Source organism: Peromyscus maniculatus, chromosome 2 (assembly GCF_049852395.1).
Source record: "Peromyscus maniculatus bairdii isolate BWxNUB_F1_BW_parent chromosome 2, HU_Pman_BW_mat_3.1, whole genome shotgun sequence".
NCBI classification, from domain to species: Eukaryota; Metazoa; Chordata; class Mammalia; order Rodentia; family Cricetidae; genus Peromyscus; species Peromyscus maniculatus.
In genome coordinates, this window is record NC_134853.1 from 138118248 (window position 1) to 138190113 (window position 71866).

Below are 71866 nucleotides of genomic sequence, written 5' to 3' on the forward strand. Positions count from 1 at the left end.
TAGAGTGTAAGTTTATTATGTAGGCTTGAATAATAGAATGTAGGTTTAAATAGGTCATAGATTTAGTATAAAGTGAGTCAGAGAAATGTAGGTTTAGAATATATAGGCTTTAGGTTTAAGGAATGGTGAAAAAAGTAATTTAAAGTAGGTTTTCCCAACCTTGGACTCGGAGAGCAATGTCCATGGTAGACTGTGGACTTGGAAGTTTCAAAAACCACCAATAACAACAAGAAACAGCTCCAAAGACTGCCAGCTTCAGAAAATAGCAGCCAGAGGGTCTCGGAAGCTGAGATCCTCAAGGCATCAATGCCGTGCAGATGGCAGATGCACTAGGGTCTACAAGCTTTCTACCCAAAGAAAGCCACGGTGAAAAATGAACACGCTAAGCCACGAGAGAGGCTAATGACAAGCAGCAGTTTGGAAAACCCTGCAGAGATGCTGCACTGCAGGAAAGGTGAACAGCAAGATTCTGCAACCTCTGAGACACTACACCGTGAGAAAGGCAAACGGTGGAGAAAGCCCAGCGGTTTGCGTCGCCTCGGAAAGATAAACAGCGAGCAGAGCAGCAGTGAACAATGGAGACGGCAGAGACCAGACTGCTTCCAGGACCAGAGAATGGTGTCAGTGCTGGACAAGCAGCTGAGACACGGAGCAAAGCAGGAAGCTGTGGAGGTGAGAACCGTACTCCAGGCTGAACAGCCTGCCTGAAACTGCAGAAACTGCTGAGACAAGCAGCTGAGACGCGGAGCAAAGCAGGAAGCTGTGGAGGTGAGAACCGTACTCCAGGCTGAACAGCCTGACTGCAACTATGCAGAAACTGCTGAGACTGACTGCAGCCCGAGCTCCCAGCACAGAGGCAGCCATGCAACAGGACAGCACATGGAGGACTCCGGAGACCAGGTTTGCTGAGCACTTGGACCGTCAACAGTACAGGCAATGGGTTTTCCTCCCAAAGCCTTGGTTGCCCAGGGAAGCCATAGTTTCAGCTCCTGGCAGCTGAAGGAGCCTTGAGCCCGCGTGGCTATGAGGTGAAGCTCTCTAGCCTGGTCTGGGACTGGTTACGGAAGGCTACAGACTGTAAAGCGCAGCGGTAGCTGAAAGCGGAGTCTTGCTTGAACTGAGAAGTTTTGGTTGTGGGACTTCTATTTGGAACTGTTTGCTTCAGGGTCATTACAACTCCGACAGCTATACACAGATGTAAAGGCAGCTGACAGGCCAGGCCCTGTCTACAAGAGCTCAAAGGAACTTTCAGGAATGGTACCAAAACTCTTTTTGAACTTTTGAGCTTAAAAAATAAAATGGACAATAATGATTTCATTACAATGCGACAGTTTGAATTTGCTTATGCATAGAGACTCTATCAACAGGGATGACTTATGAACTACTTATAGAACTGTTTTTGTAAAAATGGAACTGGTTAAATAGAGAAGTTTTTTTAAGAAAAGGGGGAGAGTTAATATTCCTCAGTATATTTAATTTTAAAAATATTTTTGTGTTACTTGAGTGAATTAATGTTATGTTTTGTATAGTTCGAAATTGTAGGTTGAGAGTAGGCTTGTAGAAATTATTATGTTAACCTATTTATATTGATGTACCATGGTTTGGTGAAGTTAAGAAAGTATTTAAGTTTAAGATGCATACATCAGAAGTTTATCCTATATTTTGTTAGCAAGAAATATTAAGAATTTGCTTTAACATGTAAGATTGAAAAATTGTAAATATTCATAACAATATTTATATTAGAATTATGTTAACCTGTTTGTCTTTAAGTTTGATGTGGTTGCATCAAGAGTTTTTTCTTTTGAAATATAAAGAAGAGGGACCTGTTGGTGCCCACTAGCTTTCCTAGTGGCTGTACCCAGCAGGACTGTATGGGAGATTGATTAGACCATAGGTCTGAGTACCAGGTGTTTGTAAGGTTGTAACTAGCAAGAGGGAGGTCTTTTGCTCCACCCCTTGCCATTGCTATAAATAAACCTTTGGAATAAAATTCTGGGCCAGTGGATAAGGATCCAGGCCCACCAGAGTCTATCCTATGTTTTCTCTCTGTTTCTCTCCACTTTCTATTTCTAACTAAGTCTCTTATCCCTCAATCCTCAAGAGTCCCTGGAGTAAATAAGTATGGAGGCTGGTCCCCCACAGATGACATGTTGGATATAAGGTTTCTCCTTCAGGATGGACATGAGACAACAGAAGGTCATCCAACCTACAGCTACAAATGAACAACAGATGAATCTTTGTAGCTATGATCCAGTAAGATTACTGAAGTGCCTGGAGTTGTACCTTAGTATAGCCAGTCAATCAAGACAGCTACATTGGTTTCACAGTGGTTTGTTCCAAGTACAATACTAGTTCATTTGCAAAGGTCAGTTGCATTCAATAAAGACACTCTGCCTTCCTTAAATACTAAATACTTCAATCGAGCTTCTCCTAGATCCTGGTTCTCTAGTCCACCCTACCATGCCCCATCACCTTGAGAAATGCCCTCTTGATGTCTTTGTTCCGAAGACTGTACACCACGGGGTTGAGCAAGGCTGTAAAGACATTGTAAAAGAGTGAGATCTGCTTGTCTCGCTCAGGGGAGTAGCTGGAGTTGGGCCTCATGTAGATGTAAGTGCATGGACCATAGAAGAATGTGACCACAGTCAGGTGGGAGGCACAGGTAGAGAAAGCCTTGCATCGGCCCTGGGTGGACTTGATCTTGAGAATTGTCATAGCAATACAAATGTAGGAGGCCACAATGAGGGAAATGGGAGTAACAACCACAAAAACACTCAAAACCAGATCTATCATCTCAATGAGGTGGGTATCCATACAAGCCAGGCTACGCACTGAAGGACCTTCACAGAAGTAGTGGTTGACCTTGTTGGGCCCACAATATGGCAGACTCATGGTGAAGAAAGTATGCAGCACAGAAAAGAAGAAACCACAGATCCATGTCCCAGCAGCCAACCATATGCACAGTCCCCAGTTGAGGATGACAGTATAACACGCAGTGGGTAGCAAATGGCCACATATCTGTCATAAGCCATGACAACAAAGAAGGTGCACTCAGTCATAGCCAGGGCACCAAACACATACATCTGCAGCCAGCAGCCAGCAAAGGAGATGGTCTGAGAGTGAGCAAGAAGATGCACCAACATCTGGGGCATGGTGGTGGTGACATAGCACATATCCAACAGGGCAAGTATACAGAGGAAGAAGTACATGGGAGTGTGCAGCTGTGTGTCCAGGCAGATCAGCATGATGATGAGCCCATTGCCCAGGACTGAGCATAGGTAGATGAGAAGGAACACAATGAAGAGGATGCTGTTGGTCGTGGGGTCACTGGAGAAGCCAAGCAGGATAAACTCAGAAACCCAGCTTTGGTTCTGCCCTGGAATCATCCACATGGTGGGGCCTGTAAGGGAATCACATTCATTTATGTATCACTTGACACATGCCAGCTATAGAGGGAGAAAGGGAAGATACAGGCTGGTGAGATGGCTCAGAGGTTAGGAGCACTGACTGCTGTTCCAGGGAATCAGATAGCTCAGAGCTGTCTGTGACTCCAGTTCAAGATCTTACTACCTCTTCTGGCCTCCACAGGCAAGACACACACTTGGTTCATAGATATGCATGTAGGCAAAAACCTGTATACATTTTCATGTATATAAAAATATATACCTAAAATATATACATTAAAAAATGTTATAATTTTAAAAATAAAGGCTGGGGTCTGGGTTTGAGCACACTGTTCAGTTTCTGTGCACACTTCTCAAGTTGCTGAACCTCCCAATGCCTCAGTCTCTTCATCTATCCAATGAGGCTGATGACACTCATGTCTCAGGACTATGATGAGCGTCTAAAGCATCTCACATAACTCTTGGAAACACCATCTAACACATGACACATCACGTGCAATCTCGCACTCCCATTCCAGATCCCCACAGTAAGAAGGCTTCTAGCTACACCAGCTGAAATGATTAGCCCTGGTGTCAACTAAGAGACCCTGCGCCCCAGTAAGGTGAGAGCAATTGAGAAAGGATCCCATGTCGGTCTCTGAACACACACACCGTGCAGCACAGACAGGCAGAAAAAGAGAGTGAGAGAGAGTAAACAAACAGATGAAGATGACAAACCGAACGCAGGCCCACACACATCCAGTCAAATGAAAAAGGACAGAAGTCCGCATGTGCAGTGTGCTGGAGACATTGCCTTCCCAGAGAACGCTGGTGAATGTGTGGATATGAACGAAGGAATAGTCTTCCTTTCTCACTCCTACCTCCCTGCACACATGAAACATCACTTCCAGGTGTACCATAGCTTTAAGTGGCAAATCTAAAGCAACCAGATTTTTAGAATCAAACCAGATAAATATCTTTATCCTTTGGGGGTAAGCAAAAATTTCTCTAAAAGAGCCCAAAAATGTACTTTTCATACAGAGGAAAAAATAATGGTAATCTAGAATAAGCAAATAAAAAGTGCTCAAAATATTTATACAAAGAATTGGAAAGATATATCATAACAACAGATGCTCCAATGGAACAGTGAACAATATTTAAAGGGCATTTCACAAGGCAGCTGTCTAGTGAGAACTGATGAAGCTCAGGTCCTCAGCCCCATTTCTCATTTGGAAATTGCAGGAGAACACCACAGTGCCAATGCCCACCTGCCTCTTCTCCATCTCACATCCCCACACACCTACCAGTATGGCCACAGTCACAGAGATCTAGTGTGGACGAGAGTAACTGGATCCGATGGGAGAGTAAATTAAAATGATCCCCTTAGTGTGTGCCTGGCTGTGTTCCCTAACGTTGAACACACTTAATGCATTGCCCAGCAATACAAATGTCAACTACAGTTCTGAAACAATGTGTAAAACACAAAGGCACATAGAAACACATGCTCAGGGAAAGACATGTAAAGGAAATTTCCTAACTCTACTTAAAATAGTCTGAACTAAGGCACCACTCATGTTAATCAGCAAGACAATGGTTAAAGCAGGAATTGGCTTTGATGGAGGTAGAAATATATATTTAAAAAAAAAACAAAAAACTTTGAGACATCCTCAGTCTTCTCTTTCCCTGTCCCCATGCCCTCTCCTGACCAGTCTACTGCTCATGATCCTCACCGCTGTACTTCCTTTCAGCCCAGGTCAGGAGCTCATCATCTCTCCCAGCAGTTCTGCATCAGCGTCCTCAGGGGCCCATTGCCTCTAAATGTTCCTCCTTCAATATCGTCTTTTTATTTTAATTTTTAATATTTTTATCAATGTATTTTGATTACATTATTTCCCCTCCCTGCACTTCATACTCTTTCTCCTCCCTCTCTCACTTTTGAGACAAAACAAAACAAACAACAAAAATGAAAAAGATAAGCTACAAGAAATAAAATTTAAACAAAAAACTACAAAATCAAACAGTTTTGTGTTGGTCAACAACCCCTGGGTATGCGGCTTGCCACGCAGTGTTACTGAATATACGCAGTGACACTCCATTGGAAGACACTGATTTCCCCTTTCCAAATTGGGATCAATTGCAAAGAGGTTCTTGTTTAGGGCAGGATTTCGTGTCCACTTCCCCTTCTCGGTGCTGCGCAGTTGTCTGCATCAACACTTCATGTGTCTGCTACAGTGGTTTTTGAAAATGTTCACACTCATCCTATCAGCCCCTGTTTAAAGCCTTTCAAACACCCACACCCTGCTCCTCTCCTGCCTGTGGCTCCCATTCCCTCCCTCCTACCAGAGGAAAGACATCAGATCCAAACGTTCTGCTCACGGGAGACTTCAGCCTGGCACCCAGTTGTCTCCCTTCTCCGTGCACAAGTCTCCATGCCAGCACTCCCACTATCCTGCCTGCCTCTGCCTCTCTCACAACCTAAGGCATTTGCCTAGCTTCTCATCACGAAGGGGGGACCACCACCTGCACCTTGGTGCCCACCATGTGGCCACATCAGGACTCAGATCAGCCAGGAACTCCTCCCTGACTTGTGCTAACCCAGACAGGATAATTCCTGCATTTCTTGTTCACTGGCTGCTTACAATCTGAAGAATCCTAGAGGGGTCTCTTTCCAATTTTGACACCAAACAGTTGGACATACTCTCTGTTACTCTCTTGTTAACTAACCCCACACAACTAAGAAAGAAATATCTCTGACAGTATGGCTGTATGGGTGACTTCCTAACCTTTGCAATAATCAAACCAACTGATATTGATTGGGTTAATTGTATATTCTAACAATTGTTCCACTAACTTTAGTTTAAAATAACAATGATTCACTGAAGGGAGTATTTTTACCTGTGTGTTATAGGTGAGCACATAAGGCCTGGAGAGGGAGGTTTGTTTCAGATTGAAAGCTCAGCATGGGAGAAGTGGGGGTTGAGAGGTGTGTCCTCAGAGCCGGGCTCTCAGTCACCTTCTCTGCTTCTGGCACACAGGCTCTGAAGTGGGGAGGTGAGGAAGGCAAAGTCTACACATTGTCCATCTAGTTGAGCTTATTGAGACTCAGCACAGGCCAGAGCCCTCCTAGGACAGAGCTGGATGACTAGCCACAGACCAGCTCTCCTGATGAGATTTCCCCTCCTGTCTGAATGTGGGAGACCCTGAGATGTACTGAAAATAAAGGGGTCAACAGAGAGAGGATTTGAGGTGTGGTTCCATGGAACAAACAATGAAGGAAGAGATCTGAGGAGTTTGAAATGTATGCACCAAGTACCAGAAGTTGGGGGGCTTGGCTATTTCTTATCTCCAGTCCCGCAGATGTCTGAACCCCACCCAAAAAACAAACACCAGTGACCATCTCACCACTAGTAGATCCAAGAAATGTTTAACTGAGCGGCTGCTTCTTCCTCTCATGGGAAAGAGACTAAAGGGGAAGCCCCCCTAAAGCAACTGAGTCAAAAGACTCAGGATTCTAGGCTGCTCCAAAAAAATTCCAAGGTGCTGGAGAGTTTGAGGACTGAATCTCCTGCTTCCTCTGCAAGTAGGCCAGCCCTGGCTCCTGAAGATGGCATCTATTAAAGCCTGCTTAACAAAGGCCAGCTCAGACATCTTCACCTCTTCCCAGTGGGACCAGAAGCTGAGGTTTTATGACCCTGCCTCCTCTCTGAGCCTCCCCAGGAGAGCTGGGGAAGGACCATTTCTGTTCCCAGTAGGGATGCTAAGATGATCCCTGGATAATGTCAGCAAGAGCACTTCAGTGAGACCCTTGGGGGCAGAGCAGGAGGAAACAACCCACAGGAGGAGGAGTGGTGACCTGTTCCCTTCTCTAGACTAATTGGGAATTAGAGCAGCTCAGAGAAGGGGAGGTGGGACCTGGTCACCTGAGACACAGGTCAGGGACTTGAGTTCTCATTCTGATTCCTCCTTTACAGCCCAAACCCTGAGCCCTGACACTCATGAGACCATGTTTGAGTCACACTCCTCTTCCTTCCTCAACTACCTTGGGGCAATCACAGTCCTCCCTTCTTTACTGTGTAATATCTGAGAAAGTCACCCAGAACCTCTGATGTAATAGTCATCAGTAATGGGGGCTGGAGGGTTAGCTCCGGGAAAAAGAGAACTTGCTGGGCTTGCAGAAGACCCAGTTTGGTTCCCAGCACTCTCTTCTGACTCCCCTAAGATCAGGCATGCATGCGGTACACATACATACATGCAGGCAAAATACCCATGCACATAAACAAAAACAAATGAAAAAGAGTCAACCATGACATACCAACATGGAAGTCAGCAGTGACGTCCTTTTAAACCTGAGAATTGTGAGGATTAAAGACCAAATCCACAATTATCCAGTTAAAGCAAGATGTATATTGAGGTGCACCCTGGACTGGCCAGCTGACTGTCTCACCCTAAGTTGGTTGGAGAGAGAAGCTCCTGCTGGCCTCTTGAAGGCCCTTTTATAGGAGAGAGAAAGTGTTCACAGGGGTAAGAAAATTGGCCGCTGTACACTGTTAAAAAAAACACAACAAAAGAGAAGGAAGAGGGTAAGGATATACAACATGTGAATAGGGTTGAAATTTTAGTGTAGGTTGAAAAACATGTTTTACAGTTTATATCAGATTTAAGAAACAGGGATTTATTCTTTAATTACAAATAGAACCCTTAGAAACCTTAACTTGCAAGGACTTAACACAGTACAAACAGGAACTTATTCTTAACTGTCTTAACTGCAAACAGAAACCTTAACCTGCAAAGTATACTGTTCCTATTTTCGTCTCACTTTCCCCCCTTGAGTTGTAGCCTGAGCTAAATCCTTGACTCTGTAGTGGGTATCTGGTTATACTGGGATCTAATAACCATCATCAACTTAATGACACCAAGATGGGAATTTATCTATCTAATTAAGGCATTAAAGATGCAAGGGCCAACTGTTATTAGTAGAAACAGAAAGGTCAAAGACCCTGTGATGGCTGACATCAACTACTATCTAGGAGGATCCCAAATGTGAGAATGAACACCAGTCATTCATTTCATCTTGGGTCCCCATTTTGCAATGTTTCTTTGAGCACAGCCTGATTATCTCTAATGATTCCTGAGTGATTTGTATAGAGACAATAATTTTCTCTTAAAGCCATATAATACCTCCTTGTTCTACATAGAGCAGGTTGAGTGTCCCATCATACGACAGAATTGCTTCAGCTAACAAATCTACCTATTAATAGATCTGGACCTATTTTGTTTTAACAGGTACTTTTTTATTATGGTTTTAGGCACTATAGGTAGCCATTTTATCCTCTAAGCCAGGGAGTTTGCTTTTTTTTAATTAAGAAAATTTTTTCATTCATTTTACACACCAGGGAGTTTCCTTTTGACCCAATATTCCAGCCTTTGATGACATAGGCCACAGCCTTCTGCTGTCTCTACTGTCATGTCATCCATAGTTAGCATGCTTTGTGTTCGTTTATAGGTATGCTGTTGTGTTCTGGGAGCTATACCAGGTTTCATAATACACATTATATGCTGCCTTCTAGGTAGAGGCACCAACATATCAGACCATGGCCACAGAACTTGTATTACTTCTCTCTAGACAAATCACTTTCCCACCTCCTGCTCTCAGGCTGGACCACACTACTTATTTGCCAAGAGAAAGTGGACAGAGAAGCAGGTTACTCTTGAGAAGCTGGGTCATTGTGAGTTTCTCTACTGTTCCTTTCCTTCTCTTCTAGGATGACTGGTGGAGCCCACTAAGTTTCCTAGTGGCTGTACCCAGCAGGACTGCATGGGAGGTTGATTGGACCACAGGTCTGGGTACCAGGTGTTTGTAAGGGTCTAACTAGCAAGGGGGAGGTCTTTTTCTCCACCCTTTGACATTGTTATACAAGAAGGTTTTACACATCTACAAAGCCAGCTTGGTATATTTGGGAATTTGGGTGTAGCTTCTCTTACTACTTCCTGCTGGACGGGGCACTGTATCTTATGGGGACAGAAAGAAAAATTTAGGATTATGGAGAAGTCCGTGAGGGTGTATCGTCTGAGCCAGTTGCCTTGAAATGATTCTGGATGTTGGATCATCTGGGCCATGGTGTCATCGGAGACCTTTCAGGGGGTCTTGGCTGGTCAAACCTGATGTATCTTAATCTGGAACAAATCCATAGCCTCTGGCTTTCTGTGGAGACAAAAGCAGAGCCTCCTTTCCAAAGCAACATATCCTTACATCCAAATTTTGAAATCAAGGTACCTTTAAAATATACATTTTGGTATAACTCAACAACTTTTGCAATCAAATGTTTTTCTTCAGTTACAAATATCAAAGAGAACATGATCCAGATTCTCTGTGTGATAGCCATCTTTATGTGGCTTATTTTTTATATTACCTTAAGCCTATTGCTTTAAACTGCAGCCTTTTAAGCCTGAAACGGCGTTGTGGCTGCTGGCTCCGCCCACTTCAGCTTCCCAACATGGCGCTGGTATGTTTTCTGCCAGCTCTGGGAGCCATCAACTCTCAGAAATAGTGGGTCTATGCTTCTATCAAGGCAGCATGTAGCCCAGAAACCTCTTTTTGTTTTGTACTAGCAAAGGCTAAATCCACCATGCAGCTTAATGTGCCACTTGCAGAGGCCTCATTCCTGCCATATTGCAGGTAGAGTGCACACAACAGGGACACACCATAGTAGCTAGTAGCTCAAACACGCATGCTGCCGCTAACTTGAAAGAGACAACTAGGAACTGTTTTTAGCTCTGTTTTAGAATCTTTTTACTCAGGTTTTAGGTGGAAACTCTTGCTGACACGTTGGGCGCCATTTGTAGATGTAACCAACCGTCTTATTAAATAAGAAACACAGAACCAATGTAAAAGAGAAAGCCAAGAGATCAGAGCTCAGTGCTAAAATCTCACCCTTCCTCCTGCGGTGGTCTTAGCTTCCCGAAAGAGAGCTATTTCCATCTGTGTAAGTCGTTTCATAGTCATTCTGCCTTCTCATTGGTTGTAAACCCAAACAGGTGACTGCCTCATCACTGTCTGTATGTACAGCCCCCCCCCCAGGTCTTAAAGGCATATGTCTCCAATGCTGGCTGTATCCCTGAACACACAGAGATCTATGGGATTAAAGGTGTGTGCCACCACCGCCACGCTCTGTCTATGGCTCTAATAGCTCTGACCCCCTGGCAACTTTATTTATTAACATACAATCAAAATCACATTTCAGTACAATTAGAATACCACCACACTGGGAAGTGCCCTTGCATGGTACCTGAAATTGGAGCAGAAGTTGAGAGGTTCTGGAGACCCCAGCTCCCTTCACCTCCAGCATTGCATCACTGACATAAGAGGTCATCATGTTTTCCCACAGACCACACCGAGTTTATCTGTGAAGTTAGTTCTCTGAGCTGTACTGTTACTGTTCCACAATCGATCAGCTTACTTCTGTCCTGACAACATGCGCTGTGCTACTGAGCATATAGGCCGCAGCCTTCTGTTGTCTCTACTGTCATGTTATCCATAGTTAGCACGCTTTGTGTTCGTTTATAGGTATGCTGTTGTGTTCTGGGAGCTATACATAATACACATTACATGCTGCCTTCTAGGTAGAGGCACCAACATATCAGACCATGGCCACAGAACTTGTATTTCTTCTCTCTAGACAAATCACTTTCCCACCTCCTGCTCTCAGGCTGGACCACACTACTTATTTGCCAAGAGAAAGTGGACAGAGAAGCAGGTTACTCTTGAGAAGCTGAGTCATTGTGAGTTTCTCTACTGTTCCTTTCCTTCTCTTCTAGGATGACTGGTGGAGCCCACTAAGTTTCCTAGTGGCTGTACCCAGCAGGACTGCATGGGAGGTTGATTGGACCACAGGTCTGGGTACCAGGTGTTTGTAAGGGTCTAACTAGCAAGGGGGAGGTCTTTTTCTCCACCCCTTGACATTGTTATAAATAAACCTTTGGAATAAAGTCCTGGGCTGGTGGATAAGGATCCAGGCCCCCTCAAATCTATCCTGTGTCTTCTCTCTGTTTCTCTCTCCTTATTTTCAACTAAGTTTCTTATCCCTCAATCCTCAAGAGTTCCTGAGGTAAATAAGTGTGGGGACTGGTCCTCTACAGATGGTGCCTGAACAGAGACAAAGAAAAAGTTTTTAAAAAAAAAAAAAAAAAAAAAAAAAAGATCCCTAGGACTTGGCGAAAGGATTGCAGGGGCATTGCGAGTGTAGGCATGCCGCTAAGGAATTGAAAAATGAAGGCAACGGTGTTTTATTCTCGGGTGTATAGGCTAGGCAGTGAGGGAAATGCCACGAGGCTGCAGCAGGATCTCTCTTTCTCTCTCTTCTCTCTCTTTGCTGTCTATTAAAAAAATAAGGAAGGTAGAGTGTAGCAATATAGTGCAGGACCTATTGAATATAACTAAGACTTAGGTGAGGTTTAGTCTTAAGTGAGACTTAGGTAAGGTTTATAAATATAGGTTTACAGTAGCCCTATAGAAAGTTTGCTAAGAGATTCTTCCTAGTGTAAGTTAGTTAAGAGTAAGAAGTAATATATCTCTTTCAGGTGTTTGCTAAGTTAGAAAAAAGTACTAGAGTAGTCCTATAGAGTGTTAGTTTATTATGTAGGCTTGAATAATAGAATGTAAGTTTAAATAGGTCATAGATTTAGTATAAAGTGAGTCAGAGAAATTCAGGTTTAGAATTTATAGGCTTTGGGTTTAAGGAATGGTGAAAAAAAAGTAATTTAAAGTAGGTTTTCCCAACCTTGGACTCGGAGAGCAATGTCCATGGTAGACTGTGGACTTGGAAGTTTCAAAAACCACCAATAACAAGAAACAGCTCCAAAGACTGCCAGCTTCAGAAAATAGCAGCCAGAGGGTCTCGGAAGCTTAGATCCTCAAGGCATCAATGCCGTGCAGATGGCAGATGCACTAGGGTCTACAAGCTTTCTACCCAAAGAAAGCCACGGTGAAAAATGAACACGCTAAGCCACGAGAGAGGCTAATGACAAGCAGCAGTTTGGAAAACCCTGCAGAGATGCTGCACTGCAGGAAAGGTGAACAGCAAGATTCTGCAACCTCTGAGACACTACACCGTGAGAAAGGCAAACGGTGGAGAAAGCCCAGCGGTTTGCGTCGCCTCGGAAAGATAAACAGCAAGCAGAGCAGCGGTGAACAATGGAGACGGCAGAGACCAGACTGCTTCCAGGACCGGAGAATGGTGTCAGTGCCGGACAAGCAGCTGAGACGTGGAGCAAAGCAGGAAGCTGTGGAGGTGAGAACCGTACTCCAGGCTGAACAGCCTGCCTGAAACTCTGCAGAAACTGCTGAGACTGACTGCAGCCCGAGCTCCCAGCACCGAGGCAGCCATGCAACAGGACAGCACATGGAGGACTCCGGAGACCAGGTTTGCTGAGCACTTGGACCGTCAACGGTACAGGCAATGGGTTTTCCTCCCAAAGCCTGGGTTGCCCAGGGAAGCCATAGTTTCAGCTCCTGGCAGCTGAAGGAGCCTTGAGCCCGCGTGGCTATGAGGTGAAGCTCTCTAGCCTGGTCTGGGACTGGTTACGGAAGGCTACAGACTGTAAAGCGCAGCGGTAGCTGAAAGCGGAGTCTTGCTTGAACTGAGAAGTTTTGGTTGTGGGACTTCTATTTGGAACTGTTTGCTTCAGGGTCATTACAACTCCGACAGCTATACACAGATGTAAAGGCAGCTGACAGGACAGGCCCTGTCTAAAAGAGCTCAAAGGAACTTTCAGGAATGGTACCAAAACTCTTTTTGAACTTTTGAGCTTAAAAAATAAAATGGACAATAATGATTTCATTACAATGTTACAGTTTGAATTTGCTTATGCATATAGACTCTATCAACAGGGATGACTTATGAACTACTTATAGAACTGTTTTTGTAAAAATGGAACTGGTTAAATAGAGAAGTTTTTTTAAGAAAAGGGGGAGAGTTAATATTCCTCAGTATATTTAATTTTAAAAATATTTTTGTGTTACTTGAGTGAATTAATGTTATGTTTTGTATAGTTCGAAATTGTAGGTTGAGAGTAGGCTTGTAGAAATTATTATGTTAACCTATTTATATTGATGTACCATGGTTTGGTGAAGTTAAGAAAGTATTTAAGTTTAAGATGCATACATCAGAAGTTTATTCTATGTTTTGTTAGCAAGAAATATTAAGAATTTGCTTTAACATGTAAGATTGAAAAATTGTAAATATTCATAACAATATTTATATTAGAATTATGTTAACCTGTTTGTCTTTAAGTTTGATGTGGTTGCATCAAGAGTTTTTTCTTTTGAAATATAAAGAAGAGGGACCTGTTGGTGCCCACTAGGTTTCCTAGTGGCTGTACCCAGCAAGACTGCATGGGAGGTTGATTGGACCATGGGTCTGGGTACCAGGTGTTTGTAAGGGTCTAACTAGCAAGAGGGAGGTCTTTTGCTCCACCCCTTGGCATTGCTATAAATAAACCTTTGGAATAAAATTCTGGGCCAGTGGATAAGGATCCAGGCCCACCAGAGTCTATCCTATGTTTTCTCTCTGTTTCTCTCCACTTTCTATTTCTAACTAAGTCTCTTATCCCTCAATCCTCAAGAGTCCCTGGAGTAAATAAGTATGGAGGCTGGTCCCCCACAGATGACATGTTGGATATAAGGTTTCTCCTTCAGGATGGACATGAGACAACAGAAGGTCATCCAACCTACAGCTACAAATGAACAACAGATGAATCTTTGTAGCTATGATCCAGTAAGATTACTGAAGTGCCTGGAGTTGTACCTTAGTATAGCCAGTGAATCAAGACAGCTACATTGGTTTCACAGTGGTTTGTTCCAAGTACAATACTAGTTCATTTGCAAAGGTCAGTTGCATTCAATAAAGACACTCTGCCTTCCTTAAATACTAAATACTTCAATCGAGCTTCTCCTAGATCCTGGTTCTCTAGTCCAGCCTACCATGCCCCATCACCTTGAGAAATGCCCTCTTGATGTCTTTGTTCCGAAGACTGTACACCACGGGGTTGAGCAAGGCTGTAAAGACATTGTAAAAGAGTGAGATCTGCTTGTCTCGCTCAGGGGAGTAGCTGGAGTTGGGCCTCATGTAGATGTAAGTGCATGGACCATAGAAGAATGTGACCACAGTCAGGTGGGAGGCACAGGTAGAGAAAGCCTTGCAGCGGCCCTGGGTGGACTTGATCTTGAGAATTGTCATAGCAATACAAATGTAGGAGGCCACAATGAGGGAAATGGGAGTAACAACCACAAAAACACTCAAAACCAGATCTATCATCTCAATGAGGTGGATATCCATACAAGCCAGGCTACGCACTGAAGGACCTTCACAGAAATAGTGGTTGACCTTGTTGGGCCCACAATATGGCAGACTCATGGTGAAGAAAGTATGCAGCACAGAAAAGAAGAAACCGCAGATCCATGTCCCAGCAGCCAACCATATGCACAGTCCCCAGTTGAGGATGACAGTATAACGCAGTGGATAGCAAATGGCCACATATCTGTCATAAGCCATGACAACAAAGAAGGTGCACTCAGTCATAGCCAGGGCACCAAACACATACATCTGCAGCCAGCAGCCAGCAAAGGAGATGGTCTGAGAGTGAGCAAGAAGATGCACCAACATCTGGGGCATGGTGGTGGTAACATAGCACATACCCAACAGGGCAAGTATACAGAGGAAGAAGTACATGGGAGTGTGCAGCTGTGTGTCCAGGCAGATCAGCATGATGATGAGCCCATTGCCCAGGACTGAGCATAGGTAGATGAGAAGGAACACAATGAAGAGGATGCTGTTGGTCGTGGGGTCACTGGAGAAGCCAAGCAGGATAAACTCAGAAACCCAGCTTTGGTTCTGCCCTGGAATCATCCACATGGTGGGGCCTGTAAGGGAATCACATTCATTTATGCATCACCTGACACATGCCAGCTATAGAGGGAGAAAGGGAAGATACAGGCTGGTGAGATGGCTCAGAGGTTAGGAGCACTGACTGCTGTTCCAGGGAATCAGATAGCTCAGAGCTGTCTGTGACTCCAGTTCAAGATCTTACTACCTCTTCTGGCCTCCACAGGCAAGACACACACTTGGTACATAGATATGCATGTAGGCAAAAACCTATATACATTTTCATGTATATAAAAATATATACCTAAAATATATACATTAAAAAATATGTTATAATTTTAAAAAGAAAGGCTGGGGTCTGGGTTCGAGCACACTGTTCAGTTTCTGTGCACACTTCTCAAGTTGCTGAACCTCCCAATGCCTCAGTCTCTTCATCTATCAAATGAGGTTGATGACACTCATGTCTCAGGATTATGATGAGTGTCTAAAGCATCTCACATAACTCTTGGAAACACCATCTAACACATGACACATCACGTGCAATCTCACACTCCCATTCCAGATCCCCACAGTAAGAAGGCTTCTAGCTACACCAGCTGAAATGATTAGCACTGGTGTCAACTGAGAGACCCTGCGCCCCAGTAAGATGAGAGCAATTGAGAAAGGATCCCATGTCAGTCTCTGAACACAAACACTGTGCAGCACAGACAGGCAGAAAAAGAGAGTGAGAGAGAGTAAACAAACAGATGAAGATGACAAACCGACGCAGGCCCACACACATCCACTCAAATGAAAAAGGACAGAAGTCCGCATGTGCAGTGCGCTGGAGACATTGCCTTCCCAGGGAGCGCTGGTGAATGTGTGGATATGAACGAAGGAATAGTCTTCCTTTTTCACTCCTACCTCCCTGCACACACAAAACATCACTTCCAGGTGTACAATAGCTTTAAGTGGCAAATCTAAAGCAACCAGATTTTTAGAATCAAACCAGATAAATATCTTTATCCTTTGGGGGTAAGCAAAAATTTCTCTAAAAGAGCCCAAAAAACATACTTTTCACACAGAGGAAAAATAATGGTAATCTAGAATAAGCAAATAAGAAGTGCTCAAAATATTTATACAAAGAATTGGAAAGATATATCATAACAACAGATACTCCAATGGAACAGTGAACAATATTTAAAGGGCATTTCACAAGGCAGCTGTCTAGTGAACACTGATGAGGCTCAGGTCCTCAGCACCATTTCTCATCTGGAAAGTGCAGGAGAACACCACAGTGCCAAAGCCCACCTGCTTCTTCTCCATCTCACATCCATCCCCACACACCTACCAGCATGGCCACAGTCACAGAGATCTAGTGTTGACGAGAGTAACTGGATCCGATGGGAGAGTAAATTAAAATGATCCCTTAGTGTGTGCCTGGCTGTGTTTCCTAACGTTGAACACACTTAATGCATTGCCCAGCAATGCAAATGTCAACTACAGTTCTGAAACAATGTGTAAAACACAAACGCACATAGAAACACATGCTCAGGGAAAGATATGTAAAGGAAATTTCCTAACTCTACTTAAAATAGTCTGAACTAAGGCACCACTCATGTTAATCAGCAAGACAATGGATTAAGCAGGAATTGGCTTTGATGGAGGTAGAAATACAAAACAAAACAAAACAAAAAAAAAAATTCTACACATCCTCAGTCTTCTCTTTCCCTGTCCCCATCCCCTCTCCTGACCAGTCTACTGCTCATGACCCTGCCCTCTGTCCTTCCTTTCAGCCCAGGTCAGGAGCCCATCATCTCTCCCAGCAGTTCTGCATCAGCGTCCTCAGGTGCCCCTTGCCTCTAAATGTTCCTCCTTCAATATCGTCTTTTTATTTTAATTTTCAATATTTTTATCAATGTATTTTGATTACATTCTTTCCCCTCCCTGCACTTCATTCTCTTTCTCCTCCCTCTCTCACTTTTGGGACAAAACAAAACAAACAACAAAAATGAAAAAGATAAACTACAAGAAATAAAATTTAAACAAAAAACAACAAAATCAAACAGTTTTGTGTTGGTCAACAACCCCTGGGTATGCGGCTTGCCACGCAGTGTTACTGAATATACACAGTGACACTCCATTGGAAGACGCTGATTTCCCCTTTCCAAATTGGGATCAATTGCAAAGAGGTTCTTGTTTAGGGCAGGACTTCGTATCCACTTCCCCTTCTCGGTGCTGCGCAGTTGTCTGCATCAACACTTCATGTGTCTGCTAGAGTGGTTTTTGAAAATTTTCACACTCGTCCTATCAGCCCCTGTGTAAAGCCTTTCAAACACCCACACCCTGCTCCTCTCCTGCCTGTGGCTCCCATTCCCTCCCTCCTACCAGAGGAAAGACATCAGATCCAAACGTTCTGCTCACGGGAGACTTCAGCCTGGCACCCAGTTGTCCCCTCTTCTCCATGCACAAGTCTCCATGCCAGCACTCCCACTGTTCTGCCTGCCTCTGCCTCTCTCACAACCTAAGGCATTTGCCTAGTTTCTCATCACGAAGGGGGGCCACCACCTGCACCTTGGTGCCCACAATGTGGCCACATCAGGACTCAGATCAGCCAGGAACTCCTCCCTGACTTGTGCTAACCCAGACAGGATAATTCCTGCATTTCTTGTTCACTGGCTGCTTACAATCTGAAGAATCCTAGAGGGGTCTCTTACCAATTTTGACACCAAACAGGTTGGACATACTCTCTGTTACTCTCTTGTTAACCAACCCCACACAACTAAGAAAGAAATATCTCTGACAGTATGGCTGTATGGGTGACTTCCTAACCTTTGCAATAATCAAACCAACTGATATTTATTGGGTTAATTGTATATTCTAACAATTGTTCCACTAACTTTAGTTTAAAATAACAATGATTCACTGAAGGAAGTATTCTTACCTGTGTGTTATGGGTGAACATTGAAGCCCTGGAGAGGGAGGTTTGTTTCAGATTGCAAGCTCAGCATGGGAGAAGTGGGGTTTAGAGGTGTGTCCTCAGAGCCTGGCTCTCAGTCACCTTCTCTGCTTCTGGCACACAGGCTCTGAAGTGGGGAAGAGAGGAAGGCAAAGTCTACACATTGACCATCTAGTTGAGCTTATTGAGACTCAGCACAGGCCAGAGCCCTCCTAGGACAGAGCTGGATGGCTAGCCACAGACCAGCTCTCCTGATGAGATTTCCCCTCCTGTCTGAATGTGGGAGGCCCTGGGATGTACTGAAAATAAAGGGATCAAAGGAGAGAGGATTTGAGGTGTGATTCCATGGAACAAATAATGAGGGAAGAGATCTGAGGAGTTTGAAATGTATGCACCAAGTACCAGAAGTTGGGGGGCTTGGCTATTTCTTATCTCCAGTCCCACAGATGCCTGAACCCCACCCAAAAAACAAACACCAATGACCATCTCACCACTAGTAGATCCAAGAAATGTTTAACTGAGCGGCTGCTTCTTCCTCTCATGGGAAAGAGACTGAAGGGGAAGCCCCCCTAAAGCAACTGAGTCAAAAGACTCAGGATTCTAGGCTGCTCCAAAAAAAATTCCAAGGTGCTGGAGAGTTTGAGGACTGAATCTCCTGCTTCCTCTGCAAGTAGGCCAGCCCTGGCTCCTGAAGATGGCATCTATTAAACCCTGCTTAACAAAGGCCAGCTCAGACATCTTCACCTCTTCCCAGTGGGACCAGAAGCTGAGGTTTTATGACCCTGCCTCCTCTCTGAGCCTTCCCAGGGGAGCTGGGAAAGGACCATTCCTGTTCCCAGTAGAGATGCTAAGATGATCCCTGGATAATGTCAACAAGAGCACTTCAGTGAGACCCTTGGGGGCAGAGCAGGAGGAAACAACCCACAGGAGGAGGAGTGGTGACCTGTTCCCTTCTCTAGACTAATTGGGAATTAGAGCAGCTCAGAGAAGAGGAGGTGGGACCTGGTCACCTGAGACACAGGTCAGGGACTTGAGTTCTCATTCTGATTCCTCCTTTACAGCCCAAACCCTGAGCCCTGACACTCATGAGACCATGTTTGAGTTTACACTCCTCTTCCTTCCTCAACTACCTTGGGGCAATCACAGTCCTCTCTTCTTTACTGTGTAATATCTGAGAAAGTCACCCAGAACCTCTGATGTAATAAAGAGTCATCAACGGTGGAGGCTGGAGGGTTAGCTCTGGGAAAAAGAGAACTTGCTGGGCTTGCAGAAGGCCCAGTTTGGTTCCCAGCACTCTCTTCTGACTCCCCTAAGATCAGGCATGCATGCGGTACACATACATACATGCAGGCAAAATACCCATGCACGTATGAAAAAACAAATGAAAAAGAGTCAACCATGACATACCAACATGGGAGTCAGCAGTGACGTCCTTTTAAACCTGAGAATTGTGAGGATTAAAGACCAAATCCACAATTATCCAGTTAAAGCAAGATGTATATTGAGGTGCACCCTGGACTGGCCAGCTGACTGTCTCACCCTAAGTTGGTTGGAGAGAGAAGCTCCTGCTGGCCTCTTGAAGGCCCTTTTATAGGAGAGAGAAAGTGTTCACAGGGGTAAGAGAATTGGCCTCTGTACACTGTTAGAAAAACACAACAAAAGGGAAGGAAGAGGGTAAGGATATACAACAAGTGAATAGGGTTGAAATTTTAGTGTAGGTTGAAAAACATGTTTTACAGTTTATATCAGATTTAAGAAACAGGAATTTATTCTTTAATTACAAATAGAACCCTTAGAAACCTTAGCTTGCAAGGACTTAACACAGTACGAACAGGAACTTATTCTTAACTGTCTTAACTGCAAACAGAAACCTTAACCTGCAAAGTATATTGTTCCTATTTTCGTCTCACTTTCCCCCCTTGAGTTGTAGCCTGAGCTAAATCCTTGACTCTGTAGTGGGTATCTGGTTATACTGGGATCTAATAACCATCATCAACTTAATGACACCAAGATGGGAATTTATCTATCTAATTAAGGCATTAAAGATGCAAGGGCCAACTGTTATTAGTAGAAACAGAAAGGTCAAAGACCCTGTGATGGCTGACATCAACTACTATCTAGGGGGAGCCCAAATGTGAGAATGAACACCAGTCATTCATTTCATCTTGGGTCCCCATTTTGCAATGTTTCTTTGAGTACAGCCTGATTATCTCTAATGATTCCTGAGTTTTTTTGTATAGAGACAATAATTTTCTCTTAAAGCCATATAATACCTCCTTGTTCTACATAGAGCAGATTGAGTGTCCCATCATACGATAGAACTGCTTCAGCTAATGAATCTACCTGTTAATAGATCTGGGCCTATTTAGTTTTAACAGGTACTTTTTTTATTATGGTTTTAGGCACTATAGGTAGCCATTTTATCCTCTAAGCCAGGAAGTTTGCTTTTTTTTTTTAAGATTTATTTATTTATTGTATACATTGTTCTGTCTGTACATATCCCCACAGGCCAGAAGAAGGCACCAGATCTCATTACAGATGGTTGTGAGCCACCATGTGGTTGCTGGGAATTGAACTCAGGACCTTTGGAAGAGCAAGAAGTGCTCTTAACCTCTGAGCCACCTCGCCAGCCCTGCTTTTTTTTTTAATTAAGACAATTTTTCATTCATTTTACACACCAGGGAGTTTCCTTTTGACCCAATATTCCAGCCTTTGATGACAAGGGGTGATGGACTCTCTTCTGTAACTACCTCCTGCTCTAACTAGGACTTCATTGTCAGGGCCCAGGAAAGCTGGAATGCTATTCAAAGACTTGGAGGGGATTCAGGCAATGGGGCATTCTTCAGAAGCATCTGGTTAGCTGACCCAGCTAAAGAGACAGGGAGCAATAACATTGGGTGGACTGGTTCACATCAGCTTTCTGCAAGTCCAGGGCTCACAGCAGTTTAGAGCAGTTTGTAGTCCACAGCTGACTCCGAGATGGCGTCTGTCACCCAGCTGAAATCTATTGGGGCAGATATGGACTAGGAACAGAAAAAGTTTAGGAATTTAACGGAAAATCTTCTATTTGGAAGTTTCAGGCCCATGGTCCTGATATAGTAATTGGGGGAGGAGAGGACTCCCCAGACCAGGGGAGAGAGAGAAAGAGAGATCACATCCTCAGGAATAGGGAGGTAGGGAAACTTAGGCTGTACGTATCTGGAGCCCATTTGACCTATGAGAGATGGATTCTTAATTCCCTGAAGCTTTCATGAATTTTTTTGTTTACAAAAAGAGAAGGAAGTTTTGGATATATTAGCATTACCACTGTTTGTAGTCTGTACTAAAATCCACATTGTAGACAAAGCAGCTAACAGTTGTCCGTAAGAAATCTCAGTAAAACAATAGCATAAAAGGAGAAAAGAAATCAGAAACATCTCCCTTTTTACACATACCTTAAATCACTTTTTTATATCCTCAGACCTTATTTAAGCTTTTATAGCCTCATGCCTTTATGCACCTTAGACCATTTCCTTAGACTTTCAGAAGTTGTATAGACTTTAAACCTCTTTCTATCTAATCATGTATCAGAGACATGAGTAGTTATTACTGAGAGCAGTCATTGTAAAGCAAGTTCTTTTAAATAAAGAAATAGTAAAAAGTTACATCTGAAACCTGTTTATCCTTTAATATGAAGCCTATTAGTAAGGCAAACCTGTCTGCCTTTCTCAGCAGGAGATCTAGCAGCTCTATAAAAACCATATCTGATTTTTACATATGAAATGAACTAGCAAGGCGGCTACAACCTTGGGGGAAGGAGCTGGTTACCTGCTGCTGTTAAGCTGACAAAGATACAGTTGGCCTAGCCATCAATGCCATCAATGCCATCAGAGATCTGAGAAGGATAAATTATAGCAGGAAGTATAATCCAAATGACCTATGTACCAATTAAAATGACAGAAACTTACCCATTATCTAGATGGTCACCCCAGATTCCTGTGGTCTCAATGACTTCCTTAGGGACAGAGGTCCCAGGGCAGAATTAATCATCAGCCCCCAGACCTGGGTGAGAGATTTTCTGAAATTTTTGTGGAGAGGAGGAACTTGGGAGACTGGCTTTACTTTGACTAGTCAAAGTAAGGCAATCAACTCTCCAGTGTCCTGCTTGTCCAAAGTTTGGGCTGGTCCCTGGCAGCAGGCAAGGCAATGGGGAAGTTTTTCCCAGTGGTTAGTATTGCCACAATCCAGGTGGAGTTACTGTGCCTCATCATCTTCTTTGGGGACCTAGGGGTCACCACTAGGAGCTAAAGTCTCTCTATCATAGCAAGCTTTTTCCATTAAACATTTTAAATGCCCTACTTAGCAGATCTCTGACAAGTTTGATGACCATTATCTATTAAGTATATCTGAGCTAAACAAACTTTGCTTGTTTTTATTTGTTTTAGGCTTAACCTTGAAAACACATAAAGGAGGCTAAATAAGGCTTATTTCTATGATTAATTACCCTAGTACTTAGTATGACTACAAGTATAGTTCTGAACACATTAAAGAGTCTGATCCTTTGTGAGGCCACTGACCACTAATTTGAATGTCTTAATTATCTTTAACAGTTTATAGTAAGTTATTAGCTTTTATAAGATTAGGGTCTTACACTTTTATCTCTGCTAAATTTGAGCCTTCAATTACTAAATCGAAGCTCCTTTTAGTATCAAAATAAAATTTCAAATCATGAATATAGTCCATAGGGAAACTGGCAACTTTATATTTTCCTGGTCCTTAAAGTTTATCAAAATAGCTAAAGCTTAACAAAGTTAGTGAAGACAAGGAGGCTAAGCATACACTCTTCAGTCAGTCTCCATTAGCTTGAACAGACCTTAGGTAAGGAGGGGCTCTTTGCCAGATTGCTTAGGTCATTGTCTTGCTGCATCATAAGAATATTCCAGTTACTAGTGTTTAATGTTTGTTGCTCATAGCTGTGGCCCCCAACTCTTTAGCCTTTTAGTTATTTTTTAAGATTATATATTTAATAATACAAAACATTTTTATAAACTTAAAATATCTCATGGCCTTATAAATTTAAATATTTTAAAGGCAAAAATATCAGAGTTTTTTATTTAAATTTTCTGTAGAACTCCAAAATTTCCTCTTAAAGTAATTTAAAATCTCTCTGTGTTCCTGCAATATCAAAATGTCAGACAAAGTAGAGTACCGGAAAAAAAAAAAAACTGGGCGGTGGTGGCCCATGCCTTTAATCCCAACACTTGGGAGGCAGAGGCAATAGATCTCTCTGATTTTGAGGCCAGCCTGATCTACAGAGTGAGTTCCAGGACAGCCAAGACTGTTGCACAGAGAAACTCTGTCTCAAAAAACAAAAGCACAAACAAACAAAAAAGTAAAGTACCTCTTTTACTTCAAGAGGGAAGATACAGCGCACAGAGTAAAACCATGCTCTGACATTGCAAACAATTAATAGTCAATATCTGGGATTCATTCATAATCTCTGGGCTTCCCCAAGGGGCTCAGATCACCTCTCTGGGGCCACCCTCAGCAGCATACACAGCCTGCCTTCGAGGTCCCAGCCAGCTCCGTTTCACTGTGGCTGATGTTTCTGGTAACTCTCATATCACTGGCATTGCCGAAACTACTAGGGTTCCCCACTGCACCTGGACTCTCTTCAGGAACCCCAGATCTACCACACATTGGCAAGCCTCAGCTGCTCTCCATGACCTCTTTACACCTTCAAAACAAATACCACCTGGGTAACTCTTATGCTATAAAGCTTGGGGGCCAGTGCAAGGCACATTCTTGTATATGAACTCATGGAGGTACAGCTTTAAGTATCTTATTAAACAAGCATTGTTTTTTAAACCCTATCTGTCATAAACCTTGTTTTCAGGACAGGAATTAGCATACAAAAATCCATCCTAATCCAAAATATCTTGGAAACCTGTTGCTGCCTCCTTGGTTGGCCCACACTTCGTAGTAGCCTTTTAACCAAGGTTGTGGTAAAGTCACATGACATCTTCTCCAACCCTAGCAAAGATGGTTGCCAGCCCCATGGCTGCCTAAAGATGGTGGTGAAGTCACATGTTGCTTATATTCCAAGATGGTGTCACACCACATAGTTCCTTCAAGATTACCTATGCATGGATTTTTAACTATCAACCTTGTCTTATGAGTTTTAAGTTAATTTTTTGTTATGGATATTGTAGATTTTTAACCATACCCAATAAACTTAAAAATCTTGAGATAAGGTTTATATCTTAGCAAAAGCTTTAGGCAATTAAATGGAACCAATCTTTTTTTTTTTTAAGCTGTTCTGCTTTGCTCTCTTCTCTCCCTGTCACAGCATCAGATGGTTCTCCAGACCCGAGACATGGAGACTTTAAAATCATGCCTGGGTCTGAAAGGGGGAGAGCCATAACCCAATTCTAGAGCCAGCTTTTCAATAAAGTAGAACACCACAAAACAACTTTATTATCCACACCCAAAAGACATTTGAATCTTTATGAAATTGGGCCCGGTGGCTAGAAAACTCAAAGATAAACTCTGAGGCCCAGATGTCAAAGCAGCCGCGGTAGCAGTGAAAGTTCGCGAACTCGGAGGAGACCCGTCTGAACCAGAGTCTGCTGTCATCACGCATTCGGCTCAGCCTCACCCGTTGCTGCCTCGGCTCCATGTTCGCAACAAAACTTACAGTCGCATCAGAAAACGCAGGCCTCTCTAGACACATGAAACAGACAGACAAAACGTCCCCTTCTGTTAGATCCTGTGGGCAAGAGGTTACTATTGGAATTCTACAGAAGAGGCAACCAAGTTAGAACAACAGCAAGTTCAAGAGAACACGCTCCAGACCTTGATATATTTGGACCCGAGTAAGAATTTGGAGAGTTTTCTCGTTCCACTGCGATGGGGAATGTGAGACCAAAACAGGAATAATATATCTTACAGGTTAAGGGTTCTGTTCACAGTTAAGACAGTTATGAATATCTTCCTATTTGTTCTTTTCCAGGTTAAGGAGTCTATTTGAAGTTAAACAGTAGGTTCCTGTTTGTCCCATGTTAAGTCCCTGCAAGTTAAAGTTTCCAGGGTTTCTGTTTGTAGTTAAAGAATAAGTTCCTGTTTCTTAGATCTGACAAATTAGAAAACATGGTTTTCAACCTGCACTAAACTCACAATGACATTCAAACGATGTATTTCCTTACCCTTGTTCTTGCCTTCCATTGTATTTTTCTAACAAGGTATAACAGCCAACTCTCTCACCTTATCTCTCCTATAAAAAGGACATCAAGAAACCAGCAGGGGCTGCTCTTTCCAATCCCAACTTAGGGTGAGGCGAACACCCAAGTAATGCTCGAGGCTAGAGTTTGAGTCACAGCACTAATAAAAGTGAAGCAACCCAGGCTCTGAACTCTGCACAGCCTGGTGAGCACCTGCATTGTCCTGTGTCCTGTGCTCCAGCAGTTGTTCACTGTGGTGCCTTTGCTGCTGGAAACACTGAACAATGACACGTGAACTCAACTGCTGTTCAGAGGCCTGTGTTGCCACCATGACACTGCCATGATGGGTGGACTTGCACCTTAGTATTGGCCATCAGCACAAATCAGAAGCACTTGACACAGCCCTGACCCCTGCACTGCTGTTACTCAGCCTTGTCCCACAGCTCTGACCCCAACTCTTCCCACTCCTGCTCTTGGTCCTCATCAGCTCTGGAGAGGCAGTGGAGTCCAGGCAGAGGTTCTTCTCCACCAGGATAGATGAGTAGACAGGTTCAGAGAGGAGCAGACAGAACCCACTGAGTGTCACATGCAGAATATCAAAGCTATCCTGGCTCTGTTATTCATAGAGATTTTATTATAGATTCATGGGGGGGTGCTCAAGAGGAGACACACACACACACACACACACACACACACACACACACACTCACACACACACACACCATTTGAATTAGACATGGATGTCAGCAACATGGCAGAAAAGCAGTAACTAGATGGGGATGGAACTTGGAAGAAGTGAAATAGCCCAATGTCCCACAGAAAGCGTGTTTGGGATCTTGCAAAAGAAAAAGACAGAAGAGAAAAAGTAAAAACCGGAGTGAGGAGTGATACACTTTTCTGGGTGAGGACACAAAAAGGTAGGCAGACATAACAGAGCCTCATGGCTGCTCCCAAGGAACCGCAACCCTGGTTTTTTAATAACTACAGCACCAAGAGATTGCCAAGCATGGTTCTACATGTGCATTGCACAGATAAAGGAACAGAGACCCTGAAGACATGAGTGATTTGGCAAAGGTCACCCAGCTAGTGACAGGTAGAACCAACTCCAGGGTCTGGCCACTTGCCTCTTGGTGAGGCAGAATCTGCCACGTGTACCACATGTTAACATGTGAGTTCAAGCAAATGGCTGTACCTCTGTTCTAACCAAAAATGTTCCTGCTGCTCAGAGCTGGGCTTACTCCACAGTGGTCATGGGACAACCCCAGAGGAAAGCATGAAGGAAAAGTCAAACTCTCCAGGTTTCATTCTGAACTAGGTGGACCCACGGACCTGAAGGAGAAGATGGCCAGCTTTGAGAAAGGAGAAGCCAGCAGATCCACAGCTCTCACAACCAGGGACTCCTTCACTGGCCCCTAGCTGACAATGCCTCATTAATGGACCTTGTGAGAATTGGCTCATTTGGTAGGATGAGTACTTCAAAAAGTTTTCAGGTTTTGGATCTGGAGAAGGAAGTAACAATTACCATGACAAGCAGTGAGAGGATATGGCCAGGGAAAGGGGCTGACAGGTGTCTCCAGAGAATGTCATCCCATCCACTCAGTTCTTCATACCTTTTCCTGTTTAGGACACCTTTGATGAGAATTCACATGAGACAGAAACATCGAAACATTCTTTCCCATTTCTGAGAAGGCTACTCACAGACCTCTCTACACTCACTCTACACCATTTTACTATTCTATTCCATGGATGTTCATGATCATGTAACCAACCCATGGGCCACAATGCTCTCATCAATATAGACTCTTACCTAGAAGACATTTCCCCTTCCAAACCAAAGGAACAACAAATGTGTGGACAGTGCTCCATCCCTTGAAAGGATTTCCCCTCACTGTTGTCTTCAGGTACATCCCGGAAACAGGACGCTCCACAGTCCACTTTCAGGTGGGACAGGCATGCCACTCAAAACCACATGTGACCAGCATGAGTTTGCTACTCCTCAGGCTCAGGCTGTGGAGGGGATCTAGCAAGAGCAGACCACTTGGGTCACTTCCTCATATAACCTACTTGTGCCTTCATGGACTGCTAGAGCTGTCTGTGGGTGCACACTGATGTTTGACAGTACATGTCCGCTAAGCATGCCAGCCTTGTGACCCAGTACGTGAGATAACACCTGGTTCACTGTGAGCATTTAGGCCACGTGGCAGTTTGGAGGCTTGTGGCTCCTGTATCAGAAGACTTTCTTTTGTTAAGATGCCAGCAAACCCTACCCCCATTCAATGCGCCTCTCTCACAGTCCTAGTTCCCACCTTACTGAGACTGCCAAGTGGATCCCAACGTTCAATAGAAAGGGCAAAGTGTTCAGAAGAGGCCAGACCATCTTGAAGACGAAGAAAGAGGGAGGACTTCTGCCTGCCAATTTCAAAACCCACCACACGGCTATAGAAACCGGGAAGTCATGATATCGGCTATAAACACTGCCATGTAAGCTAGCAGACTAGAACTGACAGTTCAGATACAAGCCTTTGGTTTTAGTCGTGGACATACAGATCATTCAATGAAGGAAGTTCGTTTAAAAGGAAATCTAGTCTCAGCCTAATGGTTCTAATGGCTGTACCTCTGTTCTAACCAAAAATGTTCCTGCTGCTCAGAGCTGGGCTTACTCCACAATGGTCATGGGACAACCTCAGATGACATCCGCTCACTGCTTGTCATGGTTACTTCCTTCTCCAAATCCAAAACCTGAAAACTTTTTGAAGTACTCATCTTACCAAATGAGCCAGTTCTCACATGGTCCATTAATGAGGCATTGTCAGCTAGGGGCCAGTGAAGGAGTCCCTGGTTGTGAGAGCTGTGGATCTGCTGGCTTCTCCTTTCTCAAAGCTTGCCATCTTCTCCTTCAGGTCTGTGGGTCCACCTAGTTCAGGATGAAACCTGGAGAGTCTGACTTTTCCTTCTGTAGAATTCAAAGCTGTATCCAAAGGCCTTGTGTATCTTAAGTTTTAGTTTGTATTTTTGAGACAAGAGTCCTAGTATGTAGCCCAAGCTGTCCTCAAGTTCAGAATACTGCCCCCTCAGGCTCCCACGTTTGGTATCACAGACATACACCAGTACACTGGCTGGGCTCTTCAGTCCCTTCCAGCCTCTGCCATGTCTCCTGTGTTCTTTTCTATGCCCATGTTCTCATGTGTCCTAAGATCATACGTTTTTACCTATGGAAATCATTTCATATTCATTTTTATGTCCTGTAATTCAAAATTATAAAGAATTCTTCATGGTGTTAAATGTTTTTTAGATGTTTCTTTGAAATAATCAACAAATACCAATTTTTAAAAAGTAAATTAAACTTGCCAACATCAAGAATGAAAAATGGAACAATATCACAGATCTTTCGGTCATTTAAAGATGAGCTAAATGCTACAAAAAGCTGTAGGTGGAGGCTGGGGAGATGGCTCAGTGGTTAAGAACACTGACTGCTCTTCCAGAGGATCCAGGTTCAATTCTCAGTACCACATGGCAGCTCACAACTGTCTGTAACTCTGGTCCCAGGGGATCCAGCACCCTTGCACAGGCATACATGCAGGCAAAACACCAATGCACACAAAATAAAGTTTTGTTAGAAGCTTTAGCTGTTAAGTTGGGCAGTGTAAATGAAAGAGAAAGGTGTCCTCACAAAACAGGGATGCTTGGCTCAATCTGGGAAGAGGGGACTGGACCTGCCTGGACTGAGTCTATCAGGTCGATCTCAGTCCTCGGGAGAGGCCTTGATCTGGAGGTGGTGGGAATGGGGGGTGGGCTGGAGGGAAGGGGAGGGGTGCAGGAAGGGGGAGAACAAGGGAATCTGTGGCTGTTATGTAGAACTGAACAGTATTGTAAAATAAAATAAAATAAAATAAAATAAAATAAAATAAAATAAAATAAAATAAAATAAAAAACACGACTCACTAAAACTGACACCCATGGAAGAGAAGTCAGAAGAGCCCAGGGCCACCTTTAAAATGAAACTGTAAGTTTAAACTTTCCTAAAAACAAAACTTATTGGTACTTTAGTAAATTCTTCCAATACTTAAAGAAAAAGAAAAAAACCTGTTCATTATAACACATTTTCCAAAGAATAGGGGAAAAAATGAAAACAATTCATTCCATGTAACAAAATAAGTTTGATATCAGAAAGTGACAAGAACATTACAAAAAAATACATAATTATTCATATGAGCTTTGTTGGAAAACTAGAAAACACAATATTAGAAAGTTAAACTATGGGCTAGAGAGATGGTTCTGTGGTTAAGAGCCCTGGCTGCTCTTCCAGAGGACCCGGGTTCAATTCTTAGCACCCACATGGTGGCTCACAACCATCTGTAAGTCTGTTTACAGGACATTTGATGCTCTCTTGATGTGACAACAATTGTCTCTCGTCAAAGAAAGAGGACAGCAAATGTTTCGATGAATTCCCTCTCCACAGGAGTTCTTACCCAGTGAAATAAAGCAATAGAAGGAAATAAAACGCTAAATATGAGAAGGGATGAAAGAAAACCATCCTCTGTAGATTTGTGATGGTGTGGGTAAAAAAATAAACACAAAGAAAAACTGAAATGAATAAGCAAGTGTCTATAAGTAAAAAGAATTCTCCATTGCATCTTTAAAAATAAAATAAAATAATAAAAATGGGCTGGTACAATGACCCAGCAGGCAAGAGCACTTACCATGTAATCCTGACCTCTGAATTCAATCTCCAGAATCCACATAAATGTGGAAGGAGATATCTACCTCCACAGAAGTTGTCTTCTGACTTCCTCACTTGCACAGTAGCACTTACACTCACACACTCACATACACACACACAACAATAACAAATGAAATAAATTAATTAAAAATATAGAAATAAATAAATTAAATATATAAGGGGAAATCTTTAAATTATTGAAGGCCCTCCTCTGTAAATGATGTGATATATCCTAAACAATATAATGATGTAAAAAGTGATCTCTAACTTTGGTATACTACCAGTCAAAATTCAAAAGCTTCTCTTTTAGGAGTTTTTTGTTTTGGCAAAAATTAACATGTGGTTATAAAACTTATATGGAAAACTGGAGAATCAAGAAAGAAAGAAAGAAAGAAAGAAAGAAAGAAAGAAAGAAAGAAAGAAAGAAAGAAAGAAAGAAAGGAGGGAGGGAGGGAGGGAGGGAGGGAGGGAGGGAGGGAGGGAGGGAGAGAGAGAGAGAGAGAGAGAGAGAGAGAGAGAGAGAGAGAGAGAGAGAGAGAGAAGAAAGAAGACTAGAGGCCTATTGCACATCAAGACTGGAGCTGGAGAGGCTAAGTAACAAGGAGAGCCCAAGGGAGAGTGCATGGATCTCCCTGGGAAGGGAAAACAGAATAAATTTTGTGAATGGACTGGGTGCATGTGGGGATGGGAACAGGAGGGATCAGGTGTGTGTGGGAGGGGGGAATGGAGAGAGAAAGAACTGGATACAACTCATTTAAATTGTAATGGAAGAATTAGTCTTCTATGATAGTCAAACTTATAGTCATGTTAAGTTTTCTAGGTATACATAGATATATTTCAGATAGATAGGTAATCTTCAAATACTTCAAAGACCTACATAATATTATGGTGGTATTTTATTTGTACTGAAATGTGATTTTAATTGTATGTTAATAAATAAGTTGCCTGGGGGTCAGAGCTATTAGAGCCATAGCAAGAATGTGGCAGTGGTGGTGCACGCCTTTAATCCCAGCACTTGGTAGAAGAGCTAGGTAGATCTCTGTGTGGTCAAGGATACAGCCAGCATTGGAGACACACGCCTTTAATCTCAATACCATAGAAGACCTGGAGGGCTGTTCATACAGGCAGTGACAAGGCAGTCATGTGTTTGGGTTTACAACCAATGAGAAGGCAGAACAGAAAGACTATATAAAGACAAACACACAGGAAGTAGGTCCCTTTCGGAGAGGCCTCTTGGCTTAAGAGGCTAGCTGCAGCAGGCGGTAAGGCTCTTAGCCCTGATCTCTTGGCTTTCTTCTTTGCATTGGTTCTAGGTTTCTTATTTAATAAGACGGTTGGTTACATCTTCAGAATATGGCATTTAAAATGTTTTAAAAATTTAGACTTTCTGGACAGTGAGACATGTCTGCTCCTGGCAGCACCAATTTACTTCAGAGAGGAGGATGGGCATCGAAGGCACTCTATATGGAGTTTATCTTCTTCTTGGCAAAAATGGCCATTTGGGCAAGAAGCTGTTCTTGCCTGGACTGCTTGATCAACTGGACACGCAAGACCCATAGGAAGGTGACCACTGAACTTTGCTTGGCAAAATGGTCCTTTAGGTTCCTGCTTCATGGAGGAAATTGCCAGAAATTCTACAGGACACAGAGAAAAGTGACTGAGAGACTCTAAGCCTATGGGCTCAAGACAGATGCCCCAACTTTACAAAAGAACTTAGGATGACTGTCCAGGCTGCCAGCTGTCTCTATCTACCCTGCAAGACTCCCAAAAGTTGCTTGCATCCTTCTCCTGTTTCTCAGGTTATAGTATATCCTTCTGAGGTCTTTGGTGTAGTTGAAGACTACATAGTCATAATTTCCTTAGTTATGTATGATAAGAGATAAGTTATATATGAAACCTTAGACTTACAAATGTAAGATAGATAGGATATCTTCTTTAATTTTGCCAAATACAAATAGACTAGATATTATAAATAGACTAAATATTGTAACTGTAATTCTTGCTTGATAATTGTTTTGTTATATGTAATTTTACTATGTTAAAGTTAAAACCTTTCTTTTTGAAAAAAAAGAAAAGGGGAAGTGCTGTGGATATCACTCAATATAAATAAAATGCTGATTGGTCAGTAGCCAGGCAGGAAGTATAGGTGGAACAAGCAGAGAAGAGAATTCTGGGAACAGGAAGGCTGAGTCAGGGAGACGCTGCCAGCCGCCACCATGAGTACCAACATGTAGGATACTGGTAAGCCATGATCTATGTGGCAAGGTATAGATTTATAGAACTGGGTTAATTTAAGATAGAAGAACAGCTAGCAAGAAGCCTGCCATGGCCATACAGTTTATAAGTAATATAAGTCTCTGTGTGTTTACTTGGTTGGGTCTGAGCGGCTGCAGGATTGGCAGGTGAGAGAGATTTGTCCTGACTGTGGGCCAGGCAGGACTGGAGAAAACTCCAGCTACAAATGGTGCCTAATGTGAGGAAAGAGTTTCCACCTAAAACCTGAGAAAAAAAAGATTCTAAAACAGAGCTAAAAACAGCTTCCTAGTTGTCTCTTTCAAGTTAGTGGCAGCCTGTGGGTTTGAGCTACTATGGTGGGTTCCTGGAGTGCAAGCTTGACCGGCAGTATGGTGGGAAGGAAGCATCTCCAAGCTGCACATTACGCTGCTACTGTGTGGTGGATTTAGTCTTTGCTAGTACAAAAAAGGGGGCGGAGGTGCTGTGGATATTGCTCTGTATAAATAAAATGCTGATTGGTCAGTAGCCAGGCAGGAAGTATAGGTGGAACAAGCAGAGAAGAGAATTCTGGGAACAGGAAGGCTGAGTCAGGGAGATGCTGCCAGTCATTGCCATGAGTAGCAACATATAAGATACCGGTAAGCCACGAGCCATGTGGCAAGGTATAGATTTACAGAAATGGATTAATTTAAGATAGAAGAACAAGATAACAAGAAGCCTGCCATGGCCATACAGTTTGTAAGCAATATAAGTCTCTGTATGTTTACTTGGTTGGGTCCAAGCAGCTGCAGGACTGGTGGGTGAGAAAGATTTGTCCTGACTGTGGGCCAGGCAGGACCAGGAAAACTAGCTACAAAAGAGGCTTCATCCAGCCACAGATGGGAGCAGATGCAGAGACCCTCAGCCAAACATTGAGCTTGGAGAATCCTGGTTGAAGAGGGAGATGAAGGATTGTGGGAAACAGAGGGGTCAAGGGCACCACAAGAACACAGCCAACAGAATCAGCTAAACAGAGCTCATAGGGGCTCACAGAGACTGAAGCAACAATCATGAAGCTTGCATGGATCTACACTAGGTGCTCTGCATATATGTTATGGTTGTGTAGGTTGGTATTCTTGTGGGAATCCTAACAGAGGGAGTGGCTTTCTCCAACTCTTTTGCCTGTTCTCAGGACCCTTTTCCTCCTACCAGGTTGCCTCATCCAGCCTTGAGATGAGGGTTTGTGCCTAGTTTTTTTTCTTTTCTTTTCTTTTTTTTTTTTTTTTTTTTTTTTTTTTTTTTTTTTTTTTGGTTTTTCAAGACAGGGTTTCTCTGTGTCATTTTGGTGCCTATCCTGGATCTCGCTCTGTAGACCAGGCTGGCCTCGAACTCATAAAGATCTGTCTGGCTCTGCCTCCCGAGTGCTGGGATTAAAGGCGTGTGCCACCATGCCTGGCCTGTGCCTAGTCTTATTGCATCATTGCTGTACCATGTTTGGTTGATATCCCCGGGAGGTCTGCCCTTTTCTGAAAAGAAGCAGAACAAGAGTGGATCTGGGTGAGAGAGGAGGCAGGGATGGAGGCACTGGGAGGAGTGGAGGGATGGGAAACTAAGGTTGGAATGTAACATATGAAAAAAGAATTTAAAAGAACAAAAGACTGGAGCTGAAGGTGCAGCTCATGTCAGAGCCCACACCTGCATACAGTCTCCTGGGTTCAATCCCTGACATCGTAACAACAGCAGAAAGTAAGCAAAGCTTACTGTGAAGTTACAGTCATTGAACAAGTTGAAATTTACATAAGAAACAAACCAGTGGGCAGAACAAGTGAACCTCAGAAGAAGTGAACAAGTGGCGGCATAGACACGGGCCCATGTGTATGCTGTCACGTGATTAATGACAAATACGACCCCGTGCAAAGGGAGAAGATGGGATTCTCCATAAATGTTGCTGAACCATGTAGATAGGAAAATTCTTCTTTATATCCTATCCCTACCTCAGAGTGCACACAAAAGTCAGTTCCAGTTTTACTTTAGATTTAAGTGGTAAATGTAAAAGCACCCAGTTTTAGGATCAAAGTCAGAAAATACCTTTATCTTCTTGAAGAGCTTTTTTAAGATTTATTCATTTTTAATTTACGTGTGTGTGTGTGTGTGTGTGTGTGTGTGTGTGTGTGTGTTGCCAGCATGTATATATGTGCACTACATACGTGCAGTGCCTCTGGAGGCCAAAAGAGGATACCCAGAAACTGGAGGTACAGATGGTTATAAGCTGCCATGTAGGTGCTAGGAATTGAACTCAGGGCCTCTGGTCTGATGGCTCTTAACTGTTGAGCCATCTCTCCAACCCCAGGTGAAGATTTCTTAAACAGGACATACAAAAAAGTACTTACCACCAAGAGAAAAGTCCCAAACCAGAATATATTAGCAAGAAGGACTCAGAAGATTGATATTTATTTTAAAGATCTCCTCCAGATCAACAAGCAAACAAGCTCTACAACAGAACAATGGGGAGAAAGTGAAAGACATTGCAGAAAAGAGACCATCTAAACAACCACTAACTAAGCAGAACAGTGCTCAGCATTTGGGAACTGTGAAAGAAGACTATACTGTAACCCTTCCTCCTCTCCTCAACCTTCACCTCGGTAGACACACGCCTACCAGAATGGCTACAGTGAAATAGAGCCAGTATTGAAGAAGGCAGCTAGAACCAGTAGGAGACGAACATTTAAATGCCATGTGCTGGTCTGCTAACTTCAGCTCAACTTCTCAAGAACCTGTTGAAGAAAGTATATTTGCCTACATCACCAATAGGTGAGAAACTAAGGCATAGATGAATGGGCGCCAAGTGGCACAATTGCTTTGTGGGTAAAAGCACTTGCTGTGTGTGTGCCTAAAGACCTGAGCTCAGTCCTCAGAATGCACAGTGGAAAGACAGAACCAAGTCCCAAAAGTTGTCCTAGGACCTCCCCGTGTGTGCAGTGTCCAGATCCAAACTCACATAACACACACACACACACACACACACACACACACACACACACACACACACAAAAGAGGGGGTGGAGAATAAATCAATAAATAAAATTTTTAAATTAATTTTTTTGTTAAAAAAAGTGTTTTGTCCTAGATAGCATACTTTGTTTCGTAGATGAGTTGACATGGTCTGACCCCCCTCCCCCCCCCCCCCCGGGCCTGGCTCTCAGTCACCTGATCTGCTCTGGCACACAGGCTGTGAAGAGCAAGAGGTGAAAGTCTTCACGCTGCACATCCAGTGGAGCTGACTGAGATCCCTGAGGTCACTTGGAGTGCTATGGGATCAGGGCCTGTGGAGAATTGGGAGCAGAAGTAATGTCACCACACAAGACTGGACCAAAACCTTCCTAGGTGAGAGGGGTGGGATGGGAAGCACAAAGTCCATCTCATCCTAACATGACCCATCTGCTCCCACACTTGAGTGTGCCAGGCCATGGCTTTGGGCTGAAAAGGCAGAGAAATTCCATGGAAACTGAGTTGGGAAATTATGACCCATCTGGCCACATACTGGAGTTCTCAGTAAATAATGACTGGAGGGAGGAAGGAGGAAGTAATGAGAGAGAGCTGACATGGTGGCCAGTCAGGGAAGAAGAGCAGGCAATGAGGTAAGGCGCTACTCGGGGGAGAGTGGTAGCATGTGCACACACAAAAACTGGATGTAATGTCCTAGCTACTGCTCACCACCAGTCTCACAGACACCTGGATCTTGCCAACATCCTGAAGATGAGAAGCTGCCTCATACCTAGTGGGTCCACAGGACTGTTACTGAATGGCTCTTAACTGGAAAGAATCAGATCAGGAAGCCCCATGGGCAACTAAGGATCTGATCAGGAAGCCCCTTGGGCAGCCGAGTCCAGAGAGTCAGGATTCCAGACAGCTCCTTCTCCAGAATAGTCAAAGGGTTTCTAAGAGTTCAGGGCCTGAGTCCTCTGACTTCTTCCAAAGAGCAAGCTAGCACTTCCCCTGAAGGCCTTACCCCAAGGATCCTGGGATGCAGACAGAGGGAGACAGCCATTTCAGCCTTCTCCAATGGGACAAGCTGTTGAGGTTCTACAAGCCCTGACTCCACCCACCCCATTTCCCCCAACCTGTGCCAAGATGGAGTTCCCTGAATACTATCAACAAGAACACGAGAGAGAGAGAGAGAGAGAGAGAGAGAGAGAGAGAGAGAGAGAGAGAGAGAGAGAGAGAGAGACCCCTGGGGACAGAGAAGAAGAATCAAGCCACAGAGGAAGAGTTGATGATGTATTTCCTTCTCCAGGCTGCTGGAGGGATATGAGCAGCTCAGAGCAGAGGAGATAGGACCTGAACACTGCTAGACACACTGATGACTTCAATCTTTATTCTGATTTCTCACTTAGGACCTAAACCCTAAGTCTTCCATTCTCCACCTACAAGATATCTACACAGTGTCTTCTGTGATAATTAAAGAGTCTGCTGACCTTATGCCAGGTCTTGAATCAGGTTCTGGCAAGAAACATCTAGAGGTCAGCAGTGTCACCCCATGGGGTGATCCCCCAGGGACTCACATCTCACAGGTGTAGAGGCAGAATTGGGATCTAGAAAGTTCTGGTGCAAGTTCTCCAACACTCCCTGTTATTCCGACTCAGTCCTTTTGGTAGTAACCTCTACCCTCTGTAGTTGCTGGGAAAGTTAAATGTGACAGCTGAGCACCCTGGCAGGCGTGCTGGCCAACATTCTACAACCGTGATTGCCGTCCCAGACCTGTCTGTGCTCTGTTCTTCAACTATTTCAACGGAGCTTGAACTGTGAGGCCCTTCCCAGTCAGACCACCAGAACAACTGATAACAGTTTAGAAACTATAAAACAATATTTCAACAAACTACACTAAAAACAAAGGCTGCATGCCCAGAAATGTGGCTCAGAGACAAAGTACTCGGCTAGAATGCTTGAACCCCAGCTTTGATCCCTAGAGCTAACAACAAACAAACAAAAGAATAAATAAATAATGCAAAAAAAAATCACAAAACTCCCAGCACTCAGGAGGCAAAGAGGCAGGAGGATCTCTATGAGTTCAAGGTCAGCCTGGTCTATAAGGGGAGTTCCAGGCCAGCCAAAACTATATAGTGATACCCTGTCCCCTCCCCCAAAAAAAGAAATTAATTGATTAATTAAAAACTCAGTGACACTAAATGCTCAAAACTCTTTCTATGCCGATTATTTGAATACATTTTACTTAGTCTGTGTCTGTGCGCTGACAGGTGTTTGGTCTACGGGATTTGTTTGGTAATCAGTCGAAGGGCAAACACATTCAGGAACAGAGTGTTCCTGCTTGACTTTGGCCATGATGGGGGTATTTATACTACAGAATTTGGGAACAATTCAAATTCAAAGAAAGAAAAGAGTAGAGGGAGACAGAGGGAGGGCAGAAGGGAAGGAGGAAGGGAGGGGAGGGGGAAAAAAGGAGGGAGGGAGGGAGGGAGGGAGGGAGGGAGGGAGGGAGGGAGGGGAGAAAGCCAGTCCAGAAGCCTTTCCAGCACTAACTCTTCCTACACGTCACTGACCCTCACTTCAGCATCCCATCACTATGTAGCATCCATCACTAGATGGACCAGGTTGGCCTCAAGGTCGTAGAGATCAGCCTACCTCTGCCTCACTTCAGTTCTTAAGAGGCAGTCCAATCCAGAACAGGATTCATCTCATCTTAGACAGACAAGGAAACTGGGGTTAAGAGAAATGGAGTCACTTGCCTCGGGAAGGAATCAATCTATGGCTGTATATAGGATGGAATGTCAGCCATCTTGATTTTTAAATATCAGAAATACTTGAAGATAGTCAAGTGTGGTTCTACCTGCTTGGTTTTTTTTTGTTTTTTTTTTGTTTTGTTTTGTTTTTTTTTTTTTGTTTTTTTTTTCAGACAAACGAATCCAGAAGATAAGAGGAATCTGGCAAAGTTCACGCAACTAAACAATGGGAAAATCAACACAAAAACCTGGCCGCTTGCCTCCTGAGTCAAGGATGAATCTGAAAAGTACATAGTGTTTAATTACCTAGGTTTATGGTAATGGCTGCACATGAACTCTGACCAGCATGTCCCCTGCTGCTGAGGGCCTTTCCCACTCCACCTTGGGCATGAGGCTGCTAGCCCAGAGGTCAGCGTGAGGAATAAGGGAGACTCTAGAAGTTTCTTTCTCAATGAGATGAGCCTGCAGACTCCAGAGAGGTGAGAAGCCTTGAGAAGGGCGATGCTAGAGGCGAACTGCAATCCTAACTCCCTGCTTGACCCAAGCTGACAATGCCTCCTTGAAGTGCCAGTGTGAGAGTCAGCTGATTCTGGTAAAAAGTGCACTTGAGGAAGGTTTTCTGGGTTAGTGTCTGGAGAGGGAAGATGAAGGGGGTGGGCAGCTGTGAGGATCCCAGAGTTTGAGAGCAAGTTTGAGAGCATTGAAATGGTCCCTTGGGACATCACACTGAATGTCACAGCTTATAGAGCACTTTCACTATTTTCTCACAGTAGGCATGGGAGAGAGGAGCTGTGGTCCCCTCTTTGACATCACTGTGATGAAGACGACAACAACGACACTAATCACTTACCAAGAACAAAGAAAGAAGAGGATCCCAGTACCGAGTCTGATCACTTTGCTACTCTCTGCATCAGCAAATGACTGCAAGGTCAGTACATCCCTACTCTTGAAAAGTGAAGTCCCTCCCACACACAAAAAATTCTCCATAGCCAGATGTGTTAGAGTTGGAGTCCAGAACCTTGATGTCCTGCCTCTCAACTCTACACCCCATCCATCATCCCTGGCTATCCCTGACGCTTTGTTTTCTAAGAGGTTGAGCAAGATCTGTCCATCTGCCCAGCAACAATTGTCTAATCATGAGGTGTTTTCTAAGAGGCTGAGCAAGATCTGTCCATCTCCCCAGCAACAATTGTCCAATCATGAGGATCTCATCCTGTATGCCTTCAGCATCTTGAGTTTGTTTTTGTTGGTTTTTTTTAATCCCCAAGACTATGAATCTTGTTTGAGCCAACAAGGGACATAGAGTGCTAAGCTGGTAGAATCACAATCTCAATGACAATAATGACAGAAATATCAACCAAAATTACATCATAATAATGGTGATAACAGCAAAATCTCCTAGCTTGTCTCTTTCTATGTGCCCAACGTTCTTTTAAGTGTCTACTTGCAATAACTCATTTAATATCCAAAACAGAGCTATGAACTATGGTGTAGGTAAACTGAGTTATACTCCTTAACAAGCTGGGATTTAGCACGTGGTAACACTATGGTAAATTGCTTAATAACTAACTCTACAAAGAGTGAAGGTAACTGATGGAAGCAGACACAGAGACCCACAGTCAAGCACTTGGCCAAGCTCCTGGAGTTCAGCTGAAGAGAGGGAGGAAGAATTATTGGAGCAAGGGGAGTCAAGATCATGATGGGAAAAAACACAGAGACAGCAGATCCAAGCTAGTGTGAGCCCACAGACACTGGACTGACCGCTAGGGAGCCTATATGAGACTAGGCCCCCTGAATGAGGGTGACAGTTATGCAGCTTGATGTGTTTGTGGGTCCCCTGGCAGTGGGACCAGGAGTCATCCCAAGTGCGTGAACTGGCATTTTTAGAGCCCGTTTCCTATGGTGCCATACCTTACTCAACCTTGATGCAGTGGGGAGGGTTTTGGGCCAGCCTCAACTCGGTAAGCCTGCCTGTGTTGACTACCCAAGGGAGGCCTTACCCACTATGAGGAGTGGGTGGGGGTGGGGTGGGCAGAGTTGGGGGGAGTGGGAGAAGGGGAGGAAGGAGGAACAGCGGGCAGTATGTAAAATGAAAAAAACTTTAAATAAATAAGTAACTTTAAAAAAAACCAAGAGTGAAAGTAAAGAGAATGAAAGTAGGTCACAGTCTGTATTGCTGAGGCCAAGCACGACCTCCATCCCCGACATCTTAGCTGCTTGTGTCTGATCCCATTGGAGGGTGTGGAGGGAAAGTGACTTAACTGATATACACAGAGAAATCATCTATCCGATTAATTAACCAACTCTTTTTCTATTTAGACCCTTTTGTGATCACTCATATGAGACACAATATTTTTTTTTACTTTTTCCTGTTCAAGGATGGCTATCCACAGATCTCTCCCCATACTCATGCTCACAAATTATCTAATTGAGTTCTATCCAAGTCCCTGACTATCTAGCCGCACATCCAGCCAAGTCATGGCCAGTGTGCTTTAGTCAATATAGACTTCTACCTGTAAGCCATTTATTCTTCTAAACCAAAGGAACAAACAAATGCCCTGCTCAGTGTCCTGTCCCCAGAGGGTTTCTCTTCACCACTGTCCTCAGGCATGTTCCAGAAAGACGCATGGTGTTCTAACTATTAACTTGCAAGTAGGGCAGGCACATCACATAGAACCATCTGTAACCAGCATGCACTTGTTCCTACTCAGTCCATTACAGAGAGCTCACCAGGGAGACCATAAGTTCAGGCCAAGGAGGGGAAAGTAGCAGGCCACTTGGACCACTTCCTCATGCAAGCTGCTCTTGCTTCCAGGGACTATTTGTGCTCATCATGAATGCACATTGACATTCGATGGTGTGTACCTGCTGCCAGCTTTGTGACCTGAAAAGTCAGGTAACACTGAGTTTATGATGTGTATGTAGTAACTTTGGGAGTTTTAAAGTTCGTGGATCAGACTTTAAATTGTTTTTAAAGGTTCATTTTTTTTTCATTATATGTATATGAGAGACAGTATGTGCATTTGTGATTGCTGTTGGTGCTCACAGAATCCAGAAAAGGGCTTCAGATCTCCTGGAGCTTGAGGTACAAGCAGCTGTGAGCCACTCAACATGGGTTCTTCAAACTGAACACGGCAAGAGCAATACTCTTTTTTTGTGGGGGGGGGGAGGGAGTTTCGAGACATGGTTTCTCTGTGTAGCCTTGGTTGTCCTGGAACTAACTCTGTAGACCAGGCTGGCCTCAAACTTACAGAGATCCACCTGCCTCTGCCTCCCAACTGTTGGAATTAAAGGCATGCACCATCACTTCCCAGCCAGTATGTACTCTTAATGGCTAATCATCTCTCCACCCCGACTTCAAATTGTTAAGATATCAATACACCCTAAACTAATTAATCAGCAGACTTAATCAATGCACTTCTATACTAATCCTAGCTGCTACTTTTCTTCAAACTAGTCAAGGAATTCAAAATGGCTCAAACAACCTTGAGAGATGAGAATAAAGCCATAGGTCTCTTGTTTCCTAATTTCAAGACCTACTGTAAGCTATAGCAGTGTGGTCTGGCATAAGGGCTGACTTGTAATGTGATAGATTAGAACTGACAGTGCCGGCATAGCCTTAAATTTTATTATCAATTCATTTTCATCAGGGACACAGAAATTGCTCAATGAAGGAACAATGGTGTTTTCAAAACTAGTGCTGAGACAAATGGATACCCATGTGCCAAAGAATAAAATTGGGCCCTGCAGTATATAATACAGAAAATTACTTCAAAATGAATCAAAGGCTTAAATGACACTTTTTTTAAAAAAGATTTATTTATTTATTATGTATACAGCATATGTGACTGCAGGCCAGAAGAGGGCACCAGATCTCATTACAGGTGGTTGTGAGCCACCACGTGGCTGCTGGGGATTGAACTCAGGACCTCTGGAAGAGCAGTCAGTGCTCTTAACCTCTGAGCCACCTCTCCAGCCTAAATGACACTTTTAAGACAAAACGTGGGAGTAAATTTTCATGCTCTTGGATCAGGCAAATGTTTTTTTTTTTTAAATTACTCCAAAAGTAACAAGAGAAAAAAATTAATTGAACTTTATCAAAGTGGAAACCTTTATAATACAAAGAATGTCATAAAGAAAATTCAACCAGGTAGGTGTCACAAGCCTGTAATTCCAGCACCTGGGATGTGGAGACAGGAAAATCAGGAGTTTGGTTCCAACCTCATCTACAAAGCCAGCCTGGACCTGGCAGTTTGATCATGCTTCATTGGATGCTCTGACACCTACAAGTATATTAACAGCATGCTGTGGAGTCAATGGGTTATTAAATAAAAATTTTAAAAGAAGACACAAAGTTGGGGAGTTAGAGAGGTGGGGATGGATCTGGGAAAACCTAAGGGAGGTTAAGGGGAGAAGGTGAGGGTAAATATGATCAAAATACATTGTACGAAATTTTCAAAGAATTAGTTTTAAAAATTCAGAAAAGAGAAAAGAAAGCAGTAATACAAATGCACAGAAGAGCTGGGCGGTGGTGGTGCACGCCTTTAATCCCAGCACTCGGGAGGCAGAGGCAGGCGGATCTCTGTGAGTTCGAGGCCAGCCTGGTCTCCAAAGTGAGTTCCAGGAAAGGCGCAAAGCTACACAGAGAAACCCTGTCTCGAAAAACCAAAACCAAAACAAAAACCAAAAAAAAAAAAAAAAACAAACAAATGCACCGAAGAATATTTGCACATTAAATATCTGATTGAGGACTTGTGTCTATAATATAGCTTTCAAGGCCTTAAAGCTCAGAGCTGGAGAAATGGTTCAATAGTTAAGAGCTCTTGCTGCTCTCTCCCAGAGGACCCGTGTTCAGTTCCTGGCATCTACATGGGTGCTCATAAACATCTGTAACTGTGGTTCCAAGGGATCAGACCCTCTTCTGGCCTCCAACGGCACTGCACACATGTGGTTCGTAGACATACATGCAGGCAAAACAGATATACACATAAAACAAAATAAATATTAAAAAAATAAAACCTTAAAGCTCAATAATTTAGAGAGAGATAACCCATTGGCAAGATGGATAGATGACCTAAATAAACATTTCTCTGAAGGGCATATTTGACTGAGCAATAAGCATGTAAAAGACATTTGCAGATGTTTGAAAGAAAATGGCCCCCATAAGGAGTGGCACTATTAGGGGGTCTGGCTTTACTGGAGTAGGTGTGACCTTGTTGGAGGAAGTGTGTCACTTTGAGGGTGGGCTCTGAGGTCTCCTTCCCTCAAGCTATGCTCAGTGTGAAACACAGCTGCTCTTGCTGCCTACAGATCCAGATGTAGAACTCTCAGCTCCTTCTCCAGCACCATGTCTGCCTGTATGGTATGCCGCCATGTCCAGCCATGAAGATAATGGACAAAACCTCTGAAACTGTAAGCCACCCCCAATTAAATGTTTTCCTGTAGAAGAGTTGCCACAGTCTGGCCAAACATTGGGCCAAGCCAGGGAGTCCTGCTGAGGAGAGGGAGGAGGGATTGTAGGAGCCATGGGGGTCAGGAACATCAGGGGAAACCCAAAGAAACAGCTAGCCCAGTACAGAGGATTGGAGGAGGGTTGAGGGAGGAGAGGAGGTAGGGGAGGCTGTGGTTGGTATGTAAAATAAATTAATAATTAATTTTTAAAAGAATAAAAATAAATAATAGTGAATTTTTTTCTTTTTTTTTTAATTTTATTTTATTTTACAATACTATTCAGTTCTACATAATAGCCACAGATTCCCTTGTTCTCTCCCCTCCTGCCCCCCTCCCCTTCCCCCCAGCCTACCCCCCATTCCCACCTCCTCCAGATCAAGGTCTCCCTCAGGACTGGGATCGACCTGATAGACTCAGTCCAGGCAGGTCCAGTCCTCTCCTCCCAGATTGAGCCAAGCGTCCCTGTATAATTCCCAGGTTTCAAACAGCTAACTCATGCAATGAGCCCAGGACCTGGTACCACTGCCTAGATGCCTCCCAAACAGATCAAGCCAATCAACTGTCTCACCTATTCAGAGGGCCTGATCCAGTTGGGGGCCCCTCAGACTTTGGTTCATAGTTCATGTGTTTCCATTCATTTGGTTATTTGTCCCTGTGCTTTATCCAACCTTGGTTTCAACAATTCTCATATAAACCCTCCTCTTTCTCACTAATTAGATTCCCAGCACTCCACCTGGGGCCTAGCCTTGGATATCTGCATCCAGATTCCTCAGTCCTTGGATGGGGTTTATGGCACAACTATTAGGGTGTTTGGCCATCCCATCACCAGAGTAGGTCAGTCCCGGCTATCTCTCCACCATTGCCAGCAGTCTTTTGTGGGGGTATCTTTGTGGATTTCTGTGGGCCTCTTTAGCTCTTTGTTTCTTCCTTTTCTCATGTGGTCTTCATTTACCATGGTCTCCTATTCCTTGTTCTCCCTCTCTTTTCTTGATCCAGCTAGGATCTCCCGCTCTCTTTCCCTCGCCCCTCGCCCTTCATTGCTCCCACTCATGTCCAGGCTGTTCATGCAGGCAAATGGATGGATCTAGAAAAAATCATCCTGAGTGAGGTAACCCAGACTCAGAAAGACAAATATGGTATGTACTCACTCATAGGAGGATGCTAGATGTGGAACAAGGATGACTGGACTGCTACTCACATCACCAGTGAGGCTACCTGGAAAACGGGACCCCAAGAAAGACACGGAGAAATGGATGAGATCTACATGAACAGCCTGGATAATAATAGTGAATTTTAAAAAAGTGTTGTCATGGTCATGGTGTCTCTTCACAGCAATAGAAACCCTAAGACAATATTCCTCATCAATAGCCACTGGGGAAATGGAAATTAAAACCCTAGAAAGACACCATTTCACACTCCCACAGTGCTATGCTAGATTCTTCATAGACTGCTGAAATAATGAGCTACTGGTTTACCTACAGGAACATGGGTGACTCATGGGTTGTTTTACCACCAAAACCCCACCCCAACTCAACCTTCTGCCCCTCATATATCCCACCACCCACAAGATCCTGTGCAGCCGGGTCTGGAGGGAATGGTGACTGGACTCTCAGACCAAGGACTGGAGAACCTCCCACCTCCCTCCTTCCATGGGGGAGTGTTAATGGCCTCATTATCCTGGACCTAACTCAACAGCTATATAATATCTACAATAGGATAATAGCAGCATAATATGGTTATGATAGGGTAATTGGCTTGTCCTAGACTTAGCATTGTCTGATTATGCTTTTGTCTTGCCTGTGATCAAGGTCTTCCCAAATCACCATACCTGCCCAGCTTCAAGATGGTGATGCTCATGTCAAACCTAAAGAAAACAGCTGCACTGCACACATCATCTCAGATCAGCCTTGAAACAGTATGAAGCATATGGTGATGTAATCCAAGCAATCAGGAAGCTGAGGCAGAAGGATTTGGAGTTCAAAGTCATCCTCATATATACAAGACACTTCTAAAAAAAAAAAATGCTGGGCGGTGGTGGCACACACCTTTAATCCCAACACACTGGAAACAGAAACAGGTGGGTCTCAGAGTTTGAGACCAGCCTGGTCTATAGAGGTAATTCCAGGATAGCCAAGGCTACACAGAGAAACTCTGTCTTAAAAAACAAAAAATAAAAACAAAAATTAAAAAAAAAAAAAAAAAAGGCCCTCAAATCAAATTCCTAGGAAGAAGGTATTATTGGCCTGCATCTCGAATAAGAAAACCAGAAAGGCCAAGCTCAGAACATATCAGCTCTGTATCCCAAGTCACACAACTCTGCCGGGACACATCAGGACTCAACCCCACTTCTGTCAATTCTATTGCTACTGCCCTTCCCCCACACCACTTCTGATGCCAGGATCCCAGGATCCCAGGCTTGGGCCCTGGGGACTGTGTGCCCTACCCACCCCCCACTCTTGTCCTCTCCCAAGCCCCAAGCTGCCGGCTGGGTTCAGAGTTTCTGTTCATTTCCCTTGCCAGCCAGTCTGTGAACAAAAGCTAATCTTGGCAGAACACCTCCCTGGCTCCATTCGTTATGGGAAGGAATTCTACTGCCAGAGAAGTACACTGTGTCTAAGGAAGCCCTGGAGGTCCCGGGGGAAGGGAAATGCTCTCCTCTACAAATGGGTCAGGCCAGAGACTTCGGCCTACCTGCCTACCTACCAGAGACCCTTCGAGGGATCGGGGCAAGAAGAGCAGGAGCCTTGCACAGGAGCTCATGGCCAGATCCCTCTCCCAAACAGACATCAGGACGAAGGGTCACAGTGGAACAGCAGAGGGACAGCAGGCAGGGGACAGTGGGGAGAGTCAGGAGCTCCGGCTTGCCCTGGAAGTTCACAGACTGGATGTCTAACCCCTTCCCAGGCCTACCTGCTCCCATTCCCCTTCTGTTCCTTAGCAGCAGGAGGGCTGGGTTAGGAGAAGGGGCTTTTCCTAGGGGACAAGACTGTCATGGGGGAAGGTGGGATAAAGAAGATGAGGGGTGGGCTGGAGGGATGGCTCAGTGGTTAAGAGCGAATACTGCTGCTCTTCCCGAGGACCTGAGTTCCATCCCCAGCAACCACATCACATCGGGCAGTTTGTAACTGCTTATAACTCAGCTCCCAGGGGGATCTGACACTGTTGGCCTACACAGGCACCTGCACACACTTACACATATATACACAGATTAAATATATATATATATATATATATATATATATATATATATTTATTTATTAAAAAAAAAAAAAAAAAAAAAAGAAGATGAGGGGTGGGTGGAGTCAGTCATCACTGTCAACTCACCTGACAGGTCAGGCTCTAGTGCAGGGCTGCCTTGCTTGGCTGAGTCAATCAGGCCAGAGGCGGATTGGTGGGATAAGGGCCAAATATTGCCAGAGTGGTGTGGCTCCTTCATAAAGAGAGGATGAGCTGCTGGGACTTCAGCATGAGTTTCGCAGCCATGGCCAAGATGAATGGTAAGTGGGGTCTTCCTCCAGGTCTGGAAAAGACCGAGCCAGGAAGGGTTAGACACCAAAACAGGCACAGGCACTGGATGGGAGAGGGACATGGGTCCACAGGGCGGCCGCAGGTCTGAGGACATCTCAGCCGAGGGCCATATAAGAGTATATGATAAGAACGGAGGCAGAGATTTGGCTTCAGCAGGACCTGGGGATGGGTCAGGGTGTCGAAAATGAGTTCAATGGAGGGGGATCTGGAGGAGGGGTCTGGGGGTGGGATCCACTCAAGGCAAAGTACAGAGGGACCAAGAAACAAATGCTGATAGCTCAGGGGAAACTATACGGACTGTAGACTGGATAAGAAGGTTAAGGTAGATCTGTGGGGTGGGGAGAGGGATTGAGGTTTATGGCGTCTCTCCTTTGGGCTTGGCGATGTCTCGCCTCTTTTCTGGTGAGTTGTCCCAGCGGAAAGCTGTCTCTGCAGTGGGAAGGGTCTGATGCACCTCCTTGGCTGGTGGCTTCAGTTGCCTTGACATCAGAAAGACCAAACTAAGGGAGTTCTCAGCAGCCAGAAACTCAGCTTCTGGGAGGAGCTCAGAGTTCCAGTCCTTGCCTGGTCCACTTAGGAGCAGGTGACACAGAGGATAGCCTCTTCATGTCAGACAAGACTAGCTAACTGTGAAAAAGAAAACCAAGGCACTCAAGACTTGTGTGGTAGTCATCAACTATCTGAGTGATGAGTTCTAATCTCGGTATCACATTATAAACCTGGGGAGCCTGGAGAAACATCGATGAGGCTGGAGAAAACATAGGGACTGCCTGCCTGTTTCCCACAGGTCACTTCTCACTCCCACTCAGAGAACTGAACCTATTTCTCTCTCTCTCTCTCTTTCTCTCTCTCTCTCTCTCTCTCTCTCTCTCTCTCTCTCTCTCTCTCTCTCTCTCTCTATCACACACACACACACACACACACACACCCCTCTTTTCACAAGTATGCACACACCCCTCTCTCCCTCTCACTCTCTCCCCACACAGCCTCACTGCCCGGATGCACTCAGAGAACCCTCACATGCACCCACCCTTCTCACACATCTCATCCTCCTCAGTCTCAAATCCAGCCCATCTCACACTCCAGTTCTCAGAACATCTCATTTTCCCATAGATTCAGACAACCACACTGTTCCACAAAAGCTTCCTTCATATACAGTCACAAACCATGCAGTCATACAAAGCAAGAGCAAACTACAACCACACTCCCACCCACAAACGGACAGTTATACACGACCACAGTCCTTTACACACTCATAGGTGAGCACACATGCACACTCTCCATCAGGAGCAGACACACGTGTAGTCAGCTGTGAACCTCCCACACCCGCCAGCTTCCAAGGTGCAAGCTGTATTCACAATCACACATTAATCACACAAATAACACTACAGTTCACAATACCCTGCACAGCACAATTGCCTTCATAGAGACATAACACCAAATATTTGTATCTACAACCAAACACTTGTCAGACACTGCCCTCACCTGACTGCCCTGTGCCGCCAGCTCCCTCAGTCAAGCCCATCCTGGATAAACAGGTCCCAGAGCCTGGGCTCCAGAAAGACCACCCCCTTGCTTTCTCTGCCCCCAGGAATCCTTATTTTGGGGATCCTGCTATCCATCTCCAGCTGCCTTGCCTTCTCTGAGGACCTTGACAAGTGTTTCCGGGACCCTAATTATGAGACCTTCCTTCTCACAGCCCAGAACGGGCTCCATACCTCCCCACTGTCCAAGCATGTGGTGGTTGTGGGAGCCGGCATAGCAGGTCTAGTCGCAGCTAAGACCCTACAGGATGCGGGTCACAAGGTAAGAAGGTCTCAAAAGGCCTTGATACAGCCTCCAATGTACTTCCTGGGGTGGAAAAGGAGTGAGTGATCTGACAGGGGGTGATGTGCAACTGCATGCACCCACCAGTCTCCGAACCCCCTGGTCCTTAGTCATCGCTAACTGCCCTTCACGTTCTTATGGAGACAAGAATGAAGGACCTATGCTACCAAGACAAAGGCCTCAAATGGCTCGGGGCCCTCTGGAGCGAACAGCCCCACTGAGGTTATTCTGCATGCACGTGGCCTTCAGGCCAGAGCCTATGGCTTTTTGGAGGTGAGAAGTGGGGTGGGGAGAAAGGACAGTACTCCCTAAGAATGACACAGCTGCTTCTCTCAACTCCAGGTAACCATCTTGGAGGCCAGTCACCACATCGGAGGTCGGGTGGTCACAGTCAGAAACAAGGAGGAAGGCTGGTACTTTGATCTAGGACCCATGCGAATCCCAGAAAGCCACAAGTAAGTCCCGTACAAGAGAAGGAGCAAAAGGGGCAGAGTGAGGATGAGGAAAAGGCAGGAGGGACCCTGATGCCATCTTTCAGGCTCACTGTGTCATGTGAACCAACCCAGTAGGTCAGGGCTGATACTCAGCTCCCACTTCAGAGAGAAGACGGTGGTCACAGAAAGCCGTGGTCACAGGAAGTGATAGACCCCAAACTGACAATCACAATCCTTGCTGCCAGTCATCAAACTGTAGTGTGTAAATATGGGCAGTTTCATATTTGTCGCTTACATCAAAATACACTGAGAAATTATAACACATTACTATTAATAGTATCTATTATTTGTTGAGCACTAATTTAGTTCTAGACCCTATCTCCACAGATGTTTCTTTTTTCTTTTTTCTTTTTCTTTTTTCTTTTTTTGCCTTTAATATAAATTGAACCCACACCCACCCTCAAACCACCAAAAACATAAACAACTGCACCAGCCCAAAGTGGGAGTCATTAAATACAGCCTTGACATTCTTAGAAGTGCATGGTGGGATCTCAAATGCTGTCTGAAACAAAGGACATCTGTCTATACTTTTGAGTCCTGTTAGCTGGGATTTCATAAAGGGCCTTAATTCAATGAACTTCTCACCCTCTACAGCCTTGGGAGACAAGGAGCCAATGCCCACAACATTAAATGAGATTACAGTTGAACAAGGAATTAGTTTGAGTTTCCTAGGCACAAGCTTACACTAGTTTCACCAGAAATAGTTTCTAATATAGGACCAGAAGGAACCAGAATGTTATGATGTCTGTCTCTGCTCCAGGCTAACGCACGCCTATGTCAAGAAATTTGGCCTGAAGCTGAATAAGTTCATCGAGAATAATAACAACACCTGGTACCTACTCAATGAACACCGTTATCGTGCCTGGGAAGTCAAGGCTAACCCGGAGATCTTGGGCTACCCCATGAACTCCACAGAGAAGAGCAAAACCGCCCAATACCTCTTCCAGCAAGCCATCACTAAGGTGCCTGCTGCCTTTCCCAACTGGGATCAAGTAGGAAAGGGGAGGTGCCTAAAGTCACACAGCAAATCAGTATGAGGATTCAGATCACCTGACCCCCACCCAACATTCTTATGATTGGTCCATCGGCCTTAGAACATCTGTTGATGATGTCACCACCCTCAACTCCACCTTCAACCCTTCTCTTCTGTCTTTGAGGAATCCAGGGAACATGACTCGGTCGGTCGGCAGCAGTGTAAAGAAAGGGGGGCAACCAGATGAAGCAGCCCTTGGTAGTGAATCAGTCATCCTAGATGACAGTGAAGATCTTTATCTTGAAGTGTCTGTGTTTGTGTGTATGTGCCTGTGCGTGTCTGTGCGTGCGTGCATGCGTGCGTGCGTGCGTGCGTGTGTGTGTGTGTGTGTGTGTTTGTGTACATGTATATTTAGGTAAATGTGGGTGCATGTGCATCTTTGTGTAGAAGCCAGTGGTCAACATCAGCTGTCTTCTTCAATTGCTTTCTACCTTATTTTATTCTATCTTTGGCAGTGTTTTCACTGATCCGAGAGCTTACTAATTCTGCTAGACTGGCTCGCCCGCAAGCCCCAGGAATCCTACTGTTTCTACCTTCTGGCATTGCAGTCATGTGATACCACACCCTGGTTTTTTAAAAATTTGATGTGCATCGGTGTTTTTGCCTGCATGTATGTCTGTGTGAAGGTGTCAGATCCCTGGAACTGGAGTTACAGACAGTTGTAAACTGCTATGTGGGTGCTGGGAATTGAACCCAGGTCCTCTGGAAGAACAATCAGTGTTCTTAACCACTGAGCCGTCTCTCCATCTCCAACACACCCTACTTTCATGTGGGTGCTGAGGATAGCACTCAAGTCCTCAGTCTTGTACAGCAAGTGTTCTACCAACTGAATATACACTTTAGATTTTCATCTTGAACAGGTCTTTTGTTTCTAGTCAGGTGTAGTACTACAAGCTGCTAATCCCAGTACTTGGGAGGTGGATGCAGGAGAATCTAGAACTGAAGAGCAGCCTCAGCTATACAGTGAGTTTGAAACCAACCTAAGCTATGTGAGACTCTGTCTCGTCAATTGTCTTTAAATGAAGGGAAGGAGCAGCATCCAGGAGCTCTGGGAACTGCCCTTTCCTGGCTTTTTGCAGCCTCCCCAAGGGACATCCAAAGAACCTGACTCTAATCTAAAGGCATGTGAGGCATCTGTCGCCCTGTGACCTTGTCTACAGCAGCCTAGAAGTCCTGGTCACCTGGAGGCCCAGCTTGATTACTGTCTCTTCTCCCTTCTGCAGGTCAAAGAAGACATGAAGACATTCACCTGCAGCCAACTGATGTCCTTGTATGACTCTTACTCCACCAAGGTAAGTGACACAGGAGGCCCAGAATGGAGCGGGAGTGACAGGCTCTGTGCTCAGCCAAGGCCCTGGGGCAGTGTCCTGCCAACAGAATGCCCTCTTCCTACTGACAAAGCCTTTGCCTCCCTCAAGCCCAGAGCTAACCTTGCTGCGCCCAGGCCCCTGCTAAAGCTTCCCTACATACTACACGCTCTGGCCCACACTTCTGTCTATGGTTCCTACTTCCACAGGCTTATCTGATGAAGGAAGGAAGGCTGAGCAAAGGCGCAATCAAGATGATCGGGGATGTGATGAACGAGAATGCTGGGTACTACAAGTCCCTCCTGGAGTCCCTAAGGATTGATACCCTCTTCTCCGGAAACGATGAGTAAGGCTGGTTCAGGGCCAGGAAGAACCCAGACCCCAGCACTGGCTTGTTGGGTATTTACTGTGTAGGGGGTGCTCAGGTAACAATGCCTGCCTGACACGGGGCTGCGTATTCATGAAGGTGATGTTTATAAAACATCCCACACAAGAGGGCAGGGAAGATAGGCCCTTCCCTCTTCAGACCAAAGAAATGGCCAGTCCTGGGACACACAGATCTGGGGGTGTCTCCCCATCTCATCGCCCCCTCTCCACCCCTGTAGATTATCAGAGATCACCGGTGGCTTTGACCAACTGCCCAATGCCTTTAATGCCAGCCTGAAGCCTGGCACCATCCATCTGAAGTCCAGAGTAGAAACAGTGGTGAGAGATGGGCCTCAGGTCAAAGTTTTGTACCGCACAGATGGGCCCGCCTCCGCACTGCACCAACTCACTGCTGACTACGTCATCAACTCAGCCTCAGCCAAGGCCACCCGCCTCATCACCTTCCAGCCACCCCTGTCCCCAGATAAGACACAAGCCCTGCGCTCTGTGCATTACGCCAGTGCTACCAAGGTGGGCTTGGTGTGCAACACGTGCTTCTGGGAACAGGATGGCATCCGGGGAGGCAACTCCATCACAGACCGGCCCGCACGCCACATTTACTATCCTAGCCACAGCCTGCCAGGTGGCAAGTGTGTCCTTCTGGCCTCTTACACTTTGGGCGATGATTCCTCCTTCTTGACTGCCATGAAGCCCAAACAGGTGGTGAATATTGTCCTGGACGACCTGGCGGCAATGCACCACATACCCAAGGTGGAGCTAAAGAGCATGTGCCCAAAAGCGGTGGTCAAGCACTGGTCCCTGGACCCCTTCACCATTGGTGCCTTTGCCCAGTTCACACCCTACCATTCTGTGGACTATTCGGAGCAGCTCTTCCAGCCAGAGGGCCGCATCCACTTTGCTGGAGAGCACACCTGCCTGCCCCATGCCTGGATAGACACTGCCATCAAGTCTGGCATCCGGGCTGCCATGAACATTCAGGCCATAGTGAACAAGGAGGCTACTCAGGGACAGGCGCCTTTCTAGAGGCCCTTTACCAACAACCAGGGTGGTTTTTCCCTAAAGATCGTGCTGTAGGAGAGTCTGGCAGAGTGGGCTGGAAGGTGAAGGCCAGCAGAACAAGAGCCAGCAGGAGAGAGGTCACCACTGGCCCCTTGTCTGCAACCAGGATCCCAGCTGGGAAGCTGACAAGAGACATCACCCCTCTCCTATCTCACTCCCTGCCTAGCTCTCTACAAGAAACAACAGAGCTGGGGTGCATGGAGGCATGGGTGGGAGTCAAGGCTGGGGAATCCTGCAATCAGCCCTTAGCTTGAAGCAAATTGTCTCCTGCTGCAAAACAATAACAAGCAAAAAAAGAAAAACTTCACCACCTGTCTTGTGTCACCTTCAACTAAAAGTCCCCAACACCCAAACAAGCAGACAAACCCCCAAGGTACCGGCACACTGAATGTCAGACCCACACACGTGCTCACACCCACAATACACACAAATTCCATCGATGTGTGCCTGAGCCAAGGGCCTCTCATCTTGGCCCAATGTGGGTGGAAACGGAGGGCTTCTTAATTGGTTCTTTTCTGTGCATTAGTGGGATCCTGGTCACCCTGAGAGACCCTCTCTGCCTCACCAGCCAGAACCCCTACCTGTAGCTACCACAGTCTACAGACAGTCCTGAGGGGATACCACCCTCATTTTACAACTCCTTCTCCAACTGTCCTCTCACTAAAACCCACCTGTCTTTACAAAGCCAACCTCAGTCATCCTACCGCAGATCCTCCCTCAGCCCCTCCCCAACTCCAAGGTCCTCTCTCCTCTGAGTCACAATTCTCCCCCACCCAGAATGCCAAATGGGCTGAAGACCTTACTGAGATCGAAACCCCAACCAGATTGGGAGATGCACTAAGGGCTGAGATCACATATTTTATGCTGGGTGGTGGTGGTGGTGTGTGCACACGCTATTTCCTTTAGCCTACCAATCATTACTAAACATCCCATATGCCTGGCACCATATGGCACCTGGCTGAGAAGCAGAAACACAGAGAGTATGAAACAGTGAAAATCAACTCCCCTCCACTGGCCTCCCGGTGGTCAAAGATCAGTTCCCAAATCTGACTCAATTTTTGTTCCAAAATCTTAGAAACCAAGAGTTATTCCTGAGTCTTAGGGGGATCAACTAAGTAAAAAGGAAAGGTAAACTGAGCCACAAGCACTCCTCATTCGAGAGACTCGGGAGGGCCCAGGAGGCAAACACAATGACGTGCTGGTTGCAGTTTTGTGGAAGACTGGCATAAGACACAGGAGGGAGGAAGAGGGAAAGAAAACTTCCATCTTCTACTACAACGTGGCCCACTGTTAAATCTAGACATCTCTTCTCGGATACCCAATCATCACTGACAGTCAGGACATTTTTAGTTCCAAGGGACAGAAATCAAACTGGGGTTTTCTGGGGGGGGGGGGGTCCCATGTCCAGAAGTCCAGGATGAACAGGATGAAGCTGCTTTATCAGAGCGACTAGGCTCCAGACTGAAAAACTAGTATTAAGGGCCCAGAGTCTAGATCTAGGTGGGCTCTGTCCTCTTCTTACAGACGAACAGTGGTGTGATGTACACAAGGACACAAACAAGTGGGCTCTCCTCCAGTGCAAACCATCACGAGATGTACACTTGGTTAAGCCGTTACTGCAAGCAAACCAGGTACTCTCAGAGGCCTGGAAATACACTCAACCACCATTCCTGGGGTTAAGCTGCTGTACCTGGCTACAGGGATCTGCACAGGGAAACTCTCTGGGGGTATCTTGGTGACATTAAGCAGGCACCCTTCCCTTGCAGGCTCACCCAGGGTGAGCTTAGGCTGGTCCCTTTTACAGCTGTTAGGGTTGGAAGTGGAGCTTATTGTTTGATTAGTTCCAATCCCAACATCATATGAGGGTCTGGGGTCTAGGCATAGCCAGCATTCTCTATCTATGTCTGGCTGAGAATGGCTAAGAAACTGGTACCCCCCCCCCCCCCCCCGCTTAGGATACCAAACTCCAAGGGGCTGGCTTCTTCTGCCCCTTGACTTTTATCCTCATGGTTACTGAGGGAGTTCCTGGGCAAAGTGGAGGTTGAGGGTTTACTGCCTTGGAGAGGGTCATATCTCAGGGGTGCCAAGATAGGCTGGTTCAGCCCAACAGGCTGATGACCCTAGGTACAGGTTTCTTTTGAATAGTCAACTGCTGCCTGGGTTTGGACCATTCAGCTGTAACTTGACGCCCCAGGTCCTACCAGTTTCCCAATAATGGGTTTCCTGCCAGGCCCTAACCTTTATGGATATGGGATTGCATTGCTGGTGGCCACAGGTAGGTGATGATGGTTTCCTTTCTAGGACTAAGAAAGGATCAGTGTTCCCCCAGGAGGACTTGGTTTTGCAACTCCACTGAGCTCAATCATATTCTCCTAGATTCTAACATCTGAGGGGGATGGGGCATCAGGCAGGCATAGTACTGGATAAATCAGTACTCTTTCTCTTCACCAATGGACCCACAGCCCCAGAAGTGAGTGAACCATCCCCCCGGAGCTTCTGGTTGTAATCGTTTACAGAAATCTACCTGGAAGGTGAGTTGGGTCTCAGTGAATAGATTGCTGTGAGCTCCCCAGTCCTGGTCTTTCTTAATTCCCATAGGCAAGGTCCTGACCTATGGGAGTTTGAGGCCTTTCCCACAGGGAAACAAAGAAGACAAAATTGGACAATCATAATTGTAGGGTCCACGTCAGGCATGGAGAGAATGTAATGGTGACCCACCTGTCATCTTCGGTAGCCTCTTTCAGCTGGGTCTGGCAGCTCCATGAGGTGACCAGTCACCTTCAGTGCTATGGGGGTGGTGAGGACCACAGAGCACGGGCCTTTCTATGTTGGCTCCAGGCTCTGGGCTGAGATCCTCTTTACTCACACAAGGTCTCCAGGCTGGAACTTGTGGGCAGGCTCATACTTGGGCAAAGGTGCAGCCTCTTGAATTGTCTGATGAATAGTCCTCTGGGTCTGTTTCTGGGCCTGTTAGGACTTAAGGAGGGGATGGTTAGTAATGTCTGCCTTATTAATAGCTTAAGAAGGGAGGAGGTGGCCTCCCAAATGATTTCCAATGTGGTGGCAGGGGCCCTTAGAAAGGCCCAATTTTTGCTGGTCTCAAGGACATATTTAGTTAAAGTCTCTTTTAAGGTCCTAGTCATCCTTTCTACCTACCCTGAGCTTAGTTTCCAATCAACATTAGGACCTTTGCCAGATTTGGGGAAATGTTGGCCATGAAAACCAGGCCATTGCTGGACCACAGGGAGAAGGGCAACCCAAATCTAGAAATTAACTCTTGGAGGAGTTTCTTGGTGACCCCTGGGGCTATTTCTATTCAGGTGGGATAGGCTTCCATCCATCCATCCAGAGAAGGTATCCGTGACAACTAAAAAATACTTATACCTGAGAACCATGGGTAAATTCCACTTCCCCATGTTCTCCAAAAGTGCTTTCTTGGGCGTGGATTCCTTCCAGGGCTTTTTCTCCTTCTTTGGGGTTCACTTATTAAGCACAAATGGTACATCAGAACACCATGTCTTTGACAAGATTGGTTGAGGGATGTAATACATGGGCCTGAGTAAGTCAGCAGTTTTTGATGCCCCCAGGTGGGTGGCCTGGGAGAGTTTGATGAGCACTCATGCCTGAGAGCAGCAGGGAGTTGGGGTCTCCCATCCTGTAAGAACCACCACTTGTTTGTGTCCGGCTTCACATCCTCCCTTCCTGACAGTTGGCCTCTTCCTGTGCATAATTTGGGCACTGGAGCAATCCAGGTTCAGACAGGGTGACCAAGATCTAGAGAGGCCCCACTGGTTCTAGGGTCACCTTCTGGGTGGCTAAGTCTGCTGCCCTGTTTCCTTGGGCCTCCTGGGAGTCCCCTCTTTGATCCCTTAGCAGGGGACAGCAGCTGCCTCTTTGGGCAGCCATGCGGCCTCTAGTAGGGCCAGCGTTTCCTCTTTATTTTTCATTTCCTTCCCGACTATGGTGAGGAGTGCCCTCTCCCTAGAGAGGGCCCTATGGACGTGGGCTATGGCAAATGCATACTGACTGTCCGAGCACCCAGTGATGGTTTTGCCCTTCCCCCTAAGAAGCACCTGGATTAATGCCAAGAGCTCAGCCCTTTGTGCTGATGTCCCTCAGCTGAGAGACTGGGTTCATACTGTCCTGTCCAAGGTGGCACAGCAGCCTGCCATACCTGATTCCATCTTGAATAAAACTGCTCCCACGGGTATAGAGTACCTCTTTGGCTTTTTGCAGGGGGACGTCTGTCTGTCTGGGTCTGGTGGACTGGAGCATCTCAGTCACTCCCACGCAATCATGAAGGGGCTTTTCTGGGTTATCATCCGGCGGCAGGCTGGCTGGGTTGGTGGCTCAAGTTTTAAAGAATTGGATACCAGGATAGTCTACAAAAAGTGCTTGATAATGCATTATCTGGGCATTGGACATTCACCTCTCCGGGGTCTCCTGCAAGAGTGCTCTACAGAGTGTGGGGCGGTTTGGAACAACAGTTCCTAGCCCAAAGTCGGTCTGCCAGCTTCTTTTACGAGCGTGAGGGTAGCAGTCAACCAGCAGAAACAGGATCGAGTCTTTTGGATGAGTGGGCCTTACCCATGGCCTCTTCCTTGGTCCCAGGGTCTGGCAAGGATCCCCTTTGCAGTCACTTACCTCGGACAGGGTGTCCTTCTCCCTCCCCCTTTGAGGTGTTTCGGGCTCCCCCCGCCCATGGGACCTCTTTTACTAGCTTTCACTACTGCTTGGGCCAATTTTTGGTTTTTTCTCCTACAGAGTCATGGTATGAGCCTTCTGAGCAATCTCCCATAATTGGGACCTATTCATACCCTCAACCCCTTCTAATTTCTGAAGTTCCTTTCTTTTTTTTAATTTTTATTGCATGTGCATTGGTGTTTTGCCTGCATTTATGTCTGTGTAGGGGTGTTTGATCCCCTGGAACTGGAGTTACAAACAGCAGTGAACTACCATGTGGGTACTTGGGAACTGAACCCGAGTCTTCTGAAAGTGCAACCTGTGCTCTTAATAGCTGAGCCATCTCTCCAGCCCCCTGAAGTTCCTTTCTAATATTTGGGTCTGACTGCACAACAAAAGCAATATTGGTTGCTTGCTCGTTTTCCTGGTGTGTCTGGGTCTACAGGGGTGAACACTGGATAAGCCTCACAAAGGTGCTCCAGGAACCAGCGGGTGATTCTCCAGATTACTGTATTACCTCGTTGATCTTAGAGACAAATTGGCAGGCTTTCTAGCAGCTGCCTTTAAACTTTCTAAAAGGGCCTGGTGAAAATTGTCCAGAGCCTCCTTACCTTGGTCAGTGTTGGGGTCCCAGTCATGTTGGGCAAAGGGGACTATCCACTCTATCTGGGCTACACTGTTGGGCAGGGCCCCAGGACAGCTTTCCTATTCTCAAGCTGGATTCTGGCCCACTCCATGGCCATGAAGAGGTGGCCAAGAGCTTTTGGCAATCATTCCAGTTTGCCTGGTGGGTGTAAAAGACTGTCTCCAGGTGACTAATGAGAGCCTGGGGTTCTCTAGAGAATAATGGATTCTGAGTTTTCCAGTTGTACAGATCACTGGTTGAGAAAGAGACATAAACCATGAAAGAGGATGGAGGTGAACCTCCAGGTGCTGGACCCTTTGGAGGCAACTCATTTAGGTGGGCGGGGGCTGCCCCAGCCCAGGGGAGTTCCTCCCAGAGCCCCTATAACTACAGACATTCTGCATGTATGCATGTGAGGAGCAGAGAGGGAGCCCAAGGTAGGAAAAACTTCTTCTTCCCCCAAGCTCAGCACAGCTGGAGGAACTATCTCCTCCTTCCCTGGTGCAGATGTCTACTGGAATGGGCATAGGAGGAAACAAAGGGAGTGTGGGGCCTCAGAACTGCTTCCCCCTCCCCTGTGCACACTCCGCACAACCACACAGATGGCAAGAAGATGGACGGCAGAAGGATCCTTGTGGATGCATTGAGGGGCCACACTGTGAAGGGCTAGAGGCTCCGGAGAGGCCAGGTCCCTCCCCACCTCCACATGGGGCCCTAGACAGGGGGCACCATGAGCAGGGGTGTAGAGAAAGAACCAGTAAGTGAAACAAGGAGAGAGAAGGGTGACCCACAGAGACACTCTTGGAGTCAAGACAAGGAACACAATGGCGAGAGGCACATGTCCAGCACCATTCCAGAGAGCAAAGCAAAGACAAGGACCTGGACAGCAAGTGAGAAGCAGCCAGAGCTAGGAGCAAGCAGAAGGAAGAGCTTCATAGTGGTGGTAGAGGGAAGCTGGGGGACTGTTTACCCTACCCTGGGCACAACCAGGGGCCCTACTGGGGCATATGGGAGGGGGATATAAATTTAACAGGAGATTTGGGGTCTCTCTGGTTAACTTGGATGAGCCAAAAGGATACAAATCCCCAGCAAGGGGACACAGGTCTTAGGCCAGGGGTGTGGGTCTTACATCAGAGAAAGCCACCCATCAATAGATTGGTCCTAGTCTGTAAAAACCCTCCTTGAAGTCATTCACTTCAATGGTGGCTTGAGACTGCTCACTCCCCCTCCCACTTTAGATTTGTCTCTCCAACCAAAGAACTGGCAGAAACACACTGAGACACAGACAGGCAACAATTAAGACAAACAGGATGGCCACCACACAGACTGAAACTAGAAAATCTAATAATGTCTCTCAGGATCCCAGACACTGGGATTTGGGGTATATCCAGCCTTCCCTAAGTGCCCTATTCAGAAGATGCCATAACAGACTCACCTCTGAAGGGGACAGATCCAGATGATTTTCCCTAGTTTCCCATTTAGGGTGGAGGTGTCAAGAAACCTCTGGATTGACAGAAGCAGGGGTGAGAGGAGTTCCTGGGGTCCTGGAACTTCTCAGGGTGTGCACCCCCTAGGAACTGTCAGTTCCCAGTGCTCAGCCCAAGGAATCCAAGGCCCCCAGTGTCCTGGCATCGCGGTCTCTAGCAATCAAAGAAAGTCTGTGTTGCTGGCTGGCAGTTGCAGGGGGACCTTGCCCAAATCATGCAGCCCAAGCTTCATTGTCCTTTGTCTTTTATGCACAAAATCCACCTCCTGGCTCACACACTTCAGCTAGCAAAAACCAAAACTACAGAAACCAAAAAGCAAGGTTAGTACAGTTAGGGACTTTCCTGGATCCTGGAACTATGGCTAGGTCTTTTGTTCCCTTTTTGGCAGGTGTTGGTGTCTATGTGTTGACTGGTGCTGACAACATGGCATCAGTATGCTAAGATCTGGGGGTCTGTTAGACGGAGCCCCAATGGTCACCAAAGATAAGGAAAGAAACAGTTTTAAGGATTGTAGGTAGATAAAAGCAACAGGCACACAATACAGACTGCATCTCCCCTGGATTCTAGGGTAGAGCCAAGGAAATCAGCTGAGCTATTCCAGGGTTTGAGGGAGCCAGCTCCCCTTGGGTTTCTGAGGTCAGCCAGTTCACTATAGACAGGGCCACAATGTCCATGGAAAACCAGAAGCCAAATAAATGACACCCTATGATCTGACCCATTGAGGAAGGTGTGTAGGCGTACTTTTCTGTCCCACCAGCCAACTCCCAAATAACCACACAGAGACTTATTAGTAATTATAAAGGCTTGGCCAATAGCTTAGGCTTGTTACTAACTAGCTCTTTTAACTTAAATTAACCCATATTTCTTCTACACTCTACCATGTCACAGTACCATTTTCAGCATGGCATTTTCATCTCCTGCTTCCTCTGCATCTCCTGGTGACTCTGCCCTTCTTCCCTGCTGCTGGATCATATCCACCCTTTTATTTTCTTATGTGAGTACTCAGCAGGAGTCGGAGTTCTTTGCTCTGGCTTTGTTGAGCCCACCTGAGGTGGGGTAACTCGACTGTGCCTGTCTTAGGTTGGCTTGCCAAACAAGTTCTTATCCATCATTGACTATCAGTCCTCAAAGAACATCCATCCCTGGGGAGTCACACTGGGTGGGGAGGGTCAGTCAGTAGCCTTTTGAATTTCAGAAAGCCAGGCATGCATAACCTCCTGTGGAGGGCTATGAGATGGATGTCTAAGAGCCATTAACACCTGTGGAGTCACTTTAGTGGCTTCCTGTTGTTGCCAGATATGCTGTGGGAGACAATTAAAAATGAGAAAGATTAAAAGCACCACCCCACCAATCAAAACATAAGTGAGAATCCAGGAGGGATCAAACAGCCTTTTCATATTAAGCCAAAACTTTTCAAAAAATGAAGTCAAATCTATGCCCTTGTCTGATTTAGTTGGAAAATTTCATGTTAGCTGTTCTATGTGCCCCATTTTTAGCTGTTCTGAAACTACTTCCTTTAAGATTGACAGGGGCTGGAGAGATGGCTCAGTGGTTAAGAGCACTGAATACTCTTCCAGAGGACCTAGGTTTAATTCCCAGCACCCACATGGCAGCTCACAACTGTCTGTAACTCCAGTTCCAGGGTACCCAACACCCTCACACAGATATACATACACTAATGCACATAAAAATAAATAAATTCTTTTAAAAAAAAGATTGACAGCTTGTGTTCAATTATAGGCCACTGTTCCACCCATACTTCTTCCTTTTTTTCCCCCCAAGTCAGGGCATCAATGTAATAGGGCTAGGGGGCTCAATTGTGGTGGATCTCATGGGGACAGTGGCCCTTAGAATTGGGGGTATGGATCTTGTGCAAGGTTGTAGACTGCAAGACCCACCTTTTCATGGACCTCAAGGTCATCAAAAAAGGCCCTGTCATCTGTAGTTAGGACAACACCCATATTCTCGAAATATCTCTGCCCCACAGGTTCCTAGGTACAGTGGAAATGATAGGGCGAATGGCTCCCTGATTGCCATCAAGATCCTTCCAATGGACCAGATGAATGGTCATCTTAGAATCTTGTTGGCCTCCCACATCAGTGATGGGGCAGCTGGGTTTAAACTTCCAATGAAGGATGCGAAGTACCTCAGTCTCAGTTAAAATGGTGGTGTCTGCACCCATGTCAACCAAGCCTTTGACAGCTTGCCCATCAAGACAGATGGTGAGCATTGGAGAGTATGGAAAAATCGACATTGTCCAATAGATTTTTGGATTACCAGATTTTTGGAGCAATAGCTGGGAGACTTCTATGGTTTTTTTGGTTCATGGCCATATGCCCACAAAGTGTCTCCAGATGAGGGATGGCATTCAGGAGTCAAGTCTTAGTTCCACCTCCTAGGAGATCAATCCTTCTGTGGAGGCACCAGGCAAACCAAAACAGGAAAAAAAAGTGCCTTCCTAACAGAATGGGCAGACAAATATGACAGACAGCACAAAAGAAGGAAAGAAATGGGGGTCCCAACACTTACCTGCCAAAGGGATTGAAAGAACACAACACTGAATGGTTTTCTCACTGAAACACATTGTCTTGGGGGCACTGTCAAGCACCCTGAGTGAAGGGAGGTGATGATCTGAATCTGCACTGGGAAAGAGAAAGTAACAGAAGCCCCATGTTCAGGTGTCAATGTTGCTGGATCCTAATGGCTCCCTCGGGGGGAGGGGGTGAGAAGGTACGGTGTCAATGACACAGACACTAGGGGTCAGTTAAAGGCAAACAGCAGACTCATTTATTCAATAACGGGGAAGGTCTTATATACCCTCCTCCCAGCACCTAAGCTGTGTTCCGATTTGGTAACATTGTGTGGTCATCCCTCATTGGCTGGGCATGATCAGGAACTCTAACAGCAATCAGGAACTCTGACAGCTCCTGTTGCTAGGCCTTCAGACAGACTCCAGGTTGGCTCATAAGGAAGTACATCATGTGCATGCCTTGGCAACTGGTTTGAGCCAATTTTCCTCGACCCTGTGGGCCTGTCCTACTACACTTCCCTGTCCTCTCTTTTTGCAAGTCCTGCCTAACCTCTACCTGCCTAGCTATTGACCATTTAGCCTTTTATTAAACCAATGGGAGTAATATATAGTCACAGTGTACAAAAGGATTATTCCACAGCATTTCCCCCTTTTGTCTAATTAAAAAGGAAGGCTTTTGCTTTAACATAGTAAAACTATATATAACAAAACAGTTATCATGTAAGAATTACAGTTACAATATCCAGTCCATTTGTATTTGGCAAAATTAGAGGAAAAAAAAAACCTCTATCTTATCTTTGTGAGTCTAAAGTTTTATATCTAATTTACCTTTTACCATAACTAAGGAAAACTAAGTCTAATTACTTAGTCTTTAACTCCATCAAAGACCAAAGGGGTATAATATTACCTAATGGCAGGAATTACTGGCTGTCTGGACAGTCACACAAAGTTCCTCTATAGCATTGGGGCATCTACCTTTGGCCTACAGGCCTAGTATATCTGACAAATTTCTAAGAAGCAGGGAATTTTGAAAGACTGTCCTACCTTGTCTTGACAAAGTTTGGCAGTCACTTTCTTTTGCGTCCTACTGGTCCGCTTTGGGCAGTATACTCTCGGTAATTTAGGCAAGGGCAGTTTCTTTGCCCAGTGGCTGGCTTTTGCCACAAAGAAAACAAACTCCAATATGGAGGTTCTTCAATGCCCATCATCCTTTTTTTAAAAAGTAAATTGGTGCTGTAAAGAGCAGATGTGTCTCACTGTCATGAAAAACCTCAGGTTATTAAATATTTTAAATGTCATATTCTGTAGATCTTTGAAGTGTTTGAAGACCTAATATATCTAATATATCTGTTTAACCTTGAAAACATACCTAGTATGACTAAAAGTTTGATTATTATAGATGACTATTAGACTGTATTTCTTAATTATACATTACATTTTAAGTGATCTGCATAAGCATAATACCCTAAACAAGAGTAGAAACATACATACAGCATAACAAAAATAACTTTAAATTTTTACCAATAAACCAAAATACATTTAAGGCCAATAGCTGCTTTTTTAGTTTAAAAGTAGATTCAATAATCTTCCCTTTTATCCTATTACTTTTATATCCCCCCTTTTTCATTTTAAAAAGAAATCCCTGAATCTAACCTCCTTTGTTTAGTTTTTTTTCTTGACCATGACCAATAAAAATTTGTAACCAACCCCCCTAAACAAAGACAAATATCCATAATCCATGTTTTGGGAATGTGGGTATTGTTTTCTCTTGACTGCTCTCTGTTGTCTGGGAGTGCTGACATCTTTGGGGACCCTGAGAAAATTGAGGATAATGATCAATTGGCTGGAGTTGTCTGTGAGGCTAGACCATCTCAGCCAGCAGTCTTGAAGCTGTTCTGGATGTAGAACTCTGAGGAAACTACAACAGAGGCATTCTGAGATGTTGGATCACCTGGGCCATTCATTTTTATTGATGTCTGGTATCCTTCCTCTTAAAAACTGTCAAAGGTAATGACATATCTGCATTAATACAAGTATAGACTGTGTGTTATACACAAGTCAGCCAAAAATAATTTTTTTTGTTTAATATTTGAGCTGGTAAAATATACATCATGTGTCTTGTAGTTTTCCTAGGTGTATTTCTTTATGTCTGTAGCCAGGATTTTCAGAGGTTCTTCCTTGATCAAACCTGATTTTCAGCCGGCAGTGATGGTGCACGCCTTTAATCCCAGCACTCGGGAGGCAGAGCCAGGTGGATCTCTGTGAGTTCGAGGCCAGCCTGGACTACCAAGTGAATTCCAGGAAAAGGCACAAAGCTACACAGAGGAAACCCTGTCTCGAAAAACCAAAAAAAAAACCACCTGATTTTCTTTAACCCTGAACAAATCCACAGCCTTTCATTTTCTGTGGGAACAAAAGCACAACCTCTTCCCCAAAGCAACATATCTTTTGACTTCCATTTGGAAGCCAAGACATTTTTAAAATATATAGGTTGGTCTAATCCAGTAGCCTTCACAATCCAATGTCTCTTAGCAGCTATTGTCTGTTCATCAGCAATCAAAAAATTTAAAGACAACACAATAACATACAGGATCCAGACTCCCCATGTATTTTTCATCTTTATGTGGCTCTTTTCTTTTATGTTACTCTTTTTTAAGGACTTTTATTATTTTTTAACTATTTTTATGACTGTCTATACACTTTCTCTTTTCTTTCCCAAGCCTATGTATATTTTTAAACACACTGTAACCTGTTTAGAGGGTTTTTTTCCCCAATCTGGATCTATCTTTACTGTGTATCTATAACCTTTTCTGTCTGCATGAGCAAACCTTAAACCACTGCACAGCTTAGCCCATGGTGTGCTGACTGCTGATTCCTTCCCCCTCAGTTCCCCAAGAACCTAGTCTCATGGTAGAGGTACCAGTGGGAACCACATTTACCACCAGCTCTAGGAAGTTTTTGGTTCCATGCTGCTGTAGACATCTATACCTAGCCTCATGCCATTGAGTAATGCACCTCCCGCTGTACATAAACCCCATATAAGTTCTCAGTACCAGGGCCTCTTAAAAGAGCCATGCTTCTGTTTGCCACTAACACCAAGCCTACCTGAGAGAAGGTGGTCATCAGAAAGCTGCATTTGACTCTGTGTTCCAAATTTTCTTAGGCTTTATGTAGATATATGTGACCCCACATTGGGCACCATTTGTAGGTAGACTTTTCTGTCCTGCCAGACAACTCCCAAATAACCACACAGAGACTTATTATTAATTATAAATGTGCAGCCAATAGCTTAGGCTTGTTACCAACTAGCTCTTTTAATTTAATTAACCCATATTTCTTATCTACACTCTACCACATGGTGGTACCTTTTTACAGCATGGCATTTTCATTTCCTCTGTGTCTTCTGGTGACTCTACCCTTCTTCCCTGCACTCTCTTTTTGTCCACAAGTCCTACCTAACCTCTACCTGCATAGCCATTGGCCATTTAGCCCTTTATTATACTGATGAGAGTAGTACATATTCACAGTGTACAAAAGGATTGTTCCATAGCAAAGGAGTCTTTTTCAATTTATATCTTGGGCTATTCAGATTTGGCAAGCCCTCACCTACAGGGTCATGTCAAAGGCATCCTTTCCTTAAGATGGCCTGTCTGGTAGGAATTCTGATCCAGTAGAGTTCAGCATAAGAAAGGAGCAGAAGACAGGACCAGAGGAGAGAAAGGACCCTAGGGAAGACCTTGTGTCACCCTAAATTCATAACAATTCACAGTGTCCAGAAGAAAGAGGTCAGGAAGCAGTACAGGTACAGACCTGGGCAGCAGGATGGTCATAAACAATTTTTCTTCACCCACTGGACATAAAAATGAGGGGCCCCAAGAATTACATGCTAAGTGTACAAAGAGGAGAGAGCAGGATGAGGGGAAAATGGACAGCAGAAGACTGATTCCATCAGCAACTTGGAGGCAAATGACTCAGGCATTTGTATGGAAACTCAGTGATAACAGGGACTCTCACAGGGACACAGACCTAGCATGTAAGGCTCTTAACTACAAACAATGGAAATAAAATATGAAGTCAAAGAGAAACTTAAGTAATTTTATTAAGAAGCTTGCAAAATCAATAGGTAGGCTCAAAATGAGTCTTAGAAGTGGGCAGAAACCCAAGTAGACATGTGGCAAGCTGGAGGAGTAGCTTGAAAGATGATACCATGGCTATTGAGCACTGGGTGTGGACACCTAACTCATCACCATGAGCCAAAAGATGCTTCCACTGCTAGCATAACTGATTGTCAACTGTCCAATGTTTTTTAGGTCATTTCCCAGTTCGAAATATATAAAGAACTAAGCCTAGGTTGATGGCTGTGGTGCTTTGAATGAAAATAGTTGCCATAGGTTCATATATTTGAATCTCTAGTCCCTAGTTGGTGGACTGCGGTGGTTTGAATAGGATTGGCCCCCATAGACTCATGTATGTGAATGCTTGGTCCATAAGGAGTGGCACTACTAAGAAGTATGTCCTTGATGGAGTGGGTGTACCCTGGTTGAAGGAAGTATGTCACTGTGGAAGCTGGTCTTATAAGCTCAAGTCTGGCCAGTGTGACACAGTGCTTCCTTCTGCTGCCTAAAGATCAAGATGCAGAACTCTCAGCTCCTTCTCCAGCACCATGATGATAATGGACTAAACCTCTGAAACTGTAAGCCAGCCCCAATGAAATGTTTTCCTTGTAAGAGTTGCTGTGGTTCGCAGCCAGGTGTTGTGGTGCATGCCTTTAATCTCAGCACTTGGAAGGTGAGGCAGGCAGATTTCTTTGAGTTCAAGGCCAACCTGGTCTACAAAGCAAGTTACAGGATGCTGCCTTGTCCCTCCCAGGAGGATAGTTGCCATGGTCATGGTGTCTCTTCACAGTAATAGAAACCTTAAACTAAGACATGGGCTACTGGGGGAACGGTTAGGGGGTGTGGCCTTATTGTTGGAAGTGTATCAGTGGGAGTGGCCTTTGAGATTTCAAAAGCCCATGTCTCTCTATCTCTATCTCACTCACTCATTCCCTCCCTCTATCTCTCTAACTCTGTCTCTCCTTCCCTCTCTCCCTCTATCTCTCCCTCTGTACCCCCTCTCTCTTCCGCCTGCAGATCAGGATATAAAGCTCCCAGCTAGCACTCCGGTGCCATACCTGCCTGCCTGCTGCCACACTCCCCACCATGATAGGCATGGACTTGCCCTCTGAAACTGTAAGCAAGCCCCCAGTTAAATGCTTTTCTCTTATAAGTCATTGCTTTGGTCATTGACTCTCCTAGTGGCAATAGGACGGTGACGAAGACAGATGCCATGGAATCAATCAACAACATCCTTTAACTTCAGGGTTTGGAGGGTTGTTAGTTTTCCACCACTGTAACAAAATACCTGACCAAAAAACAGCAAAAGGAAGGAACTTTGGCTCACAGTTTCAAAGGCTTATTCCATGTTCATTTGGTTCTGTTCCTTCTGGGCCATTATAAGGAAGAACGTCACGGTAAGGTGGAATCATGGTGGAACAAATTGTTAGCCTCATGACACAGAGAGTATGAGAGGAAGGACCCAGGAATAGGATGCACCATTTAGAAGCATGCTCCCATGGCACACTTCCTCTAACTAGGTCCCTCTGCCCAATAAGCCATTCTGCTCTAAAATCATTAATAGTGAAGGGCTCTAGCAGGCCTAAGCATGGCAAACATGGCTCTGGCAAGTCTTACCCTTCTCCGCCATACCCTCTACCATGCTGAACCATTAGATTACATTCCTAAAGCTAGCCAAAGTCTAGTCCCTTATTTGGCCACTTCCTCCTCCTAAAGCTGACTACCAATGTCCAGCTATCAAAGTACTGAAGCCCAGCAATTATACCCCCCCTTTTTGGTTGCCCTAATTAACATGCCCAATTAAAATTAAACACCTCATCCTAACATGGGGTCTCCTCCTTTCCTTTTATAAACTGTCATTTGTCTACGGGTCATATTGTCTCCTCTCTACCCAGAGGCAGTCCTTTGTTCCTCTGGGGCAAATATTCCTTCCCCTCTCCCCTGTTCCCTTCCCCTTCTCCCTTGTCCTCTATCTCATGCCTTTGTCTCTCTGAGACAAATAGATTTCCTTTGTGCTGATTACTTGGTCTTGGGGTGTCTTGTGACAACTTTGAGGTCCTTTCAAATGGATTTTAACCATTTGTGCAGTTAGAGCCCTCGTAATATAATCCTCTCTCAATAGGACCACCATCTTTTTTATTATTAAGAAATTTTCTATTCATTTTACATACCAGCCACAGATCCCCTCCCCTCCTCCCACCCCCAGGTTCCCCCAATCCCAACCTCCATTCCCACCTCCTCCAAGGCAAGGCCTCCCATGGGAAGTTAACAGAGCCTGATACACTCAGTTGAGACAGGTCCAAGCTCCTCCCCCTGCACCAAAGCTGTATAAGTTATCCCATCATAGGCAATGTGCTCCAAAAAAGCCCATTCATGTCCTAGGGATGGATCCTGATCCCACTGCCAGGGGGCTCCTTAAGCAGATCAAACTACACAACTGTCTCGCCTATGCAGAGGGCCTAGTCCAGTCCCATGGAGGCTTCATAGCTATTGGTCCACAGTTCATTAGTTCCCACTGGTTTGGTTTGGTTGTCTCTATGTTTCCCCATCATGATCTGATGCTCCTTGCTCATAGAATCCCTCCTCTCTCTCTTCGACTGGACTCCTGGAGCTCGGCCTCGTACTTGGTTATGGATCTCTGCATCTGCTTCCATTAGTTACTGGATGAAGGCTCTATGATGACAGGGTATTCACTAATCTGATTACTGGGGTAGACTAGTTCAGGCACTCTCTCTGCTATAGCTAGTAGTCTAAGGTGGGGTAGGACCACCATCTTAGGACAAGTTTTCAACACATTAGCTATCTTGGGGGCTCTTCATGTACAAACTATATAACAAAGAATGGGGGAGCAGCTTCCATACATCCACAAGCATAGAAAACAGGTACTGATGCTAAGAATAAGGTGTATATCAAGGTAGGACTTGAAAGGATGGATGCAGACTACTTTTGACCCACTAAGCTTTTAAATCCTCTGAGTGTATGCATCATCTGAACAATAAGGAAAACATTATGTTGTGTTCAAGAGAATTTGAGATCCTGTAAAAACACATCCAGAGATTATGTCAGAGAGCATTTGGTAGGTCCTCGACCACTACTGCTCTGAGAGATGGATTGTTCTCCTTTTAAGTGACTTGATAATGAAGTCAGGGCTGTCTGACTTGGAAGTCTAGCTCATTCCACAGCATAATGCTGCCTCTAGTTAGAGACAAAACAAAAAGACTAAGCTAAGGAAAAAGAACAAATTCCAGATTTGAGAACAAATTCTTTATAATATTCCAGATATTTTTGATAGGGTCTCACTATTAGTCCTGACTGTAATGGAATTCACAGAGATCCACCTGTCTATGCCTCTTAAATGCTGGGGTTAAAAGTGTGCATGACCATGCCTGGCAAATATTCCAGAAAAATTTAAAATTTAATTGGACACACAGAAAAGATGAAGAACTGCTTCCCAAAATTAAGTCAACTCTCCACCCTTCTCCTAGGCCCTGGCTCCTAAATTTAACCCCAAAGTCTGGTTCACATTTTAGCAAAATTCTCAGGGAACTGAGTACAGAAGGCCCATCTAAGTTCTGGGAAATGCTACACAAAACAATTAGCCTTGCCCCCAGGAAACACACGAACAGGGAAGACTCCGGAAGTTTCTATAAACAAGCTAATGATTAGATCAATAAAAAACACGCAAGAGAAACACTGTGTATTCAAACAGGCACAATGGTACAAATAAGGAAATGGGAGAGAAAGGAAATTCACAGTTCTGGAACACAGTGAAGCCCACTGTTCAAACTCAGCCTGCTTCCTCGGTACCTCTACTGGCTCTCAGAATTCTCTCTTAAGCTGAGCAACAAAGTTAAACCTTTCTCAGTCTTCATCAGCTCCTGCCCTCCAAGTCTCCAGGGTACAAATGGATCACTGGGTGAAAAAGATGCAAAAATATCTATAGCAAGTACATTTGCCAACAGCACACACAATTTTCCCAGTCAGTTCCTCTATCCTTTGCATCCTCATGAGTAACCATCACACACCTCTCTCAGGGGCGTACTTGACTCGTCCCTCCTTTAGGTAATGAAGAAAATTGAGGCATAGGGAAAAATAAGTAATTCTACTGTCTTAGGCATGGTTCTACTACCGTGACGAGACACCATGACCAAGGCAACTCTTATAAAAGAAAGCATTTAATTGGCCTGCTTACAGTTTCAGAAGTTAAGTCCATTGTCATCATGGTGGTATGCATGGTGCTGGAGCAATAGCTGAGAGCTACACCATGACCTGCTGGCTGGGAAAAAGAGAGACTAGGCCTAGTATGGGCTTTTGGCACCTCAAAGCCCATCCCCAGTGACACACTTCCTCCAACAAGACCACTCCTCCTAACCTGCTAATCATTTCAAAGAGTTCCACTCCCTGGTGCCTAAGCATTCAAATGGGTGAGCCTATGGAGGCCACTCTCATTGAAACCACCACATTCACCAAGCCGTATAGTAAGAATATGGTAGCATTATAGTTCAAGCCAGATAGTTATCTATAAAAGCTGATCCTAATCGTAGCTGTGATATATACAAAGATAAAACTTATAACAATAAAAATAATAGCAACAAACAGCATTGTGGCACATCCCCTTAATCCCAGCACTTGGGAGGCAGAGGTAGATCTCTGAGTTTGAGGCCAGCCTGGTCTACAGAGCAAGTTCCAGGACAGCCAGGGCTACACAGAGAAACCCTGTCTCAAAAAACCAAAAAAGAAAAAAGAAAATAATAATAATAAATAACAAAAACTTCAAGAACTCTCTGACAGTGGCATCAACAAGATTGGACAAAAATATCAGGCCCTCGTTCCCCCTAGAAAAGAAATGGCATTGTGGGGGTTCTCGAAGCCAGCAAAGACTTAAAGGAACCAAGCTGATGCTCAATCAAGAAAAGGCAATGGCTTTTTATTCTTCTATTTTAATTTTTTATATTTGTTTTTGGTTGGGTTCCTTTTTTTTTTTTAAATAAGGACACTCCTCATAGCTCTATTTGTCCTGGAACTCACTTTGTAGACCAGGCTGTCCTCAAACTCACAGAGATCTGCCTGCCTCTGCCTCCTGAGCACTGGGATTTGTGGTGATAATCTAATTGTACTGAATTATTATTTTGATTGTATGTTAATAAATAAAGTTGTCTGGGAGTCAGAGCTATTAGAGCCATAGCAAGAGTGTGGCGGTGGTGGCACACGCCTTTAATCCCATAGATATCTGTGTGTTCAGGGTCAGAGCTATTAGAGCCATAGCAAG

At 44.9% G+C, this 71866-nt stretch overlaps 2 protein-coding genes and 1 pseudogene across 2 annotated transcripts; 1 reads left to right on the forward strand and 2 right to left on the reverse strand.

Moving 5' to 3' along the window:
• Positions 1 to 2335: 2335 nt before the first annotated feature.
• On the reverse strand, positions 2336 to 3407 carry LOC143271691 (olfactory receptor 2A12-like; annotated as a pseudogene).
• Positions 3408 to 14347: 10940 nt separating this feature from the next.
• LOC107399651 (olfactory receptor 2A12-like) lies at positions 14348 to 60250 on the reverse strand. The gene is made up of 3 exons (XM_076564927.1): positions 59901 to 60250; positions 56024 to 56133; positions 14348 to 15300 (listed from the first exon to the last, which is right to left on the reverse strand). Exons 2-3 carry the CDS (start codon positions 56058 to 56060, stop codon positions 14348 to 14350), a joined length of 990 nt encoding a protein of 329 aa, XP_076421042.1. The 5' UTR covers positions 56061 to 56133; positions 59901 to 60250.
• Positions 46808 to 53494, forward strand: LOC102913676 (L-amino-acid oxidase-like). Its single transcript, XM_006994567.4, has 7 exons — positions 46808 to 47019; positions 48642 to 48856; positions 49220 to 49332; positions 50132 to 50333; positions 51628 to 51696; positions 51921 to 52057; positions 52317 to 53494. Exons 1-7 carry the CDS (start codon positions 46968 to 46970, stop codon positions 53119 to 53121), a joined length of 1593 nt encoding a protein of 530 aa, XP_006994629.2. The 5' UTR covers positions 46808 to 46967; the 3' UTR covers positions 53122 to 53494.
• Positions 60251 to 71866: the final 11616 nt, after the last annotated feature.

Coding starts and splice junctions, on each gene's coding strand:
- LOC102913676 (XM_006994567.4), top strand. CDS start 46,968: ATGAGCTGCTGGGACTTCAGCATGAGTTTCGCAGCCATGGCCAAGATG. Junction 49,333..50,131: donor CGAATCCCAGAAAGCCACAA/GTAAGTCCCGTA, acceptor TCTCTGCTCCAG/GCTAACGCACGCCTATGTCA. Junction 52,058..52,316: donor CTCTTCTCCGGAAACGATGA/GTAAGGCTGGTT, acceptor CCACCCCTGTAG/ATTATCAGAGATCACCGGTG.
- LOC107399651 (XM_076564927.1), bottom strand. CDS start 56,060: ATGAGCCTGCCCACAAGTTCCAGCCTGGAGACCTTGT. Junction 15,301..56,023: donor TTCCAGCCTGGAGACCTTGT/GTGAGTAAAGAG, acceptor ATTCCCTTACAG/GCCCCACCATGTGGATGATT.